This window comes from Mytilus californianus, unplaced genomic scaffold (assembly GCF_021869535.1).
Source record: "Mytilus californianus isolate M0D057914Y unplaced genomic scaffold, xbMytCali1.0.p SCAF_15, whole genome shotgun sequence".
In the NCBI taxonomy this organism is placed as follows: Eukaryota; Metazoa; Mollusca; class Bivalvia; order Mytilida; family Mytilidae; genus Mytilus; species Mytilus californianus.
Genome location: NW_026262637.1, coordinates 7,900,625 through 7,968,874, shown reverse-complemented (window position 1 = coordinate 7,968,874; position 68,250 = coordinate 7,900,625). Strand labels below are relative to the sequence as shown.

The following is a 68,250-nucleotide window of genomic DNA, read 5'->3' as shown; positions in this document are numbered from 1 at the left end:
TTAAAAGCATAAAGTTACAATATATACTTGCCACTACTCATCATGTATTGTGTTACAACCATAGATAAAGCCGACGAGGAAAGGTCTTGCGTTTTGACCATTATTGAAATGCATGTTTAATGCAGGATATCCAATTTCATTTAACGACATCTTGGTGTAAGTATAAGTTATGGTGTTAGCCCTGTATAACCACAGGTTATCCGACGAGAAAGTCCGTCGTAAAGTTGTAACAAACATGTATTTAGACGTATACTACTAAAATAATATCATATATGAGGTCCAATTTGTTAGCCGTCATTGCGTAAAAACGACAAAGCAAAGAATCTAACTTTATATAATAACTAGTATGGGACAATGGTGTCGATTAATCAAAGAGCATGATTGCTCTGAAGAATACGATCGCCATTGTTTCCATTGATATTTCATGTATTAGTATTCTTTCTCAAAAATAATTCAACTGCACATGTATGATGTATTCCTTATTTGATTCAATCTGAATATAGTTTTTCAATTTTAAACAAATATTCAATCTCTGATACAAGCGTATAATTATTTATACATGAACAATGTATTGTGTTTTAATTTTTCTCTTTCATTCTTGGAAATTCAAACCCACTCATTTTAAAAATATTCCTTCTGAAGGTTATCAATTCCACATACTCAGTGTCAAAAAATACATATGTACAAACATAAAAAAGGGTCAATCTGTTCTTTCTTTGGCTTTATGATTCATATGGCCAAAAATTTTAAAGACTTAGACATCTTCCAAAACTGCAGAATTTCAAATTTACGCTCGTGGTCAAGATACTAAATTCTACCATGTATGAAAGCTTTAGAGAAAATGGTATCTCGAGTAACAATTTTTTACTTGTTTGGCACAGACAGACGGAGTGATGTTTAAATAACTTTAACCTTAAACTATCTAAATGTAAATCAGTAGAATACTAAAACAATTAACATTAAAAAAAAAATCTGAATTTTGCTCGGATATACTGTCTTTTGATCATAAAGAATAGATGCATTTTTTCCAATTCCAGGTGGTTTTCTAAATTCCATGAAATTTGAAAAAGTCAATTTAATATACAGACAAATATAATTTTTTATAAAGTTTTGCACTGGACAATGTCTTTTGATTATTACAAGTCATCTATTCCATAATTGTGGTTCTCCATTTCTTTATGGAAGTTCAATATCAAAGTTTCATAAAGGTAACATAAAAGGAACAGCACCACTTCAGTACTTATCTGACGGAAATAGTTTTATTTCGGAACCACTCTTGCATTTTAACAAACCATTATACATATAGATACTGCTTAATACTGATTTTCCGTATTGTAAATTAAACGCAAATAAAAAAGGGAGTTATCAAAACACGAGGATTATGAAAATAAAATAAACGGAAAGTTTTTTAAAATTAATCTGTATGTTTGTTTTACTCTTTCAAACAAAACAATCTTACGAATCTGTGTTGTTCTTTAATAAAAAGTACAAAATGGTTGACGTGAGAGCCTAAAATTGGAAAGGAGTCCATGGTAAAAGTCTACAGAATGCTTAACAACAATCGTATCCCAAAAGTTACACCATTCCAGGCCCTTGTGTTTTCCACATAATCAATATTACTAATATTTAACAAGTTCCTAGTCGAATCCGATACCGATAACAATAGTATATGTATAAATGTATGTTCTGTATCTTCTCAATCCTCCCCCCCTTTATATCTAGATCAGTGGATCATCAACCATTATATCTCTTGCATTGGAGTAGAAGTGGTTTTAAGTTTATAAGGCGGATATAAAATAACATCTCATATTGTTCAGAATCAAGAAATGTGATGATACATTGCACTGAGTGTTGTATTTACTTTAATTTTCTCACAAATCACTCATATTAGCTTGATACACATCAAATTTAGATGACATTTTTCACTTTAACAAAATTTGCCTGTGGATATAGCTGTTGCATGCTGGATGGTCGTCCTACTAGTATAAGTAATATGACATTCACTTAATCACTGTACTTGAGTTTTTGAATATCTGTATTGTTTATTTTGAATGATCTTTGGTTTTTTATAAATTGTTTTACATTTAATGCAACACAGCTAGTGATTAAAGTTTTACTTCATGCTAAACTGTATGAATATGTAAACTCCATTCTACTATACGCTTTCACTGCACACCAGAACTACAGTTGATGTCCTCCATCATGATCATTGGACATATATGAGGTCATTCAAGCAAAAAAATATCTGATACATGCACCAGTTTACATGAGTTACTTACGCATGTATCACAGGCGTGGTATGACACGCATGATTACATGCGTGAATCATGTAAATCACATGCCTTTTTCACACATGTGTCACAGGCGTGTTTCAATACGCACGAAACACGCATGTGGAACGCATGATTACATGCGTGAATAATGTGTATCACATACATTTTCCACACATGTGTCACATGCGTTGCAGGAAACGTCTCAAACACATGCGTGGTGTGACACATGTGTCATGCATGTACACACGTGTGGCATTTTTGCCTGTGTATCGGAACACCTAAATTATTCATCGGTTTTCGGTGATTTTCTGGTTGCTCAATCTGAAGTTTTTGATGTTGAATTGTGTTGACTAGTTTGTTTGTCTTTTCGCTGTTTTTCGTTGTTTGCCTTTTTTATTTCCCATAGGCATGTTTAAATTGAGGAAGCCTTTTAGTTAATCACAACATCTGCTTTTTTAAATATTTTTTTATCTCGTGTGAGAGAAAATCTATATCTTGTTTATAATCAATTTATCTTTTTCTAACCAAGGTTTTATCTAGAAACATATATTTACTTCTAATAAACTCTGGTTACGGAGCGCTTAAATGAAATCCAAACCATTTAGTCTATCCAAAATTGATTCTTAGAATTAAAGGCAAAAAAACAAACAGTCATACTTATAATAAATAAGGTCAATAACTTTTTAAGGAGTCTAACATGAGTATATTGATTGCTTTAGTCATATCCACTTTTTTATATCTATGCTATTGCTGATCTCATCTTATCTACAGTTTACAGTAACTGTCAATATGCATGTATTTGAGTAGATCAAGTCAGTATTATACTTAACAAAAAGTTATACCTTGTTTTTAAACAATTGATGGTTTTAAATATATAAGCTTTTGTAGATCTTAAGATGCTGATCATTTTATGTCTATCTGAAATAGTTTTTAAGATCGCAAAGGGTTCTGAAGCGGTTAAGACATTTTGACGATGCTTTTTTTAAACTATGTGTCCTTTTTTTATTTTTCCAGTAAGTTGTCTTTCTGTTGGTATTTTTATTGCATTTTGCGACACATGGTCTATCATATTTTTTTTCTCTAAATGTTTTGAGCTTAATTAGACCGTTAGTTTGTTCATTGGAATTGTTTTAATTTATCATATCTGGGCCTTTCATAGCTTAATTGCTATGCGATAAGGGTTGTACTCATTGTTAAAGGCCGTACGATGTGCTCATTGTTAAAGGCCGTACGATGACCTATATTGGAATACTTTGTCTTATTAGTAATTATACCACATCTTTTGTCATATAGATTTTAAGATCAGATCCTACATTTATGTACAAAAAATTTAGTCCTGCAAAATATGTGACTGTACCAAGTCAGACTATTTAGACCATTTGTTATTGCTTGTACATTTCTATCAGAAAGTCTGACATACATGTATGGGGTTGCTGTAGTCTGCTCAATATTTGGGGTATTTCTATTGTCCCTCTATGAACAATGAATAAATAAAAAAAGGGTTATCAATTAAAAAATCGTATGCATTTACAATAACACTTTTCTTTAGTTTAACGACAAACAGCGTTTCTTAGAAATCATATATATCTCCAACATTGAGTGATAGCTGTAAATGTATGTAGATATTTTATAAGTGAATGTACAAACAAATATAAACAAAAAAGATGTGGTATGATTGCCAATGAGACAACTATCCACCAAAGTTCAAATGAATTACATGTAAGCAATTATAGGCAACCGTTCATCCTTCAACAATGAGAAAACCCCATACCGTATAGTTAGCTATAAAAGGCCCCGACATGAAAAATATGAAGTAATTTAATTAAGAAAACTAACGGCCTAAATTATAACAAACAATTTACGAAAAAGAAATATGACGGACATGAAACAACGACAACCACTGAACTACAGGCTCCTGACTTGGGACAGACACATAACGAATGTGACCGCTCAATCCTACCCTAACCTCGGACAGTGGTGTAACAGCACAATATAAGAACAAACTATGAAAATCAATTGAATATGTCTCAACTCATCAGATCAATACAAAGCAGAACAATCATCTAAAAAAAACGCAGACCGGACGTGGAAGGGTATTTATACATCCCTAACAACAAAAGACACCCAGTACGTATCTGAGTGTACTCGCGCTTACTGACAACTAGTTTAAAGCCAATAACAACTAGTAAACGAAATCATGTATCTAGGACTAATATATCAATCATTACACATCCAACATCAAATGGATTTAGTGTAAAGATGCCATTAACAGTCAGAGAAAAATATGTATTAATATAAGGCAAATACGATGCTGGTCGGCAACAGGTCAATAATACACCAATCCGAAGACAAAATAAGATGTCCAATGTGCAACACATAGTTTTTGATTTAAATCGAAGTCATGGAACATGTCTATGGTAGAACTGTTCTAGGTTAAGAACAATTTAGAATAGTTTTATGACATATTATTCTTCACCTTCAATGTCATGCTTGAGGTGTTGTCCTAATTTTTACTGATCAAATATTGAAAATTACTGATCGAGTTAATATCCATTCGTCCCGGTTAACATAGCGTTGACAGAATGAACCTACATATTTAAATGGAATGCGATGGAGATATTGTTGTCGTTAATGCGTATTTGTTTTTGTTTTAATTCTCCATGAGTGTATTTATTCTTTTAAGCAGCCTCATCTCATGCATCTGTTCAAAGTTTATCCTCACCAAAGCAAGCCTCATGTCATGCGTCTGTTCAAAACATGATCCTCAATATTTCCGATGTAGAACAAATCGAGAGATGAGCGGAGTGTTGTCTGCCAATAAAACAATTTTTACTGGTTTCACTTGCTCTTTTCTTTAACTACATGACAAAACAGCACGATATATATTTTATGTAGAAAAAGGAAAGAGTAAGCAATCGGGACATGAAATGTGTTGAAATAAAATTGCAGAGTTGTATCGCGTGCATGTGTGTGAACCAGTAAAACTCGTTTTGTGTGTAGAGTAGAGTGCGCAGTATACATAAAGTATTTAGCACCAAAGGAAAGGAAGGCGAACTAATTCGTTCAGTTTTTTCATGAACGGCTGGCAAAGAATAAAAAAAAAACTGCAAACTATCTTGACAAATTTAATGGCTGTTTAGAAGTTAATAAAATTGATAATGGAAATGGGGAATGTGTCAAAGAGACAACATCCCGACCAAAGAGCAGAAAACAGCACAAGGCCACCAATGGGTCTTAAACGACCAGCGAGAAAAAAATCCCGCACCCGGAGGCGGGCTTCAGTTGCCCCCTAAACAAAAATGTGTACTAGTTCAGTGAAAATAGACGTCACACTAAACATATAAATGAACTAAAATTAAAAAAAAAAACATACAAGACTTACAAGGGCCAGAGGCTCCTGACTTGGGACAGGTGCAAAAATGTGGCTTGGTTAAACATATTTTGTGAGATCTCAACCCTCCCCCTATACCTCTAGCCAATGTAGAATAAACAAACACACAGCAATACGCACAGTAAACTCGTATATAAACTCTGACAATAGAGAATACATTTGAGTTTTTAGATTAACATCCAGTGGTATATATTTTATGCATATTCAAACCGAAAAACATACGCCCAATGTAATCTTCAGTAACTGCGAGTACTCTCAGATCTGTTCTTTGTATCTTTTTATTTTTTATGTTTTGTGTTTCATGTGCTTGCTTTGTATTGAACCGACGAGTTAAGCCATTTTCAACTGATTTGAGAGTTTGTTCGTATGTCGTTCTGTTACACCACTGTCCCAGGCTAGGGGGAGGGTTTGGAACCAACAAACACGTTTAACCGCCCCACATTCTGTATCTGCCCTTTCCAAGTCAGTAGCCTGCAGTTCAGTAGTTGTCGTTTGTTGTTGTATATCATATTACTATGCGGTATGCGGTTTGCGTTTTGCTCATTGTTTTAAAAGGCCGTACGGTGAGCTATAATAGTTGTTAACTTCTATGTCATTTTGTTTCTGGTGAAGAGTTGTCTCATTGGCAATCACATCACATCTTATTTCTATACCCAAGATAAAACTGTAATAATGATGTATGTTCCTACTGTAGTATAACAAGGTCCTTTTTATAGTGCTATGCTACAAGATTGTGTATAGTGAAATGCTATAAACGTACCTAAAAATTACCCAGTCTGATGTTATAAGAATAGACTGGTTTTAATGAAATGGTATACGATTTTACCTAGTAAGGTGCTATATGAAAATACCTGTATATAAAACAATATAATGCTTTCTGTAATGTTATAAAAATATTATTGGTGTACGTAAAATATTGACAAAGGTGATAGATTTTAATAAGTTTAATTACGAAGTATTCCTGTTGAAATCATTAAAATTGAATAACAATGGTTTTTAAATTGTTGTTTGCAGTCTTTGAAAAGATTTACATTCGTCTCAGCCTGAAATAATTTTATCTCTCTTTCCACAAAATATCAAATGACCGAATCTCAATTCACATTGAAAGGGTTATAATTGACGTCAACAAGAGTCAGATTAATTGATTGTAACTATTCAATAATTATCATAAAGTATGACATAAAAAGGGAAATTCGACTTTATAATTTCATTTAATACGTCTAGATGATACACTAAAGCATTAAAAAAAGAAAAGAATTTTCGCTTACTCCTCAAAATATGAATTAATTATCAAAGGCAATACGTGTATAGAAATTTTACAAATGGTCAAAAAATACCAACAACAGAATTGAAATACATGTGTCTCTATCTTCAGTTTTGTTTTCTCCTGATATACAAATGTAAGCTTACATAAAAAATTTTGTTTACAGTTGAAATTAGTTGAAATATATAACAGCAAATTTGTGGACAGAAATAATACTCCTGCTTATATCATACGAAAGAGAAAACGCTTCAAAACAAAACACATAACCAAAAAAATAGTATCACGTTTATAAAAATTCATCCAGACATGACCACACAATTATTTACTATAGAACTGTAGCTTTATATGAAATATATAGCAAAATTATTGCAAGTTACTAATACTTATTGCAACACTGTACAAAACTGGACAGCTTTAATAAGGACTGTTGAACTATTTAATTTAGCAAAACCAATGGAGTGATGTTAACATTGTGATTCCACATAGTTATTACATTAGATTGGTGTGGTGAAACGATACAGGTTATGAAGTTTTTGATACATTAACTTTGTGATTTCTCTGTATCTTAACACAGTTACAACAGGGAAACAACATCGATATACGTTAGCAAGTTCGTTGATAATATCATGACACTTCTGATTTTAGGTATATAAATGTATATTCACATTTTGATAAAGAATAAGAAGATGCTTTTTTTTCAAACCTGGTTTTATACCTAGCTAAATCTCACACTTGTTTTGCAGTTGTTTATACTTCTGTTTTATTGATATGTTGTGTGGTTAACATGACAATAATTGGAATTCAGCAGCCAACACTGTGAAAACATATATCATAGATACACACTACATATGGATGTATAAATACAGAAGAGCTAGGTCATGTGTCATGAACCAAATGGAAAAAGTAAAATAACAAAAATACCGAACTCCAAGGAAAATTAAAAACGGAAAGTCCTTTATCAAATGTCAAAATCAAAAGCTCAAACACTTCAAACGAATGGAAAACAACTGTCATATTCCTGACTTGGTACAGGCATTTCGTTATGTAGAAAATGGTGGATTAAATCATGTGTTATAGCTAGCTAACCTTCTCACTTGTATGACAGTCGCATACAATGTGTGAGAAAATATAGGTAAAAATGTCAAAAATTGGGGTACAACAGTCAACATTATGTTATAATCTTATCTATTACAAAAAAACAAATAACTATTTCAGCAAAGAAACAAAACAAAATGGCATTTAGACACTCTATAGACAAAGTACATAAGCAAAATGAAAGACAAGAACACAATTGCCAAACAATGGGACCAAGGGTATGTTACTGCTGTGAACTGAACAGTTGATCATTGTAAAAGTGATATCACCATGTTTGTTTATATATCTTCTAGTTTAAAGTCGCCCATCTGTGTCAATATCGAGGAATTGGTCAAAATTTGAAGCAGAACCGTTAGTTTCGGTAGTTTCCTTAACCTTAAATTAACTTGGATATATGAGATGAAAGTTTTCACTGAAGTATGAGTAAATGAGTGACAGGAGATCATCAATATATCTGAAAGTTAAATTGAAGAGGTATGCCAGATGTTTTTTTCTTTCTATTCACCATTTGCGAAGTGTTTCTATAATGAATTCGGCTACATATTGGTATAAAAGAAAAAAAGTCGGCCAGCGGAGGTGTACAATAACTAAACATTCGAATACCGTTTTCTTGTTGCAATATCAATCCACCAACTCAATAATATATACACGATCCAAAAAATTCAGCATTTTGAAGATGTTATCCTTGGTGTATTAGTTTTTGGAATTGGTTCGGTTCTTTATGAAGTCAGACGTTTCATTACCTAAAATAAGAAATTTATTTCTTCGATTCCAATTGTTGTAGAAACAAACTCTGTTTATTGATATCATGTATTCAATGTTTTAATTGAGCATGGGAACCGGTGGAGTTTATTTTAAAGTGTAAAATAAAATCTTATCTTTTATATTACTGCAACATTGTTACAATTGTGATTTTCCAGTAGATCTTTACAATTTTCAAAAATCCACATCTGATTGACACCTCTGAATATACCTCATTTCACTTTTCGAAGGCCATCTGTTGCTGTATAAAGAATTGTTGTAATAACTTAAGAAAGATAATTTGTCAATCATCTTAACGACCCGGCTATGATTTGCTCTTTATATATGTTATAAGGATTTTTGTGAATTTTAGGTATCCAGTATAAAGACGGAAGTATGTTTATAGATTAATCCCTGGGGTGTGTTTTAATTGATTTGAGTCTATGATGCATGATTTTTTATTGTTAATTATGTTTGGCGTTTTAGTAGCTTTCAATAAAAAGTAAAATAACAAAAATACCGAACTCCGAGGAAAATTCAAAACGGAAAGTCCCTAATCAAATGCCAAAATTAAAAGCTCAAACACATCAAACGAATGGATAACAACTGTCATATTCCTGACTTGGTACAGGAATTTTCTTATGTAACAAATGATGGATTAAACTAACTAGCTAATTAACCTCTCACTTGTATGACAGTCGCATAAAATTCCATTATATTGACAACAATGTGTGAAAAAAACCAAACGGACATGATAGGTAAACTGTGACTGCGATTACTCACAAATCGTACTTTCGTGTTAATTTTACCTGATGACATAATTTATAATGCATTTCTGTAATTCATTGTTTACTTATTTTGTGTTATATCTCGTCTCACAATTTTTAATATGTACCACATTTGATAAGTATTTAGTATGACGATAAATTTTCACTTCTGTACTCCGTACTCCTAACAACACAATTAATATATTCAAATTTACCTGTGTACGTTCTATTATTTAACGCAATTTTGTCCCAGGTTAGAGTTGTCTTTTTGACACTGTTCCTACGTCTTTTTTAATTACTAACTGTAACGTATATGTTCTATAGGCACCTACGTTTTAATATTGTATTTATATTGTGTCATAGATCAAACTTATATGTTCAGTGTATGTTTACTTGTATTTGTTTAAATGTCTTTTTGATCCAGTTAAGCCATTTCGATTGATATTTTATAGTGTTTCTTTTTATGTTGTAATGTAACGCTACTGTCTCAGGTTAGGGTGAAGGTTGGCGCCTGTTAAAACATTTAAACCCGCTGCATTTGTTTGCACCTGCCCTAAGTCAGGAACCTGTTGTTCAGTGGTTGTCGTCTCATTGGCACTCATACTCATCTTCTTATTTATATAAATATCAAAGGATAGAAGGGATTTGGGATTTTCTAAAATCTTCTCTTTCGTGCATGATGTAGCCGTATATGTTGAATTCCAAGGTTTTGCTTTAAACTCCGAGTTGTTTAGTTGAACATTCCAAATAAAGACTTTTTTTCATATAATACAACATTGTCTGTTGACACACAACATAATTGTCGTGGATAGAGGATAAAGAACCCACAACCACGTAAGTCTTGAGAGGTTAGGTGGTGTCTTAGTACTGTTTTATTTTAACTTATCAGTGACAAGAAAACAAACATGATTTTATGTTGATGGTATAATTGTTTCGATTGTGACTGTTACTTTTTAATCGGTAATATAATGAAATTGTGACAATTCATTGTTGTACAAATACACTCCTTAAACTAAGCGGTATAGTTCGCATTATATCTTGGCTGATCTCTACATTTTTATGTGCACTTCTCACAACCGTAATCCAAAGAAATTGTTAGCAATAAGCATCCTTTTGCATGAGTAGTCCAGATTTAATGAAAGAAAATAGATGCATATTGCATTGCATAAGACATATGAATATAACAGGAAAGTATTTATTGACATAGTTATCAGGATTTAAACTTTTTGAAATGAATCAATTTTACGAATTAAATTATGACAAACGTGAAAATCAAAAACATTTGTACTGATGTTTAAAAAACACAGTATTCTTATATAATTGATTAGGTTTGGAATGAATATTTACTATTTTAACTAATTGTATCTGCCTCATTGAAGTTCGATGACACACTATTTGAAAATCCAAACACCGATAAAAACCGTTTAAGAGTTTGATGAAACAACAACAACGTAAAACTAAATCTGATCAAGGAATGAGGGGGATACATTTCCTAATTTCAAATGATTTCTTAAAATTTAATATAATAGCAAGTTACAATAAATAAATATCCGTACATGCAATCCAGTACCAAGGTTATCTTTTGACACTGTTACTAACACAGATATGATAGCCTAAACTAAATAATTATTCTGATAAAAAAAAACCAAACCAAACGATATGAATCAGTTTCAACCATTAGCCTTTCTGTTGCCTTATTTCGAAATGTCTAAACACATTTTCGACAGTGCGCTATATAATTAGTCGCAGTTTTATTCTCATTGTACAGTGACAAGATTTTTCAAAAAAATCATTAATGAGGCCTTTGAATTATAAGGAAGTATATTCAATAGTAATAGTTGTTTACAAATAAAACGTTAATGTAACCTTGAACGCAAACTTAAACATAAAGCGACGTGCTTGCTAGTATGTGTCTGTTATTTGATCACATAAACAAGCTAAGCTAACTAATTATAACATGCGTGAGAACCAAAGACATGTTTTACCGATTTTTTAAATACACAGTATTTTAATATAATTGATTGAAATTAAGTGGATTATAAAGGACAATTTAGTATTATGTAATCAGCTGTAAGCTATACGCCTATATAATCGATATTCAAGGATTACATGATAGAAAAGGGAATTTTAGAAATATGTACACAGGGCTACTCAGACAAGTGTTGTGCAACAGAAATCGTATAATACATTGTACTTTATTTACTAATTTTACGTCTTTAATATAATTTTTCATGGAGCTTCTGAACGGCAAATCCAGTTTTATTTGTATGGACCGGGATGGTGGAATGTGTTGCTGGTTTGACCTTTAACCATTGTGAACCGAATATTTGCATAATACTTAAAAATAACTATTTGGCGTGTTAGAACCCAGTCCCCTTGCAAAATACTATTGGGATTTTGCCGCAGATTTAGTGTGTTCATTGAGCCTCATTTTTATACTTATACCTCGAATTTGACATTAGTGATCATCTCAGTACCAGAATCTATGACAAACGAGACGATTTTAATTTTGAAATTGTAATGTTCCCACTAACATAGTAGCAATATACGAACTTCACCTGCATATGGGATATACCTTTCCCAACTTCTTCGGTATTCAAGAGCTTGCAGCTGCTATTCAGACTTTGTAAAACGTCACCTGTGTCTGAGCAGAAAGTTGATGAACCAGGGTTATGTCAAAGAACGTCTCGTCCTTTTCCTTTGTCCTTGTTGATAAATATTCCGTATCAACTTCACAAATAATACACGATGGTCTTGAAGTATAGATTCTAGGTACAGACGTTGTCATCTTAATTACGTGTTATAGTGTTCTTTGTAAATTATTACTTTTACTGTTTTGTCTATTTTTGGTAATATCCATTTTACGTGGCTTATACATCCCGTCATTGTGTTGTTGTGCTATGGTAAATTTTTGTATTCTTGTCTTTCGTTTTTGCTAATGTGCTTTGTCTATATGACTTTTTGTTTTTCTTTGTTGACCAATTTGTTTGTTTTTATAATGATTTAGTTTATAACACAATGTTGACTGCTGTACCCCTATTTTTGACATTTTTACCTATAATGTCTGTTTTGTTTTGTTCACACATTGTTGTCAATATAATGGAATTTTATGCAACTGTCATACAAGTGAGAGGTTTTAGCTAGCTATAAAACCAGGTTTAATCCACCATTTTTTACATAAGAAAATGCCTGTACCAAGTCAGGAATATGACAGTTGCTATCCATTCGTTTGATGTGTTTGAGCTTTTGATTTTGCCATTTGATTAGGGATTTTCCATTTTGAATTTTTCTCGGAGTTCGGTATTTTTGTTATTTTACTTTTTTCGAGATACACAAAAGTCATGACTTTTTTGTGATCAACTATGATATATCGTAAAACATTACTTTTAATCAAGATGTTAATATTCGTCTCACAAACTTTTATCACTTTATGAAAATCGTATAAATTTTATAGACACAAGTATTATCTTAGGTTGTTAAGGGGATCATATGACAGGCACATACTAACAAAGCTGTCGATGTATGTTTAAGTTTGTATTTAAGGGTACATTAACCTTGTATCTGTAAATAAGAAACTACCTTATAATTTAAAGGCCTCATTTATGATTTTTGGAAAACTCTTGTCTGTCATCAGAATGAGAATAAAATTGAGGTCAATTATATTGTGTACTGTATCATGTGTATGAAATGTGTTTACATATGTTTAGAAAAGCAAGATAGAGAGCAATGATTGAAACTGAATGCTATAGTTGTTTTTGTTTTCAATCAGAAGAATTGTTTCGTTTAGGTTATCAAATCTGTTTTAGGGAAAAAGTGCAAGGTCAAAAGATAACCTTGTACTGGATTGCAAGTACGGATATTGGTTTATTGTAACATGTTATTATAAAAAAATTGAAATCATTTGAAGAAATTTAGCTTAACTTTTGTTTGCTTTTATCAAACTATTATTAACCGTTTTTATCAGTGTTTGTGTTTTCAAATAATTTGTCAGCAAGCTACAATGGGGTAGACATAAAGTGTCGAAATTCTCATTCTGTACAGTGCAATGGATACCGTTAATATTATTCCTACCACTCGGTTGACACTTTTGCTAGTGAACTTTAAGTCTCGGAGGGTATGAATCTGTTTCTTTTTCAAAGTTTGGCTATATATTTGGTGCTTTTTTATTGCAATCCGGTCTTCTAAGTTTGTGTTAGTTTTTGTATATTTTGTATATTTTGATGTCGAATATCATTTTAGGATAACTAATTGTCGAAATGCGTATCTGGTGTAGTAAATTTGGTAGCGTTAATGTTATTACTCCAACTGGGTTCAAACCTCTTTTATTTTTAATCCTCGAATGATTCACCATCGATGTAGCTCAGCTATTCGGTACTGGTATGCAAAACTGATCTTATAAGAATAAGAAGATGTGGTATGATTGTCAATGAGACAACTCTCCAAATGACATCTGTCATTTTGGAGCCTTTCATAGTTGATAATGCGGTATTGGATTTGCTCAATAATTGTTGAAGAACGCAAAGTGACCTATCGTTTCTCATTTCTATCTCATTTGGTCTCTGGTGGAGAGTTGTCTGACTGGCAATCGTACCAGATCTTCTTATTTCAATCTAAACATACTGTAAGCTTTCAGACAATAGTTTCATCTCAAGAACATTTTCGCAAAGTATATGTGAACGGGTACTCATATCTTGACGACAAAGATTAATCAAAATGAAAACTTAGTTAAGGTCATTGATACCTGGTACTATAGAAATGTTTAAAAAGATAAGGTAACAGAAACAAAAAACCTAAAATATCCGTTTTTATTTCTTAGTAATGTAATTTATTGATTGTAATTTGGTAATTCAAAAGAACTATTTATATACTGTTTTTGTATATGCCTATATTAACATTCGTTATCAAAATAATTAATATCACGAATTATACAATAATAGTACATAAACATATAAAGAAAGGAGACATTGTGTTGCTATAAAGGAACCTGCATGACATTTACCTATATGTGCTGCAATCTTTGATTAAATATCATGAAGATGATAGAATATTCACTGTTAGAAAGTTTGGTTCACCAAAAAATAAGTTACCTTTTATATACCAAACGGACAATGCAAAAGGAATATTTGTCTCTCAGTTTTGATTATATTCCTTCTTTTGACTACCTTACAGACATGGCTGATATTGCTGTATATAAGAAAGCCAATTTAACCACGGCGCCTACCAAATGTTGGAAACTCAACACAGATGTAAAGACAATGGGGGCAACAGCTGGCAGCTACAACCACAAAATCGAATGCGCACTTTCACACTTTGTTCGGAATACTTAAAAGGAAAATCTATGAACTCATGCTACGAGTCAAAGAACGTGAAATGACAACAAAAAGCGGTATGCCTAAAAAGATATGACTTTTTGCAGGGTTTTTATAAAATGCAAAGTTTCTCAACGTGTTTGTGCTATTTTACAACTGATAGAAAAAAGACATGTATGATCATCTCTGAGATTATTGGTTTAGCAAGAAATTTGTTTTTGACAATTTGGAACATGCTCGAAATTCTATTAATTACTAACTTCTTGACACATTGTTAAATGTCGTCTAGTAGACCTGCACCAAAAATTCACATGCTGATTAACAGCTAATTCTTTTTGTCTTTCCTCTAATTGATTGCGAATATCACACAAACGTTCACACAAAACACAAACGTTCACACACAGCACGAACGAATACCACCAAACACCAACCGACCCCCCCCCCCCCCCCCCCCCACGCCTTCCTCACCCAACAACAACAAGAAATGTTTATACATTATGAAACAAATAAATGTAATATAAAAAACTTCAACAAAACAAATTTAAACCCCATGTTTTTTCCCAAAAAAACATAATTATTTATTTCTACCTTTTTAACTTGAAATTATTGTGTATCACATTAAATCAAATCTAAAACATTCTCTATCAATTATGAATTTCTAAAGAATTTTAACTTGTTCAAGCACGATCGCGAACTTGTCAATATGCGCCTAGCAACCTCTGTGGGACGTAGGATATCAAGAGAGTTGGTAAGACTTTTATTTTCTATTCCCTCTTTCAGGTTTCCATCATTTTAATGTCGACTATGATCGTTTTAATCCTTATCGATATTAAAACATAATTAGGTGGTACGTTTACAAATTTACACATCTTTAAATCAAGGACGATAGGAAAACAACGTAAAACAAATGAAATATTTTGTGCAGAAATGTATTTTCATTGTTCAATATACTTGTGTATTTGCACAAAAATTCTTTTCTATCTTATAAAAAGATCAAAAGTATGCAATTGTAAATGTACTATTTAAAATCTTATATTTGGCCTTTTTCTACAGTGACATTTATAATTTTCTTATGTTAATATGTTTTATTTTTTATTTGACTAAGATCAATTGAAAATAAAAATGTTATACGTTAAAACAATTTTTTTCTTTTGTTATTTTTAACGTGAATGCTGTCAAACACGGTCATGCAACTTTGGAATAAAGTGCATCATTCATTTTACTACCTTTTCTTATTCCAAATCAGTAGATCGCCTATAACTATTTATGTTATGGACACTGAAGACGAAGCTAATATGGCAGTTGTTTTCCATTCGTTTGATGTGTTTGAGCTTTTGATTTTGCCATTTGATAAGGGACTTTCCCATTTTAATTTTCCTTAGAGTTCGGTATTTTTGTTATTTTACTTTCTTCTAACGTCTAGTCCGTAATAAGATTCATTTTTGTTGAGATTTTAAATGCCTTAATAACTCAACATAAGATCATTGTAAAATAACGACAAACGACTAAATGAAAATCCTGGACATTGATGCATAGGCCTTCTAATGCCCAAATTGAAATCAAACCAAAAGTTTTCGTTATTCTTCCTGATACCATTACTTGCATTCATGTTATATATTTAGAAGTAGGCAATTCTTTTTGTAGAAAAGAATAAAAAATAAAAAAAAAAAATACTAGGAAAAAGGTGTACTTGAATTTATCAACAAGTACCTGTGACTTAGACTCTTTTTGGCAGTCAGATATTAGTAGTGTCCCATTGTGAATGTTTGATATACACCACATTGTATTTCTATTTTCTTAAAGTACTGTTTAAGTGTAACCAGTTTGTGGAACATAATTTAGCACATATATGCATTGTGTAGATAAACCAAATAAATTCTATCTAACATGAAACAAAATTTTTGTTTCTTTTAATCTCTTCGTTTTTCTTTTGGCCATGTAAATGTCTGTTATGACTTTTATTCTATTACCATCTCTTGAATTGTGCATTGGCATACGACTTTTTGATTAACAAATACATATGTTTCGTTGATTTTACACCTTATCATATGCACCACTATTGCATAACATGTACAAGTTAACATAGTTTATTTTACTAAGAGAAAAAACATTATAGACAACAAAAGACTGTTTCTTAAATGAAATTTTTATTTGAAAATTATTAGAACGTAAACTACTTATAAAACTTCCTGCACGAATGTCTCTAGACAATACAATGTAATTGAATCTTTGAATAGGCAGGTTTTCGTAAATTTAAATGATAAAACTTAAGTTTTTATAACATTTGATGATTGTTATAAAGTTAATGTTACTTTTAGGCCAAACCAAATCTTATACAAATTCTGCGGACTCTTACTGTTGCAAAAAAGGTGCAAGCGAACAAGTGCATGCAATTCTTGTATTTTATGTAGAACGGCCGAATACCAACACTCCTGGTAAGTGACATGTCAATCTACAAAATCATTTTGCATGTTTTGCGGATAATAGTTTTGTTTCGAGTACACATATTCGAATCGTCAGCACACGTTTTATTTTATTCTTAAAATCTAGATCTGTTGTGTATAATATAACGTTGACATAACATTATTGTTAAACACAAGGTTTGAAAGTTTGACGTAAATCTGACGGACCCATATTTTGATCTATATAGAGATATTTTACGACTTAATCAAACCTGAAAACAAGCGCATCTTTTATTACTATTGAATACCTAATGTTATTTAGAATTTGGCTGGTGACATTCACTAAGCAAATACCTCACATTTAACTAGTGAACGCACCAAAATTTGTATCTGAGTAAGTATATATTTGAGAAAACGGTTTCCGTGTAATCAATAGCATTTACTGATAACTTTTATGTGTTTATCTTGAATACAACCTTTTACGTCATTTGTGTCTGGTTTTTACGAATGCAATCCTTTATATTATTAAACTTGAAGACTTTTTCATTTGAATTAAACACTTTTTGAACTTTGTATAATGTTGTTTCTGTAGTCTTGTATATTCATGTGCAATTTATTTATTTGATTTATTGATATAGTATTAATTGAGAAGAGATGTTATTCCCGTATATTTAAAATACATTGAATTATTGGTCGTCTTAAATTTCCTTTAAAATAAAAGCTTTTATTCACTACCATAATCAAACTACTTAGTTTGAATAATAAATTGACAAAAGTTATACCGATGTCTTCATCTTTACACCAAAATTTACGAGTTTTGCAATATCTTGTAAACACAATTCAGTTATTTTCTATACTTGTTTATAATATTTTGTTATGCGAAAAAGGTTTGAAAAGCTAACCAGGAATGGTATTGCCATCTGACGAACTTTGGTTCAATCAAAGCTGTTAGTCTATTTTTATGTGATTGCTTTCCGGACTTTCTTTAATTATTGGCAGTTTAATATCCCCATAGTATATTGTTACTTTTTGACTGATATTAAAATACACTGAATTAGAAAGAATTTGAATGATTGAGCTTTATTGAAATAAGGAGATTTATTATGATTGCCAATATTACAACTGTCCTCATTGGACAAACGTAAAAAATATACACAAGTATAGGTAATTTTAAGGCCTTCATATGTTCCGTATAGTTAAAAAAAAACAAGGTTGCAGCATGACTAAATGTGAAACAATTTAAAAACGAACACCAACGACTAGATTATGGAAGTGTCGTTTGGTCTAACTGACTGAAATAAAGTTAATAAAAAAACAGTCTACATTTAAATAGTTATCACGTTTTATCCCCTACTAGACGACTGACCATTGTTCTCATGTTAACTTGATCTATACAGATTACAGTAGAAATAAAATATCTTTGATGACGCCTTTTCACTAATTAACAGACGATACAATGAGGGTCAATGAAAATTGCAAGTGGATAAAGGACAAACAAGAAAACAACATAACAGAAAATTTACGATAAGACTACCACAATTTACCAAACATAACATAATGATGCCTCCCCTCCTTTAAAAAAGACAAATAAATGTGCTTCGGAGTTCCTGTTCAAATATTAACACTAGTCACGTAACTCTTGTTTGAATCGCATAGTCTTACACAGATGAATTCATCACACCCAAAGGCCATTTAGATTAGATTAAGAACGGTCCTAGTCTTTCTTTGGTAAATTTTCGAATATCTCGGTCTGCATTTATATGTTGTAATATGAGTCACATTTCATTCCGATTTGAGCACCAATTATGATTCAGATCGGTTTTACAGTCTAAATACTTTAAGTCAAACATGAACAACATGAATTAGCCAAATGCATGTTGTCATGAGATTAATTTGTTTTTGATGATTCTACATTAATAAATAAATGTCTAATGTAAGTTTAATAGACTGTATGTTTAATATTATATAACCATTTCAGTTTTATCCTAGTACAGTTTGCATTAAAGTATGGCTCAAAATCAAGGCTATGGAATGCAACCACCCCAACAAACAATGGGCAGAGAACCGCAAGCTCATCCACAACATCATCAACAACAACAGTCGACAACTGTAATCGTCAACCAACCAGGTGTGACGACCAATCCTTTGTTGGTCGGCACTGTTCATGGAACCAGGGAATGGACGTCTGGGCTATTTGATTGCTTTTCTGATGTTGGCAACAGTACGTATCACACGTAAAAAAACAGATTGTTTGAAAAATGCCATACATTGAATTTATAGTATAAGTAAACTTACGATAAGATTCAAAAACATGTATGTATATTGATACATGTTAAAGTAAATTCATCTTAACTACAGGTGGGAACTTATCTCATTATCAATCTTATGAAATTCAATTAGATCCAGTCGCACTTATCGATTCTTGAATAATTTTATATGTGATTGATAAAAGGGATAGATATATGACTGTAATAAAGTACTTATTTTTATTGAACAAGTACAGATCATTATAAGATATTGAATAAAATCTATTTTTTAATTTTATATTTTTATGTGATGATTTCAATATAACAGATAATTCGTTGTTTTGTGGATGTTTTTGATTGATTGCCGAATCTGTATTCCTTAAAGGGGCGTTAGCTGTCAAATTCAGGTTCAGACACTCGACTCTTAATATCATTTTTTATTTATAACATACTAAAACGTCTATTTGAATGACAAAAAGTCAAAAAATGAAAACCACATTTGAAGTGTATTTTATAATAGACGCCATCTAATGAACCATCGAGATGATTTCCAAAGACTTCCGCTGGTCATATGACTAAATGTAAACATAAATATAAGTATAAATACACAGTCAACCACGTGCAGTCCTATGATGACTGCTTATAGCGATACAGTATTTCACAATTCCGCTTTTATAAATGTTTGAAACCAAAATAAAAAGTTATCCAGTGATTTTTTGTCAACTTCTTAGATAATGCCCCTTTAAACTGTTAAAAATAAATGACTGATGGTGTATTAATTAAGTGATTTCTTAAAGTTAGATAGTCAATTACCAATCCGCTATCGTGTGATATCATATCACTCGATATATCTTTTCAACGTATTTTATAGGAGTAAGACGACGGGTGTCACACGTGGAGGAGGTTCTGCTAACCCTTCTACAGCACCTGAGATCACTCACAGTTTTAGTAGGGTTCGGGTTGTTCAGTATATTGGTTCTATGTTGTGTTTTGTATACTGTTGTTTGTTTTTTTGTCGTTTTTTATTATTGACAAGGCGTTGTCCGTTGGATTTCGACTTTGAATGTTACTTTGGTATCTTTCGACTCTCTTCTGTAGTGGTTGAATCCTAACAGATCGCAGCAGTCAGTGTAATCTGATGTCATGAGCTGAAAAAAGTGCTTGCATCATTTGAGGACCGTTACTAGTGTGACAGGTGTTACCTATTTATGACTTTCATTGATAATTAGATATGAGAAGATGTGGTATAATGACTGTCTATTTTTGAATAACGTATTTATACACTTTCATTCTTCCACGCCCTCATTTTTTCTAATCACAGTCTTTGTGACCATCTCAATTAACAATGATTTCTTTTAAGATATTTTGAATTTATAATTGAACGATGCTAATGTAATTGTAAAACAGTTTTTTCTGAAATAAAACAAAATGTACAATTTTTTTCGAAAATGTCAATAATTCGATTTTCTGTTCACTGTATGGAAAGTAGAATTTTCACTTGATATTTTAGGTATGTATGTGTGTTGCTGTTATTGTTGTGCTATCAGCTCAATTGCAGCTCGCTTAGGTGAAAATTGTTGCACTACCTGCTGTGTACCTGCTGCAGAGATTGGTATTAGGACCAGAATCAGAACTCTTGGTGCAATAAGGGTAAGTGAAATACATATTAGTACGAACCTTAACTGTATCTAAATCATTCAATAGAAAAGTTTCAAGAAGTTAAAAAGTTGGAATGAATAAAGCAAGCCTTTTTATTTTCAGATTCATTCAGGTGCATTTATTAAAAGAATGGGCAGACTGTAAAAGACACTTATTTAGCATTCAGTTGTCGACTAATATTCAAGTTCTGAACATAAAGTCATTATGAATGTAGTCAAAAATGCATATTGCAGCTTGATTTAATGATCATTTTAAAATTGATTTGGACGTTTTTAAAATTGCTTCTTTTATATTCTAGGGTGATATGTGCCATGACTGCATAATCGTTGCATGTTGTACAACGTGTGCTGCTTGTCAGGAATCAAGAGAGTTAAACGCTATGGGACTTTAAAAAAGACGCTTATCGACGAGCAGTATAGCTTACTAAAGTGTGATATATTTTTGCTTACCTTTATAACTACCTATTTATTATTGTTTTACATTTATGCGTGAATTTATGAAAGATTTAACAAACATGATTTTGCTTTGAATCGAAAACTCTTTGTTCCCATTGCATTCCGCGTAAAACTTAAAAACTTAAAAAAACTAACACTTTTGTATCATATATATATCCTTTAATAAATTACGTTTACATTAATTTATGTCACGGTACATTTCTATCCAAATTCATGTATTTAGTTTTGATGTTATATTTGTTATTCTCATCGGATTTTGTCAATGTCTTATCGTTTGTAGTTGTAAATCTTATTGTTTTCTGTTGTATTCGTGTGTTATGGTAATGCGGCGTAGCTAAACATGTTTTGTGAGATCTCAACCCTCCAACCGCATCTCTAGCCAATATGGAATAAACAAACACACAGCAAAACGCAAAGTAAAATTAAATTTCCTACACTGCTTCTTTTGTGTTGAAAATATGAAGTTAACAAACACTTCTTGATACCAATAAAAAAAAATCAACATACACACACATTTAAAAGGCTTATTATCGTCTAGAATTATTGTCGATACTAAACAATCGGGACATCATTATACAAATCTAAAGATGTGTGCACCTACACTAATGATAGATACTTATCGACAAATGATCTACACAAGTAGATATAAGAAGATGTGATATGAGTGCCAGTGAGACAACTCTCCATCCAAGCCACAATTTGTAAAAGTAAACCATTATAAGACAAAGCACGGCCTTCAACACGGAGTCTTGGCTCACACCGAACAGCAAGCTATAAATGGCCCAAAAAATGACTAGTGTAAAACTATTCAAACAGGAACACCAACGGTCTAATCTATATAAAAACCGAGAAACGAGAAACACTTATGAACCACATCAACAAACGACAACCAAAGAACATCAGGTTCCTGACTTAGGACAGTTACAAACAAATGCAGCGGGTTTAACGTTTTAATAGGCGCCAACCTTCACCCTACCTGAAACAATAGTGTAACATCACAACATAGAAAGACACACTTTAAAATATCAATTGAAATGGCTTAACTCAATCAAAAGACATATCAACAAAAACAAGTGAACATACACTGAACGAAAAAAATTGATCTATGACACAATGTAACAAAATTAATAAAACAAAGGGATTAGATATGAAACAATATCAGAAAGACAACCATAACCTTGGACAAAATTTCGCCAAATAAAATAACGTACACAGGTAAATAAAAAAAATTTTGTTGTAAGGAATACATATAGTACGGAAATGATTTTTACAAAATAAATAATTTTATTGTTCCTAGTACGAGAACAAAAGTGAAAATTTATCGTCATACTAAACACGTATAAAAGGTGGTATATATTAAAATTAGTGAGACTAGATATAACACTGAATAAGTATACATCAAATAACAAAAATACATTAAAAATTGTACCAACAGGTCAAATTAACACGAAAGTACGATTTAAGAGTACTCGCAGTTACTGAAAGCAAGTTAAAAGCCAAAAACAATTAATAATAAAAAATCATGCATCAGAGACTAAAATCAACTAAAACACATCCAGGGATTTAGTGTTTTAACGTCATGGACAGTCAAAGAAGACATGACGTGTGCAATGCTAAAATAAAAGTATCGACAGGCAGTAGCATAGTTAGGAGTTAACCTGTTAATAAATATGTATAATGTAATATATAGATATAGTAATCTCTATATAGAAAATGAACGTGCATGTGTATTTATACATCCCAAAAAAACCGTTTCAAAAGAATACAAATTTAGTTCTGTTTTGATTTGTTGATGACAAAATTGATATTTGTGTCAATGTAAACTATATTCAAAGATCTAATTACAACATTGGTAAGATGACCTTGACTAATAAGTTTGTTTAAAGGTTGGATGAGTTTACACGGATCACATAGTGATTTCCGCGCTTTTAGTGCAATATTACCGTAAAATTTAGGATGTGAAATACCGTTTTTAATAAGTTTTCTACAGGTACAGCCAAATTTACTAATCTTTGTATCTATGAAATAATTTAGTAAAATTTTTATTTTAAGCAATTTATAGTAACGAAATCTCTGACTTAATAATTTACCAGTGATGCATTGATTACCTTTGTTAAAATGTATGACATCACTACGCACACGGTCATTACGAACGAGTTGGGAAATATAAACACTGTATGATGGAGCCAAAGGAACATTGCCGTTTAAACAGGGAAAATTAACAATAGGGAATGAAAAATCGTCTCTTTTGTCGTAAATTTTAGTATGGAGTTTCCCTTTAAAAATTGAAATGTCTAAATCTAGAAAAGGACAACTACTGCTGTTTATGTTAGATTTATTCAAAGTAAGTTCCTTTTGGTAAATTTTGGTAGTATATTTAGAGAACTTATGGATTATTTAACGAAAAAATATCATCAAGATAACGGTAGGTATTGTTGAATGTATCAACCAAATGTAACAATGACGTGTCTATACTGAGTTTGGTCATAAACTGAGATTCATAGTAATACAGAAATAAATCTGCTATTAAAGGGGCGCAGTTAATGCCCATAGGAATACCTACTACCTATCGATACATTTTATCGCCGAAACGTACATATATGTTGTTAAACAGAAAATTTAAAGCTTCAATCATATCTTCACATTTCTAGTAAGAGTATCTAGCATACTTTCCTTTTTCGTTACAAAAAAAGGCTTTAAACGAGTTACAGCTAATAAATTTGTAAAGAAATTTTTCAAAAGACCATTTAATTGAATATGTAAAACTTTTTCTTGATAAGATTGTGTGGTAGTGTAGTGTAGAGTGTAGAAAAATCTGTCAACAGAATTAAAAGGACTATCAAAAGCATGTATTTTATTTAAAACCTTTAATGAATTTTAAACACTCCAAAAATAATTGATACCATTATTTTTATAAGCTTTATTACAAAAGTTAATAACAAGTTCTTTGATAGTAGTAAGGGAGGTAGTTAGAAGCAATGACAGTTTTGTAGTAGAACACTTACTAGATGTGGAGATGAAACGGAATTTAAATGATTGTTTGTGTAATTGAGTTAACCAGTACATAGTCGGGACTTTCAAATGTCCGGAAGAGGCTTTATGCTGGGTAGTGGCAGTGATATGCTTGTTTACAATTGACTATCGGTGGCGCGTACGGACCTGAATGTACACAAATTGATAATTTCGTTTTAGAGAACTTCCGTGTAGTATATGCGTCACACCACCACTACATCATTGGCTGCTTTGTCTGCCGGTAAGAACACAAACCGCTTTGCGAGTACTTGGAGTTTATTTTTTATACTAGAAATGGGTATATCATGGACCCTATTATTAATTTCAGAATTGTTACAAAATGAGATATACGTATATCAACAGTATTCATAATTTTATTGAAATAACTGTCTAGAGATTTTTTATCAGATTTTTCACGTTTACACCAATCTTTAACAGTAGGCAGACAAGGCGTCTTTATTGACCTGACGACACTGTTTCCAATCTATTATAGATGGAGGACGATATTTAGGTCCTTTCTTAAAAAAAGTCGATAATACCAAACAATTGTGAAAAATTTATATTTTTCAATGTTTATCTAATAAAGACAACAGTAGTATACCGCTTTCAATAGTCAGAATTCGATTAAGCAAAAACAAATCTGGATAACAAACTAAAACCGAGGGAAACACATCAACTATAAGAGGAAAACAACGGAACAACAGAAACACTGATCTACAACAAAAACAAACATACATAGAAACGGAATGTGTGATAACAACTGCCATATTCCTGACTTGGTACAGGACATTTTAAGAAAAAATGGTAGGTTGAACCTGGTTTTATGGCTAGCCAAACCTTCCGCTGATATGGCAAAGCTAAAATGACAAGACTACGTGACAGGAATACAGTACAAACAAACGCAAGAACACTCAGCACAGATAAATACATAATAAATAAAATAATAGTACATTACAACATGTAAACCGCAGACTAACAACGGACACTTCCCATGAATTTACGACAGCACACCAGGACACCACACACGAAATATAAACTGCGCGTCACATGAATGGATTAACATCACAAAAAGTGACGTATTTTTTGAGACGTTTATATTATCTAAGCGTATCATTTAATTGTTTTGAGTTACTCTCGATATAAAACGACAATTTGTAGAGTTTATGGTTTACTTCGTTAGATAAACTATAACCGGATTATTCAACAGGCATTAACATGTATATCCACAAAAATTCCAGTAGAATGAAAAAAAGAAGTAGAAAAAAACAAATTGCCACAAAATATTTCCAGTATCGGAATTTGATCACTAAGGAATGCATTGATAAATTTATTTTTCTGAAGTGGTTTGCTTGATCTTTTACGAGGAAATATGACTCATTCTCAACAAATTAGCTAGATGATATAAACATTTAAATTTTGTTTGTGAATTTCCAATCTGCCAAACTCCTGTAATGGTTTACAACAAATCAACCTTCTGATTTTATTTAATAATTGAACACGTTTCATAAATGGAAAAGTGGAAAGAATCTTGCTTTTCCTCTATCAAAACATTACATATTTGATATGTGACTTATTCATATGTCGGAAATGTCAAATATAGGCTTTGTGGATTGCCTTTGAATACTATAAGTCCAAATCGAAAGTTTAAAAGTTGCAGCAATCGGTAGAAAAAATAATTGATAGCACTGTAATGTATCATTTCACAAGCAGATTTCTGATGTAGTATGCAATTGTCAATTTTGAGATACTAGTGGCAATGATACTGCATGTCTTTTTTCTACCAGTGCGCTACATAAGCAAACGGTTGTAACATAACATGTGTCGCAAGCAACATGGCTACATGGTACCAAAACATATGATAAATGTCGTTTTCTGCATTGAAAACATTTAAATGAATTCCTGAGATCCTCATTCTCTTTCTTTAACTTCTGAAAGCCTGAAAAAAATCATATATATGAATCTTTACTTTTGTAACATCTTAAATATGTCTTGCATGAATGGACTCTGATGGTACAGTAAGGTGTATGGCACACATTAATATATCATTGTATAATTTAATGGTATGAAGTAGGGTATAGTTTGAAGTATGAAAGTTTTTCCTTGTGAATTAAAATGATATGAAATATGAATTTTTACTTTGTTTTGCTCAAAGTAGATATTGGAACTAATTAAGAAAATTAACTCATTTGCTCTTAATTGAAATTGACAGCACATGTAGTCTGAATAGTATATACAGCTAATTACAATGAACATATTGTTGGTAAAAGACATGTCCCAGATAACAATTTTGATAATTTAGTCTGAAAAAACATAATTTATTTGATAGTTGTTATTTGCTTTGAGCTAGTTTTTGATTAACTTGGAGTACTCTTGTCTATTGTTTTTATGTTAAGTGGATGTTTATGCTTTGTACCGATCAACCAAGGTTGGAGCGATCAAACACACATTTAACCACGCCACATTCTTGATGTGTCTATCCAAAGTCAGGAACCTGTCGTTCAATGGGTTTCGTTGTCATATTTATTTTTTGTAAATTATATTGTATACTCTTGTTTTCTCGTTTTGATTGTTTAAAAAGTTTCATTTCGGGTCCTTTTAAAGCTGACGATACGGTATGGGTTTTCCTTATTGTAGCAGGCCCTATGATGACCTATAATTGCTTTTATCTTCTTTATTTGAACTATGGTGGAGAGTTGTCTAAACGGCAATCATACCGCATCTCCGTATTCTTGTCATGATTACAATCTGGATGTTGTTGTAAAATTTTTTATTGCATTCAGTCATGTGTCATTGACAAACTTTTCATTTATTTTGAAATAAGATACCATGTTATGACACATCATTTTTCTCTTCTAGAGGGTAAATATTTATACTCATTTCCAAAAATTAGAGTGTTTGTGTAGTATTTTAAGACCTTATTTTTTAAGTTGGTTTGTCTTTGAAACGAGCACTATTAAACCAAATTAGATCAGAACTGTCATTCTCCTTTAAACAGCTGTGGGGAGACTAAAAAATCATCGAGTCATTTTCAATCTTTTAGTGAATTCTTAGATTTTTCCATTGCGGTTAATTCAGAACGATTCAAACAATTTGCTTGCAGTCATTTACGATCTGTCCAGTCTATTTTCAGACCTTGTGATAGTTATTATTTACCTATACACATCAACATCACACTGAACTGTATGGAAAGCTACTAGACAGTACTGAATTGACTGCAAGTGAAATGTCTGAATTTACCGCTGTGAATACGTCTGATAAATGACTGAAATAATGAACTTGACTGCAACGTTTAGACTGTTTCGATAATGTTTTAATCCAAATGACCGGTTTAAGACTAAAAGTCATATACTAGTGAAGACAAATTGAGAGCTCATCCTGGCTTTTTAGAAGTGACACTATTTGCAGGCAATAAAATTTCAGCAATAAACACGTCATTATATTGTTACAATGTAACAATACTTTCTAAATATTGGCGTCTTGTTTATTTGGATATAACTTTGTGTATTTGTATACAGAGAAAGTTAATGACTCAAGGTTTATTTGAAAAATGTCTAGTTTTATTATTAGCAATAAAAGTTGACCTGTCAGATGTAATTAAGTCAGTTGGTCAAGATAAACGAGGAGTTTCTTCTGTATCAGCTGTTATATCGTGCGAATGTGATTGTCCTTGCTTAAGTTCTGACGATTTTTTAGGACTTGTTTTTTATTGATATGTTTAAACTTTGTAAAGGCTAATCTTGTCAATATATCTCAAGTAATGTATATTAGTGAATGATCATTTAAACAGTTCGACGTATTATTTAGGTAATGTAATTTACCACAGGAAAACTTGTCGAGGCAAAGTATTGTTTTGTGCATCTGTCTGTATCGTAGTCGTCCTCCCCTCGGCCAGGTAACAGCATTAAAAAAGGCCGCTCGGATAAATAAATTTACTTAAATCAATCCCCAAAACACCTCGACTGTCTTTTTTCAACTTTATTATTTTACTATGTATTAAAGAGAGACAAATCAAAATTTATTAAGTTCAATGTCTGTAAAAAATACTTATGGAACAGTAACATTAGTTTTAGATCCCTACTAAAACTCATCCGACTTGTACTCACGTAAAAACTTACAGGATGGAGATTTCAGGTGGTGTATCTCTAAAGGATCCATAATTCCCTGCATGCTACCCACTTCTAATATTGAAGCGCACTCATAACACTGAATTATATTTCCATTGACAAGTATATACCCAGCTTCTGCAAGATGTTTTGGCCACATATTAACACTTGATGGCAAGTTGTTGAACGTATTAAGTCTGTTATTGATGTATGCAAAACATGTTGAATATCTTTTAAGTGCACATTTCGAATGTTCCGCTATATCTATATCACCATCAGGAAGGTCATAGCCGTCCCTGTCCGTTTCCCTACTTGCAGCCATTGCTTCCTTCATTATAAAGGTGAAAATGCGTTTAAACTTTAGGTATAACATGTGTAACAGCATTTTGGGAACAATTTATTCAACTATCAAAAAAAGACAAAACTAGAATTTGGAAGAGGCTGTAAGCATTCAAACAGCTAGAACAATCACCTCCTCCAGCTGAGTAGATGTCGATAGATTAGAACAAAAAAACAGCCGTTTTCGTTTTCTTATGTCTAATGAAACTGATTGGAAATCTTCATTTCACATTGTATTTAAACTAACTACTCATCCAATATTGAAATTTGTAAAACACTTAAGATTTTCATTCCAAGGAATACATGGCATACTCAAGATTTTGCATAACCTTTTCGAATTTTTTTTTTTTTTGTGTGAAATGTTGTTCAACATCGTCATATACGCTCTCGTATTAGGGTGTCAGCTTCTTACATTTAAACTATAATATATTTTTACCATCCGAAATCGGTTTAGATATCGCATTATTTTTTCAAAAGTCGCCATATTTTTCGATATCTTAAAAGCATACATCCATACACCATATTTTAACATTAATGTTTAATAAAAGGCACAGCTTGTTACGACCGTAGAGGTCGAACCCTGAACAATTGGGACAAGTATGGACACAACGTTCAAGCTTGATACAGCTCTGAATTTGGATTGTGATTAAATATTGGTCACAGGTTTCCGACACAGAATGAATGTGGTCTAAGAACTTAAAGATTTGAAATTGGACATTTACTTATTATGGTCCAATATCCAAAATCTAAATACATGGTTAGATTCAGCATATTAAGGAACCCCAACGATTCCATTTTGTCGAAATCAAACAAAGATTTATTTTGGGCCAAAATCTAAATACTAGTACACGGTTAGATTCAGCATATTAAAGAACCCTCATAATTTAAGTCTTTGAACTAAACCCCATTTCAATTGGATAAGAAATAAACAATGCGTACAAAGCATTAGAAAAGTATTATTTTTAGACCGTTTTCCCTTAACGATTAGGACCACAATCCCCAAAATCAATTTCAACCTTCTTTTTCATAGAGACCCATAGATTTATACTCAAGTTATTGTCCGGAAACCGGAAAATCCTTGATTTTTTACCCCTTATTCTTTAACAGTTTTGGCAAAAACATCCAAAAACAATCCCAACCTTCCGTTTGAGGTGTGAAACCTTGAGGTACAATTTCATAGAGATCCATACACTTATGCACAAGTTATTGTCCTGAAAGAATACAAATGCTTTTTTTTGGCCATTGTTGGTCCCTAACTCCTAAACAGGTAGGTCAATAACCCCCAAAATCAATCCCAACCTTTCTTCTTAAGTATGAAACCTTGTGATACAACATCATAGATATCCATACTCTTATATTCAAGTTATTGTCTGGAAATCAAATGTCTTCGAACGATGACGACGACAACTACAACGTCATACCATTATACGGCCGCAAAAATTTTGTGGTCGTATAAAAATGTATATGATGCAAATTGAAGAGAAGTGTGCTCAGATCTCCCTAGTAAAAAAAACGAAGACACAACAGTTGCTATAAAAAGATGAAAAGACAAACAACAGTTCATAAAATGATGCATTGAAAACTAAAGTTTGAGTGACACGAACCACATGGATATCAAGTTCAAATAAAACAAAATGACTGAAATATCTAAAATCGTTTCCATAATTAATAAGACCTATCTATATTTTCTCTAACGTTTCTGTAGTACACATTCTCTTCCTAAAAAGACATAAATGTCGAGGATATATTCTTTATTCTTCTGAATGTCAGAGCCAAACACTTTTAAAAGACTTTTACTTATTACTCTTTATGTTAAAACAAACATTTCGGTTAAATAAAAAAAAAAGAATAATGTATAAACCTACTTAGATCGAATTTACATTGATTTAGTCTATATGACCGATGCAACACATCACCTTTTATTCGTATGTAATAACATAAAGATATGCTCATGCTTTCGAATTTCCATTTCTAGGGCTTGAAGAACCTTTGAACTTGTCACCCTCGCAGCTCCGGAAACATTTTACATTTTTACCTTTAACCTATCCGAGACATCAATTGTACTAAAATTGGATTGCTTTTCTTGGCCATGGCGCACCATGAGCTTAAACTAAATTAGTTTTTCGTTGTTGTGTTTTCGAAGTATTAATTATGATACGAAATATAAATGTTATTCGTCCTATCTATGCACATGTGTATATTTAATACATACGTTTTATACATACGGTATATACGATTTTGTTTTGTTTTGTGACAAACCTTACTTTGAGTCACTACTGCTCATGACCTTCCTGGGTCCTTACTGCAAATAGAAATGTTACAATAAAATCGAACAGAATTATATGATACTGGTAATGAATGGTCATACGATATAAATTATTATGCTTCTAAATCAATAAAGTGCTACTTATTAAATATTCTCCATTCCAAGACAGTCAAAAAAAAATATATATATATATATATATAAATAAGGTGATGAGGTATGATTGCCAATGAGACAACTATCCACCGAAGTTCAAATAAAATAGATGTAAGCATTTATAGGCAACCGTACGTCCTGCAACAATGAGACAAACCCATACTGTATAGTCGGTTATAAAAGGCTCGGACATTAAACATATATAACCATTCAACTGAGAAAACTAACGGCCTAATTTATAACAAAACAATTAACGAACAAGCATTCTGGGAGTATTGCATGGCTATACATAGTCCCCTACCGGTTAAAAATTCATTGTTCTGGAACCAAATGCTAATTTGATCTATAACTTGTCAGGGTGTGAACTATATAACAAATATTAAGTCAATATCTTCAAGCATGACCAAATTAGTGTGGAAAACTGATTATTTGAGTGAATTATCCAAGTTCAAGGACCATAACTCTGCACAAATTCATCAGACCGGAACAAAATTTAAACTTGATCTGTAACTTGTCATGACAAAACTCTATACCAATTATCAAATCGATATCTTCAAGCACGACAAAAAATGGGAGGAAAACTGATTATGTGGGTGCATTTTCTTAGTTCAAGGACCATAACTCTACACAAAATCATCAGACTGGAACAAAATTCGAAACTGATCTGTTACTTGTCATGATAAAACTATACACCAGTTATCAAATGAATAGTTTCAAGCATGATAAAAAAAAGTGCAGAAAACTGATAATTTAAGTGAATTTTCTAAGTCAAAGGACCATAACTCTGGGCAAAATCATCAGACCAAAACAAAATTTGAACTTGATCTGTAACTTGTCATGATAAAACTATATACAAAATATCAAATCAATATCTTCAAGCATGAAGAAAAAAGTGTGGAAAACTGATTTACCGGACTGACGGATAGACAGACACACAGACGGACAGAGTGCAAACCTGAAGTATCCTTTGACTTCGTCGCTAGTGGACTAAAACAAACATGACAGACATGAACCAACGACAACCACTGAAATACAGGCTACTAAATGCCAACTTATAATATTTAAAAAAAAAAACATCTAACTGATTGTTCTATTTATTCGTGAGATACATGTACTGTTCTTCACTTTTTAACCACACACAAAAATCAAAAAGTATCATTTTAAACAATTAATTTTTTGACCTCAGACAATTTTTTATTAACGTTAAGTTTTTGTTTTTATGGTTGCGTTTGAACGGTTTAGCCACTTCTACTGTATCTGTCTCAATTATGGGATCAATTCTAAAAAATTGGTCAAATTTGTTGAGAACAAAAGAGATGATTATAGCTCCCCAATTGTGAACTTTCAATTTATATATAGCAACATTCCAGCAGCGCCTGTATATGGAGTACATATCTCCCAGTTGATACGATATTACATGGCTTGTATTTCTTCTATCATTATTTCCTTGATAGAGGGTTGCTGCTTACAAAGAAGCTAAACCAAGAGTTCAAAGTAGTGAAGTTGAAGTCATTCCTTCGAAAATTTTAAAGACGCCATCACGAGCTGGCATGGTTTAACCGTTATTGAATATCAGTTGCACAGATGACGTCAAATGTGTTCAAATAATCGTAACCACAATCACTTCCTATCTTCCTCGATTTATAAGACTTATCACCGGGTTTGTAATTTCATTAGATACGACATGAAGAGCAGGATCTGCTTTACCCTCCTTATCACATGAGATCCCCTTCCCGTTTTTTGGTAGGGTTCGCGTTGCTCTGTGGGTTTTCTAATTTTCTATGTGGGTTTTGTAGTCTATCTGATGAGTTAAGCCCTTTTCAAATGATTTTTATAGTTCATATGTTGTACTATTACACCACTGTCCCAGGTTAGGGGGAGGGTTGGGCGCCAGCTAATATGTTTAAACCCGCCACATTCTGTATGTATCTGTCCCAAGTCAGGAGACTGTAATTCAGTGGTTGTTGTTTGTTGCTGTATATCATATATGTTTTTCGTTCATTATTTTGTACATAAATCAGGCCGTTAGTTTTCTCGTTTGAATAGTTTTACATTTGTCATTTCAGAGCCTTTTATAGTTGACTCTGCGGTATGGGCTTATTTCATTGTTGAAGGCCGTATGTTGACCTATAGTTGTTAATTTCTGTGTCATTTGGTCACCTGTGGAGAGTTGACTCATTGGCGATCATACCACATCTTCTTATTTGTATATTCTTTGGTATTTGTTTTGTTTTTTTGTTTTTAGCATTTATAGTTCGCTTTCGACTTATGAGTTTGATTATCTATTTAGTATCTTGCGCCTCTCTGTTTAACATAGTTGACTTTGATTATATAAGAGTCCATTAAATTATTGGATATAGCGTCAATGTAGGCAACAGTAGTTTACCGATGTTCAAATCTCATAAATCGAAACGATGTTAAAAACTATTGTAAATATCCTTACCACTGAGGTGTTGCTCTTTCGATGATATTCCTCTTTGTATATTTCAGTTTATTCAGGCCATCTAACTCATGTTTGAGAAAAACAAAAAGAAACTCTACATGATAGGTATGATGATATCTATTGTTGGCTTCTGATAAAAAAAATATCTATAGATATCAAAATCTTGCAGTAGTAATATATTGACTTGATATTACTAAATGAAATAATTAGCTTGCTTACCCTCTTTCAAGGTCACTTGATATCACTTCCGGTTTTAATGGGTTCGTGTTTCTCATTCTTGAGTGTTCCTTGAAGTGTTTTGATACTGTTGTTTGTCTTTTTGTAGTTATTCTTTTCTTTTCTTTTTCTCTTCGACTAATGAATTTTGAATATAAATTTTTCTCTAATTCTTAGCCGATTTATGCTTTCCCCGACCGGTTGATTATTTTTATGATGAATGTGTGATTCCTTTAATCTCTGTTGTTCATTGGTGAAAACTCAATTATGACGTAAAATTTTCTTGTTTTCTTCAAATTTTGCTTTTATGACGACACGAAAAAAAAGCGACAATACCTGATGACGTCACAAATAGAGAGAACATTCAACAGATCGTTGAAAGACAAATTTGTCTACAAAATATTAGGGAAACAGATTCCACCGCAGCATCTCGTGGAACACGATATTTCTCCACTCTCGACAATTGAATTTTATATCAAATCAATCGGCAAGCCTTGCGTTTTTAAATTTGAAAATTTAACTGTCTCAAGTGGAGAAAATCGTATTACGCTCGATGCAGTGGTGCAATCTATATGTATCTTTCGAATCTTTTTTCACCTTGAGTTCATAGTCTACTCTAAATCTTCGTAGGTAGTCCCGAACCATTTACAAAATCTAAGCCGACCTTAAATAAAGTCCTTATCATATATCAGAACCTGTACTGTCGTCAAGTAACCGTAACACACTTCTGAAAGCTTATAAGTGCTAGTCAGTATAGCTTTTTGAAAAGCTAATCCTAGTTATAAATATAGACCATTAAAATCATAGCTTTTCACTTCCTGTTATAAGTTGTTTACAAGAAAGAAACACAACAATCCTTTCTATCATGGAATGTTAGCTCATAACTCATTCCAAAAAGTAGAAGAAACAACTAAATATTTAAACAAAAAAACTAATAAAAAAATTTTAGAAATAAATCCAGTTTTTTTTTGCCTTTCGTCTTTCTACTTAGCATCTTATTATCATAGAATATATTATACATTAAGATATTAGTTGTTTCCAAACTCAAGTATTAGATAAGGTTGTACAGAGGAAATTCAGAAAAAATAGCCTAAACGTGTTCTTTTTGGATCATGTTGGATGCCAATCGATGAATTATGGGTACCTGTTTATCACATGCTGTGTCTGGACAGATATTCTTCCATAATCATATTTAACTTCATAAGGCTAAAGGTAAATTAATGATCAATGTTAAATAAACGTTATATACCTCATTCTCACTCAATCGTGTACCCCTTTTGATCTTTATTTTTGTTTCTTCTTTTATATACATTTTTGTAGTACCTCAGTGTATTACGTCATTATTCTATAATTATAAATTGAGGTAATCTTTGTAATGCATCATGTGTTACTCATGTTAGTTTTACGAGTGTTTATAGCGTAACATGGTTGTTTAAATGTAAATAAGCAAACCCATTGTAGTGCATTCTATTTATAAACAAATATTAATAAGGATAGCCGTAGCAGTAATAACAATATATATATGTAACGTCGTTTTGTACAAGTACATTTTAAATTGTTTAAATCAATAGTTGAAGAAAGGAAATGGAAATATGACTTTGATATTGAACACACAGAAAGTTGCCAAGAAGGTTCTTTTATTTGGTCGTCTATCGCATACGTGGACACAAATACAGGATCACCAGGGATTTGTTTTGTAGCCATACGCAGAAGTACACTGTCTTTCGATTTAAGAGTACTAAAAATGAGTCAACTTAAATATCAGACTTTGGGTTAAATTCCAGGGATCTATTAGTTTTTTATTTATTTGCATTACAAAACTGAAGTGATCATCCTGTGTGCTTCTTTTTATGAACTGTGGCCATCGATTAAACGAGGTGTTTTTTATGAATGTCATTTGGCATTTTTTCCAATACTATAGCAGAGCAAAAAGGAATGGCAAAGTACCCCAGGCTACGAAATTCTAGGATTTGTCCCTTAAACTTATATATAACAATATCTATATCACAGAGGTTAATAGTTTATATCATAACAGGTTTAGCACTAGATCTATGTTAAATTTATTATCCTCGGCTTAGTATATTTCTTGGGTTTCATTGGGTAATGACAGGTCGTTAAAAAACACATAGCAACCCATACACCGGGACCGGTGTTGCTACCCATTACTCCGGGTAACTTCACGCACGTTTCCGTAGTTCCATGGTTGTTTGCAGTGAAAAATACAATTCTGTAGATTATCCATGATTGTAGTCAATTATGCACTAACGATGTTATCCTTTTATGCCAATCATTGCATTCATTTTAGTAAATGAATCATTTGGTTACCACGTCGTCAATAAACAGTGTTACTGACCTAGTTTTGCAAATGACCTTCGTTGAAGTCTCGCCGTTCATGACATAACGCTCGTAACATTGAGCGCAAAATTTCTTTTATTCTAGTTTCTCTGTCTCAGGAATTAAAAACGTCTCATATTTGACCACTTGTAGGGGTCTACCTATTATAATGTCAAATTTCCAAATTTCAATAAAACTTTTTTTAAATGATAAAACAAAACGTTGCTTTCACGTAACACTTTGTGCCCGAATTGGCTTAAAAATCGCCCCATTCGGACTAAAACCGGGGATACATTTGTTTTCTATGTTCATATCCGTAGATATGGGTATTTTACCATCATTCAGTACCATGTTATTGGGTACGTCTATGTGTTAAAACACCCATCTAAGGATATGGACGTTGATTACCTAAAATCGGTTTCACTTTTGGCCATTGTAGATCAATTCTGATTTAGCTATAAGATGAACAAGGTTACCTGTCAAATTGCATATCAGATACAATAACAATATAATGTGTTGTTATCTGACAATTTCTTGACATTTTGTAAAATTACCATTTCTATGAAACAACCTCGGCTTTTTTGTGGTGCTCAGTCGATAGTTTTCTATGTAGTATTTTGTTGAATTCTTCGTCTTCCGTCTTCCTGCGGTTTTGTTTTTGCCATTGTGAGGTCAATTTTCTTCAACTGATGAAATTTGAATGTCTCTTTGGTATCGTTCGCCTCTTTTGATTTGAACTAATTATGAAAACCATATCTTTCAAGGCACCTAATTGTTATTTAAGATCTAAAACTCATTCGATAGTTTATTGTCAAAATTAAAATACCCCTTCTGCAACTTAGTTATCCTGTTAATGTGACCGACCACTATTGGAATTGAAGCCTGCTAAAAGCACATTTTTACAATTTCTCCCGTAATCAAATTGCTTGAGTTTGCCTTTTAATTATAAGTTTCAAAGTACATACATGTTCCTGGTTCTACGTAACTATGTATGAATGACCTCAAGGATACAAGAGAGTTCAAACTCTTAAGTACAAAACAAAAACTAACAACGCCATGGCGAAAACGAAAGACGACCAACAGACAAACAATAATTTATGAATTACAATATAGACATCAAAAGACTCAGCAACCTTACAAAAACCGTTATCGTGTTCTCTCTAAATATAGATTCTTGTTTTATCTTCATTCCACGTACGACCGCATGTTTTGTTTTCCAACTGATTACGGTGTTTCGCCTTCGATCTGACGTAATTTTTGTACATAAAAAATATAATCAGAAATTTAATAACCCTTTGACTGTGCATTATCATAATGGCGTCCTTTAATTTTGTACATATTCCTGATATCTCGACATGTGTCAACACCTTTGAATATTTATTTATTGCCGTACACGGTATCATATTAAATTCGTTGGCACCTTTTTCAACAAAATATTCTATTTTGTGTAAACGTCATAAAAGCGCATTCTGATAACATTAAAACCGACAGTTGTTTACCGAAGGTTCAATATTTTAAATCTATTAAGAAGATACAAATCAAGGCAAACGATCGTAATTACCCGCCGAAAGACACCTAAACTGTGACTAAATAAATCGATTGTTTGTGACTTCCAGCAAAAAACCTGTTAATCTGCTCAACTATTACGCTATTCTACGAACAATAATAGTAAAATCGCTAGGTCTTTAGGGTTCCATTCATATTTGAACTATCAATTGAGAGTAATGAACATAATTATATAGTCCAGCTGCATGTACTACCAAAAAATCGTTTTTATCGCGACAAACGATCGTTTGCCTTGATTTGTATCTTCTTAATAGATTTATTGAAACAAATATACAGCACAAAGGTTTTCGCATGACCTTATTATATATAGCAAACCAAAAAAAAAGGAAGATCAGAGTCAGGTACAGAAAAAATTATAAACTGCTTTCCGACCGAATACATCAAGGCAGATCACTTGGCAAATTGGTGGAGATATCAATAGAGGTGTCTGAAACTTGTTAAAAGGAGGGGTGATACGGAAATATGGAAGCCCTGTTTCAGTCACAAATATTACAAGGTAATTACATATATTAACCCAGATAGGAAAGCCTTGTTTGGATAAAATATTATTAAAGAGGTGAGATTCATAGTTGGATAGTGAAGCACTGTCTTGTGTTTAGTATTATATAAAAAAAAATACATAAGCATATTATAACAAATTATTACCAGAGATGAGTGAGACAGGGAAGCCTAGTTTTGCCGAATAGAGGAACAGAAATCAGAAAAACTAGGAAGCCCTGTGTTCATACTAAAGGTCAATGCTATAGAAAATGTATGAGGATAGGCAAGCCTTGTCCTAGGAAAAAGTTAAGTGCATATTATCTGGAATCCGATAAAATATGGAAGCCTTATTTCAATCGTTGGACCGTGCAGTCTATGTCACAAGTATAAAGAAGCCTTGTCCTGAAAATTATTGAAGAAAAAGTAATAAGCAAAAATTATCAAAATAATCATCTAAAGCGTGAGAAATAGGGAAGCCTTGTTTCTGAAGGATACTGTCTCAGGATAGGGAAGCCTTGTCCAAAAACAATAACTAATACTCATGATAGTGAAACCCTGTCACACGAGTCTAGCTTCTGTTGTCAATTAACACGTATATGGATAGGGAAGCCTTGTCCAATAAGAAGGGGGAATTAATAATAGAAATAATATTAAAATAAGATGAAATATTTTGGCACAAGGAAGCCTTATACCAATTTTATCGCTATATAAGAAACGTGAATAAGAAATATTTTGGTACAAGGAAGCCTTATACCAATTTTATCGCTATATTAGTAACGTAAATAAGAAATTTAGGGAAGCCTTATTTTCAAAAATAAAAGATAAAATGGCGCGAGCAAGGAAAAACAGTACTTCATGCTCAAAACCATAATTAAAAACAAGTCAAGATGGGGAAGACGCATGGACATGTGCAAAATGTGTGAAAGTATTAAAAGAGCCTGATGCCCAACTGATGGAATGCAAAGGTGCTAGGATCATTTCTGTAAAGCCTGTCTAAAGAAAACAAAACCCGTACATAATGCTATGTAAATCAGACGCTATGTGGTTTTACGTGACATGTATGAAAAGCATGGAGCAGCATGCAGTCACTGACATTGAATTTGAAAGAAGGTGAAAACAAATAATGGAAAATTACGAAGAGAGAGTTTCCTCTCTAGAAAAGACTATTGTGATGCAATGTGACGAAAAAAGGGTCAAGGAGATTATAAAAGAGCAAATAAGCATATGTAACGAGGTAATGGTCAAGGTGATTGTAAAAGAAGAAGTCAGCAAATTACAAGAATCAGGGTCAACAATAGAAGACAGCTGTCGTGAGGAGAAAGTGAAAGCCATAATAAATGAAGAAATAAACAAAATACAAATGCCAGCAAGCATTTGAAATGGTGATGTCCCTGACGATTAGGTAAAAAGCAAATACGGTTAGAAAAAGTAAAAAGGAGACAGTAACCAACGTCCTCTAAGAAAGAAATGAAAGAAAGTCACGAGGAAACAACCTGACTTTCTTTGGGATTCCAGAAATGGATGAAAAGAGCAAATGAGAAAGAGATAAATTTGACAAGGAAAAGCTTAACGAGCTGTTTAAAGAATGCAAGATTCAACTAGATAATGAAAATCTTAAAACTGTCAAAAGATTAGGTAAATTTGATAAAGAAAAACTAAATAGACCAATTTTAGTTAAATTACAAAGTGTTGAACCTAAGATAACTCTGTTTAAAAACATACACGGCACTATATAAAGTCTAATCCAAAGTATTAAAAAGTTGGAGTGAGTAATGACCTAACTCAAGCAAATAGAGAACAGGAAAATAAGCTTTGGGATCAAGCTAAGAAAAAAAAACTGGAGAAAAGGTCTAGGGGGACTACCAATTTAATGTAAGGGACCCTCCCTGGGCAAGAAAGATTGTCAAAATAAAGACGCTAGGCACCTAAAACAGAAGAAAGGAAAAGAGAATGTATATAATATTATTGGTAAAAAGGTTTTGATCAGCGTAAATGAAAATAGTTTTACAGTTTTACCCAAATTAAGCTGTATCTACACGAATACAGATCAGCTATTAAACAAGCTACCAGAATTGATAGTAAGAACAAGAGATGATCAACCAAAAATAGTTGGAATTACGGAGGTTAAGCCAAAAAACAACAGGTATCTACTAGGAAACAGCCGAATACTCATTAACCGATGTAACTGACTACCATTTATTTGGTAAAAATCTAGACAACGACACAGGTCTTTTATTGTACATAGATAAACAATTGGACGCATCGCAGGTCATAATGAACTCAGAATTTCAAGAAAACTTGTTTATTAAGATTAAATTGAATCAGTCAGATCAACTATTACAAAAATGTATTATTAGGTTTAATATATAGATCACCATCAAACATAACACAGGATTACACTAGACAACTTAACACACTGACTACTGAAGCATGTAGGAAAGGCTATTCACATAAACTTATAATGGGAGACTTTAACTTTCCAGAATCAAATTAGGACAGTCGGAATTCACAAGGAGACAGTACGGAAAGTAACGAATACAATTTTTTAGAAAATCTGCAAGAAAATTTTCTATTTCAGCATATAACAAAACCAACAAGATGGAGAGGTACTAACACACCTCATACCATCGACCTGGTTTTGACAAATGAAGAACAAATGATCTCAAATTTAGAATATCAAAGTCCATTAGGAAAAAGCGACTACTGTACCATCTTAATTGATATGCAAATATCAAAAGCACACCAAATATATTTAAGTTCTTCAGTCGGGGTAATTACAAAAATATAAAAGAAGAATTAGACAAAATAAACTGAAATGAATTACTACAAGCAGAAAATGATATTAACAAAAATTGGATGCAACTTCTAAATATAATACAAGGTATGGACAAAAAAGTATATCCTAACGAAAGAAAGGAAGCAAATTGGAAACGATAATAATATTTTCCCATTGATAAAAACACACGAGACAAAATTAAAAGAAAAAACATTCTATCCAAAAAGATAATAAGCAACAATGACCCAGAAGTGAGAAAAGAATACAACAAAATAAGGAATCAAGTGAAAAGCCGAGTAAACAAACTGAAGCGAGAAAATGAAAAAAATCTTTCAAAAAAAAGCAAAAAAAATAATGTTAAAGTAATCTGGAGATTATATAAAATCAAAAACAAAGACCAAAGAAGGAATAGGGATTTACATACAGACCCAGAAGATACAAAATCTGACAAAACTGAGAATAATTGTATAACGGCGAAGATATTAGTTGAATATTTTTCCAGCGTATTCACCGAGGAACTAGACGGACAAGTACCAATTCCTGACCAGGTACCAGTTACACATAAAATGTCAAAACATATAATAAAGGAGGAAACAGTATGAAAATACTTTACATCACCAAAACTAGATAAATCACCAGGTATGGACAAACAAGATTACTAACAGAAATAGCCGAGTCATTAGCAAAACCACTATGCCTTATCTTCAACCAGTCGATTGATAGTAATTCACTCCCAAATGATTGGAAGAACGCAATGATAAGCGCAATATTTAAGAAGGGAAGTAAATCATTAGCCGACAATTATAGACCGGTAAGCTTGACGTCGGTTGTATGCAAGATAATGGATAAAATACTGCGGAAGTTTATAATAGATCACAAACAACCTATTCTCAAATATGGCTTTATTGCAGGGAGATCAACTGGACTACAACTATTGAAGGTGATTGATAAGTGGACAGAGGCACTAGATCAGGGGTTAGACATATACTGCATATACCCCGATCTTATGAAAGCATTTGATAAGGTACCTCATAAAAGATTTTTAGAGGACAGACAACAAAAGATAATAGTGAAGTGGGAAGAATCAGACTGGGCAAAGGTTACATCAAGGATCCTACAAGGATCTTATTGGGCCCGTTGCTATTTGTTTTATATATAAACGACCTTCCTGACCAAGTGGATTCTAATGCCTATCTATTCGCAGATGGTACCAAGATTTTCAGAGTAATAAAAATCAAAATGACAGGGAAATTTTACAAGAAGTCTTAAATAAGCTGGAATATTGGAGTGACACATGTCTACTAAAATTTCATCCTGAAAAATGTAAACACATGGAAATATGTAAGAAATCAAATAGCACTGACCAGTCAACTTGTTATGGTCTACTCAACCAATCAATCACAAAGGTTAAAGAGGAAAGAGATATTGGAGTCCTAAATGATTCTGAACTCACTTTGAAAAATCAATTAAGCGAAAAAGTAAATAAGACCACCTCAATATTTGCAGTTCTTAGGAGAAATTTTAAATACTTGGGCACTGCGACATTCTTACCAGTGTACAAAACCATGGTCAGAACTCATTTGGACTATGCTAGTTCAGTCTGGTCTTCATATAAGAAAAAAGATATCGAAAAAATAGAAGGAGTTCTAAGAAGGGTAACAAAACAACTACCAGGCCTTAAAAACATGAGTTATCCAGAGAGACTTAAAAAACTAGGCTTATCTACATTATCATATAGGAAAATACCAGGGGATATGATTGAAACCTTCAAAATTATAAATTGCCACTATAATAAGGAAGCAAGTTATTTTTTAAAAAAATGGCAGAGGATACACAACAAAGAACCAGTAGCAGAATAAATAGTAACAAAATAGTCCATCTATCAAAGATTTCAATCCAATATCCACAAACACTCATTCTCTTTTAGGCAACATTAAACCTGGAACAAACTGCCAGATAAAATTACCAAAGCCCCCTCCATAAATGCCTTAAAAAATCGACTAGATAAATATTGATGTAGAGATATATTATAATGACTATAGAGCAGAAATATCCGGAATTCACGGACAAAACAGTGTGCAAACCAATTTTAATTACGAGTCTGATGAAGAGGAACCTTAGGGATACTGTAGTGGAAATCAACTCTAAGTAACTCTAAATAAGGTTTGACATACCAACGCGTCGTGTTAATATAAGTGAAACGTTGTTTGACATAACAACACACCAAGTAAGCAATCCTCATACATAGTTTGACATACCGACAAGTTATTTCAGCAAGTAAATTGTTAATTACCCCTTAAGCTTTAAAAATACAAAAGTGCTATAACTACATTATGTTCTGATTTATTATACAATTGAGAAGAAATATAGCCACTGACATTATTTTTATTGCATTTTTTTATGTTCTTGTTAACGTTCTAAGTAGATTCAATAACTTAAATAACCGTTATAAATTAAAATTTGGGTTTAGATTTGGCTTATTTTACAGCTTTTAGAAAGATTTTTGACTAGAGTATTGAACATACAGAGACAGATTCTCACCAAGGTAAATCAATTTTATATGTCTTATCAAAATCCCGACATATCCTTCAAATCATTAAGCTTCTTTAACAGTTAATTTAATTTATTTTTACCACTTACTGAAATACTTACTGAAATAGCAATTAGTCTTATACACAGTATGTAATGCTAACTTTCATTTTATTATTATCGGCATGTTAAATAATGTTTGTCAATCATTTTTTTTAGTCAATATAATAAAAATAAGATGTGGTATGATTGTCAATGAGACAGCTCTCCACCAGTGTTTATTCATTGATTGAGTTTGCTTATAATTTAGGTTCTCTAATCAGAGTAATTTGTCTAATTGTAAAACGGTAATGGAAGCAAAATACAAATACGTTCATCTCAAGCTTGCTCCTGAAAATGTCAGAAAACTCGATAACAAAGTATCTGACCTACTTCACACACAAAGTATGCCTTTGTATTGTTTTTCTTTGATGTATTTTACAATTCCGGATGTTTTCTAGAAGAAAAAAGGGACGAAAGATACCAGAGGGACAGTCAAACTCATAGATCGAAAACAAACTGACAACGCCATGGCCAAAAATAAAAAGACAAAAAGACAAATAATAGTACAGATAACACAACATAGAAAACTAAAGACTAAGCAACACGAACCCCACCAAAACCTGGGGGTGATCTCAGGTGCTCCGGAAGGGTAAGCGGATCCTGCTCAACATGTGGCACCCGTCGTGTTGCTTATGTTATTACAAATCCGGTAAATAGTCTAATTCGGTAGGTCACATTCGTGAAAAGGGAAGGGTATTGTAGTTACGACATAAGGAACATATCCGATATCATCTGTGAAACGGTTATTCCATAACGGTCAACTAACTCGTGATGGCGTCCGTGAAATTTACGAAGGGATGATTTCAACTTCACCATTTGGAACTCTTGGTTTAATAGCTTCCTTGTGAGCAGGAATCCTTTATCAAGGAAATCATGATAGGAAATACAAGCCCGGGAATATCGTATTAATTGGGAGATATATACTCCGTATGCAGGCGCTCCTGGAATGTTGCTACATAGAAATGGAAAGTTCACAATTGGGAAACTGAAATCATCTCTTTTGTCTAGTTTATGTGCCAATTTGAACTGTGTCACATAACTAATGTCTTATATTGTATGCATCCGTACTAGACAATTAAATATTCTTATGTATAGAATAACGTACATATTCAGGTATCTCTTGCAAAACTTGTGTCTGATCCTATTGTCTTTGTTTTAATAAAAACAAGATATCACTTTCATGTATGTTTCTCATTTGTGCTTCGACTGACATAATAAGAACTATTTAATATGTTCATCTGGTGTAGAAAATATGGTACCGTTAAAGTTATTACTACCACTGAGTCGATACCTCTGCTGGTGGACTGTTAGTCACCGAGGGAATCACCAGTCAAGTAGCTAGTACTTCGGTACTGGCCTGCAAATACGGATATTGTGTTATTAAAATTTGCTGTTACGACATTTTGGGAATTATTTTAAATTAAGGATTATATCTCCCTCATTCAAACTCTGATTGCTTGCCCTGTTTTAGCTATGATTTTTGTCCGTTTTGGTTTAACAGCTTCTCATTTTTTTTAAAGAAGTTTTGCATTTTCTAATATTTTAGGCTCGAGCATCACGGAAGAGACATTTATTGTCGAAATGCGCATCTGGTGCAGTAAAGTTGGTACCTTTAATGTTATTGCTCCTACATTGTAAAGACAACTATAAAAAATAAGTCTTACTAGAAATATACACTTTAGCGTATCGAATGTATTACGGAACCGTACACTATTTTTCCAGTAGTGATGGTATCGATCTATTATAATATAAAACATTTGTGAATTTCTAATGAGCAAGATAAAACGGCATTGCATTAATATAAGCATGATACCAATGAAACACAAGTCCCGTCCTTTTGATCAAGAATATGATTTCAACGAAAGGCACACAATTTTATTTGTCATGGAAAATCATGTTCTGTGTAATTTTTTTTATTTTCGACAGTTGTTTGTACTTCGGAGTTTTTCTTTCGACCATGGAGTTGTCTGTTTTTTTTTCGACTTTTGTTTTGTTATACAAGCAAATTATATATATATTAATTATTGACAATAATATATTATGTTACTCAATATACCGAATATAAAGGTTTTTTTTACTCTAATTATTTCAGACTTATATTTGAATTATTCCCTAAATTAAAATTATGGCCGAAAATAAAGGATATGATATGTACCCTCCTCCCCAACAGTCGATGGGAAGAGAATTTCATCCACAACAACAGCAACAATTTACCACTGTGATCGTTAGCCAACCAAATGTACCAACTAATCCTCTTTTGGTCGGTTCAATACATGGAACCAGAGAGTGGTCAACTGGACTCATGGATTGTTTTTCCGATGTTGGAAACTGTAAGTATATAACTAATGGAGGGAAAAAGTAAAATAGCAAAAATTCCGGACTCCGAGGAAAATTCAAAATGGAAAGTCCTTCATCAAAAGGCAAAATCAAAAGCTCAAACATATTAAACGAATGGAAAACAACTGTCTTATTCCTGACTTGGTACAGGCATCTCCTTGTGTAGAAAATGATGGATTGAACATGGTTTTATAGAATGTGTGAATATGAAATCAACGTGTCTTTCTTTTCTACGTACATACATAAACAATATACATCTGAATCAAAAGTTGCAAAAAACCAAAGGAAAAAACAACGATAATTAGTCAAAAACCATAGCAAAAAGACGAAATACGACTGTAGTCTGCAAAACTCTCCATCAGCAACTAAGAACCTCAATTAAGGCGGAGTGAACTAAAGTGTTTATTTTTGGGCAACAGTTTCATCTCTTCACTCTGTCTTTTCCCCCCTGTTATATGAAAAGATTTTGATAACATAATCAATTATAAAGCACATGTTAGTATTCCTTCTATCTACATGTATATATTAATATATTATTCATCGCATACTCATTTACTTATGCAGCGCCTGTATAAGGAGTATATATCCCCCAATGTTTACGATATCCCAAGGCTTATATTTCCTATCACTATTTCCTTGATAGAAGGTTGCTGCTCACAAGGAAACTATCAAACCAAGAGTTCCAATTAGTGGAGTTGAAATCATTCCTTCGTAAATTTTTCGGACGCCATCACGATTTGGTTGACCGTTATGTAATATCTCTTTCACAAATGACGACGGATTTGTTCCAATTGTCGTAACTTCAATCCCGACCCCTTTTCCCAGAATGTGACATACCAAATAGTCTTTATCACCGGGTTTGTACCTACATAAGCAACAAAACGGGTGCCACATGTGGAGCAAGATCTGCTTACTCTCCCGGAGCACCGAAGATTATCCGCAGTTTTTGGTGGGGTTCGTGTTGATCAGTCTTTTGTTTGTTGTGTTTTTTGTACTGTTTTTTGTCTTTTCTTTTTTAGTCATGGCGTTGTCAACTTATTTTCGACTTATGAGTTTGAATATCCCTTTGGTATATCTCGTCTCTCTTTTTCTTGAGATTGAACAACATTTGTTTGTAGGTGGATCGTCAATTATATGATATATAAAAATCAACTCTGTTTTGCATCCATATAGTTTTATGGTCTCATAATACAAATAAAACAACTGTTCATTAATAATGAAGTGTCCGAAATATCAAAGACTAAGACTGATGGATTAATATACGTCTAATTGCAAGTGATAGAAATAAGATCTGGAATAAATGAATGACAATAAGACAACTCTCCACCAGAATCTTAAAGACGTACAAATAACAATGCATTATATTTAAGTACTACAGAGTAGGTTGAACGCTATGAATGGTGTTGAAATGAGACTTCAACTAAAAATAAGAGTAAGTTGATAATGGGTAGATACGTTTCGTCAAACATGTCAACTATAGACTCCTGAAAAGATTTGTTGTAAGCTGCATTTAATTATAAAGTGCAGAGAGGAGGACAATTTCCCCTGACGATATATCGGTTTTAACAACCGTATGCATTCCAATTGAAGCATCGTGCGATAATAACAGTGAGCCGGAGGACACCAAAATATTTTGACATTGGAATTTATTTTGTTTGCAGCCAATACAAAACAAATCCTGAAAGTAAAATAAACTAAAAAAAAATCGAAAACAAAACATATTATATGGCTTTTACAATGAGTTAGCTTCAACAAGTTTGGAAAGTTATATACTTCGTTAGTGGTGTCCTGGTGTACTGTCGTAATTTCATGGTAGGTGTCCGTTGTTATTATGTGGTTTACATGTTGTAATGTGCTATTATATTATTTATTTATGTACTCCTTTGTCCTGGGTGTTCTTGCCTTTATTTGTACTGTATTCCTGTCACGTAATGTTGTCATTTTAACGGTATTTTTAACATTGCCATATAAGCGGGAGGTTCGGCTAGCCATATAACCAGGTTCAACCCACCATTTTTTCTTAAAATGTCATGTACCAAGTCAGGAATATGGCAGTAGTTATCAAAAAGTCTGTTTCTATTTATGTTGGCGTTTGTTTTTGTTGCAGTTCAGTGTTTCTGTTGTTCCGTTGTTTTCCTCTAAAGGTTGATGTGTTTCACGCGGTTTTAGTTTGTAACCCGGATTTGTTTTCGCTGAACCGACATTATAGAAGATTTGCATTAAACAACTCCCAAAATGCCTGAACTTAAACATTTAAAAGTTGTCAATAAGTGGCTGGGTTCCTCACTTAGGAGTAAACATGACTATATTGTTTCGGGAAGGGGGAAGTAAACTAATTGTTTTGGAAGAATAGGCCACTTCAATTACAACTTTATTATGGGTTTGAAGGAATAATGTATTGCCATATAAACTGCTTATGATAAAATTTTATTATAATTAATTTCACATGGAATGGTACTGCTGCTTTTATCTCACTGACCAATTTCTGCAGAAGTTTTATTCTTTGGAATAACATATAATTTTAATGTCGGAAATCTGCAAAATTAAGAATTTAATAATGTGTTTTTGAAAAACTCCGCTACCGTCCTTCATGTCGTCAACCCTATAACAGCATATTTCAGTGAAAACCTTTAGTAGAAAATTGAAGTACCTTTAGTCATAGCTTTAAATGTACTGCTATATTTTCATAAGCTGAAGTTGTTGTATGAGATTTGAACATCTTTAAAGTACCGTTGCATCATGAAATTGTTTATGGGCAACCACTTATTAACTTGCATATAAAACATTAAATACGAAATGGAGATGTTTCGTACGAACTTAAAAAAATAAAAGATAAACATTAGTCATACATTAGGTTAGGCCATTTCAAATTTATATATTGTTCTTAGGAAAATTATGTACATAAACTGAAGCTAGCAAGAGAAGTTTTAATTTGTTTTCCTCTGGCAAAGGGTTACTTTAACAGACAGTACGTTAGTTTTTGTGAGAGGCAGGTGTATTTTAAAATGTAACAACAACAAAAACTTTTTGCCACATTAGCGAGAAATATAACATTAACATTTTAAAAAATTGGTCATGGTCTGTTTTTGCATTGTAGGTATGTTCACCTTTTGTTGTTATTGCTGCGCAATCAGTTCCATTACAGGACGATTAGGTGAAAATTGCTGCACAAATTGTTGTGTACCAGCTGCAGACATTAGTATCAGGACCAGAATAAGGACACTTGGTGGAATAAGGGTGAGTCAAGCATATATTCGTTGTTACATATGTTAATGTAACAACTTCTTTAAAAGCACGAGTTTTCAAAATCAGACACAGAAGTAGATGGAGAAAAGTAAAATAACAAAAATAAAATTAAAAAATTTTTTTTTAAAAAAATCCACAGAAAATTCAAAATGGGGTCCTTATCAAATGGCCAAATCAAAAGCTCAAACACATTTAACTTAGCCGGATCTCTAGTCCCTTGTAGATATTGAACTGGCATTCTCAATGTACTATACATATTAAATATCTAACCTACACATGTTTTATATTTCTTGCATGGATTTTAATAAGTGCCTAAATGAAAAAAATACTTTGTTTGTGAAGTTTTATTGAAATTTTAATACATTATACATTTCAGGGTGATATGTGTAACGACTGCATGGCTGTAGTATTTTGCACAATGTGCGCAGCTTGTCAGGAGCAAAGAGAACTAAATGCAATGGGACTTTAAATCGGTAGTATTGATTGCGCTAGGAGCAAATTATTTGGTTAAATGTATGAAGTATACTATGGCTCCACACTATTTGTCCCATCATGCTTTCTATGAAAAAAAAACTGCTGATTATGTTAAATGTGTTTTTTTTTCAAATTGATTTATATTTATGTGTATCTAATCGATACGGCATAAGTATTGACCGATTGTTAACATATTGGTTTTGTTCCATGTATGTATATTATATGACTATGTCTGCTCACAGTAGAGTGTACGTAATCACAGAGTAGCAATCACTTTATTTATAACCTTAAGAAAATTTTACTGCGATCAGGAACTTTGCAATTTGAAATTATCATTCGTCTTTACTGACGTATATTCCTATTTGAAGTATTCTCTCTGTGTCAATTTCGAGAGACAGATGCATAGTAAGACGGTAGAATATTCATATCACTGTATCTCTGTAATGATACATTTATATCGACATTAATCGTTATCTAATCTGCAAACTTTAAACAGACCACCACTGATAAACGTTTCTCATTTCAAGCAAGATCTTAAACAAAAACGCGAATGTATCACACAAGTCAAGATCGAGAGAGAGAGAGAGAGAGAGAGAGAGTAGAAATCAAGTAAAAATCTTCAATGACAGAGTGTAATATATTGTTCTATATTTGTCAACGTATATGTTAAAACTACAAAGGATAAAAATAGAACTAACTTCAAATATAGATTTTTTTTCAAATTTGGTATTCTAACGAAAACCGATAAAAATGGCATAAGAAACTTTATACTTCTGTTAACAAAATTCTATATTTATAGAAGCAAATTATCATTGGAACAAACTAATATGATAGCACTAAAATATTATTGGAAGACAACATATTAATAGAAAAAATATAGTTTATAAAAATAAAAGATTTAGTAGGGCAACTGCTGGAAGACTTCTTTATTGTCATAAAAACAAAGACAAACAACAACACAATACATGTATGTTATATAAGTTAAAAATATGTATTCTCTATCCAAGCAGCCTTTGTCTAGCAATCTTAGTGGGCAATGAATCAAACTATTTTAGCTGTGTCTATTTAATATGTTATGTACCTTCTTCCTATATATATTATAACATGCATACAATGTGTATACATTACTATTATGTTCATGTGCAAATAAAAAGAAATTCATTATTAAGAAAAAAGAAATCGTAAAAAAAAAACTACACATTTTACAATACTTCGTACAATTTATGGTTTTATCAATGCAGTTCTCATATAAATATCAATTCTTTGATTTATTGCATTTTGTTTTTATAAGTTAAATAATACTTTGAAGGACAATTTACATTTAGTCAAAATGTGCTTTTTCTTGTAATTGTTTTTTGTTGCACGTTTTTATTTTTTGTCGACTGATTCGAATTATAAAAGGGATGTTTAGATATCGAAAAACAAATTAATTCACTAAAATTTGAACCTTATCATGAACATAGGATTATCAATAACTAACATATACATGTTTCGCATGTTTTAACACATATACGGGCAAGGTGACTGTCATATCAGAATTAATCGTAGTTGTACACATTACAGAACAAAATACACTATTTGTCGAAATCCGGATATGGTGTACCAATTTTGCACCTCATGTTTGCAGTATATCATCTTTCCCGCAAGTTTATTGTTTTCTGTTTGGTATTAACTTAGTAATTAAGTTCCATTTTGTTACATTTAAGATTCGTTTATTTGGCAATCGCCATGACAGTCAGCAGGGTTTAAGAACATCCGTTGTTCGACCTGCTAATCAAATGCGTTTTGTTAAAATATACTTTTTCACTTTTTTGGTCTTTTGGAAAATGTTGTTTGTGCTGTATTTAGACCCCTCTACCAAGAATTTGTTTTGCATGCATACGTATAAAAATTGCGGTTTTTATCCAACGCAATCATAGGTTGAACGTTGTCTTCAATTTAGACTTGTATATATTCATATATGTATTTAATTGACATAATCTTGCATTGGTTCAAATATTTGACATACACTATTTAATAGACGTCTGTATATACTTAACTGTAAACATCTTATTAAAAATGGAATGTTATATCCTTATTTATAACGAGTTGTTTATATGGCTCGACAATTAGGATACCTGATTTACACTCAATAGAAATTTGACTAAATTCATCCTCACATCTATAAATATGTTCTTTATCATGTGGTTGCTTGGCAACAGCAATCTCTTATAAATAAAGTGCATCCGTAAATGGAATTAAAAAGATGAATCAGGTGTAGAAAATTTCAAATATACGCAGTTTTGAATACATTTCCCTGTTTTGATATGTCACAATTGAGATCTCTTAAATATTCAGTTTGGTTTTTGTCTATATTGGTTGAACAGAGAGAACCTGTAGAATTTCACCAAATCTGGTTTATCTTCAAATATAAAGTATTATAAATATTTCATGAAGATTGAGAAAATCCTGGGCCTTTACTATGATGAGTCACTGTATGCAAATTAAATTCATAATATTTGCACTTTTGTAACTTAAATTGTTAAGCAGTGATTATATTTTCTCTTCGCAATCATTGAAACTCATAAATCCTTGATGAATATTGTTGTTGGGGTGTTTTTGTCCTGTCGAAAACCCAAAAGTAAGTCGTAACACCTGAATGTGCTTTCTTGTGACCGCGGCATTGAAAAAAAAAATGTACTAAATAATCCATATTCACAGAAACAGCAGAATTATTTTGCAAATTTGAGGCCCCATTAGAAACAATCAGAGACAGATCCCTAGCCCTTGGGTCATAAAACAGATAATGTGGCATGTTAAGGCTAAGATTTTATTATTATAAAGGTCTTTTGTATAGAAAAAAATAACTGTGCTTTAAAATTATGCAAAAAAACAGATTTTATCACTCAGTTCTATAAACTTTTAGTGAACTCGTATATCAGACTGGATAATTTATACATACAATTTTTTTTCAAATATGGATTAAGTTTGTTTAAACACTTCTAGTCATATCTTAGCCAAATTATGTTAGGTATATAGTAAGAGATGATATTATTGTGACAAGTTTTCTAAACTGACCATTTAAGGCAGAAATTGTGAACTTTTATATATAAATAGGCATACAGTAAGATGTGGAAAGAAGACAGAGGCAGGATTGGATACTTTATATAGTCTTGAATGTTGTAAAGAGTAACTACTAAACTTTACATTTATAGTATACTGAAATGTTTTCAGTTTGTTATCAGGATAGTTTCATGCAGGTTTTATTTTCTGAAAAAATCTCAGTATTTCAGCATTTAATTGACAGTAAATGAACAGAAAATAAAAATACCAAAGACTACAGGGCTTGTGATACGCTCAGGACGGAACTCAACTAGCTGTGGCAATGACACAGTTGTTGTAAAAACTCCGCAAAGATACCAGGCTTATAATTTGTTCGCCAAATAAATAATAGTGCCTCAGAAGAAAAAAGGTAATAGAAAAAACACAACAGTTAAAAAGTTTGATCGATTAAACAAAGTAAAAAGTAAAATCACAAAAATACTGAACTCTGAGGAAAATTAAAAAGGGAAAGTTCCTAATCAAATGATAAAACACATCAAACGAATGGACAACAACTGTCATATTCCTGACTTGGTACAGGCACTTTCAAATGTAGAAAATGGTAGATTGAACCTGGTTTTATAGCGCTAAACCTCTCAAATGTATGACAGTCGCATCAAATTCCATTATATTTACAACGATGCGTGAACAAACCAGAAATAATAGGTAGTATTGGCAAAATATGGGAGCAGCAGTCATCACTGTGTCACAATCTCAAAACAAACAAATATTTAACAAAGAAGCACAAAAAGCATCTATCAAAGTTAACAAACACATTCATTGCTTACTTATATATGTATTACAAATCAACCCATACAGGATTAAAATATTTAAAGTCCTGTGACTGCATTCACATCTACTCTTAGTGTAGAGTTGCGTGTTTGACGCCAGATAATGTAAACGTTACACAGGAAGAAATATAAAATAATTTTGTCGTTCAAAGCATTTTCAAAATTATAATTTCACATGGGGAATAGTGGTATACAGGGTTGAAAAATCAAAAGTTTTTGTTAGAACTAATTTCAGAAAAAGACCGAGATTTAAAATAATCCAGAAGTTCTTTAGAATTTTTAAGAATCCACATATGGTTAATACCACTACGCGAGTAAAATAATTTTGTCGTTCAAAGTATTTTCAAAATTATAATAGAACAATAACATAATGGTATCATAGTAGAACAATAACAAAATGGTGGGGTCTTTAAAAGTACAGAACCACGTCATATGTACCAAAGAAACACAAAAAGTCACGTACAAAACACACCAGCAAAAATGAAAGATAATACAAACACATTGACGGGATGCATAAGTACCGAACCACGTCAAATGGATATCACAGAAAACAGACCAAACAGTAAAAGTAATATTAACAATAGAACAAAGACAAATAAAAGAACAATAGAACACGTTATTAAGATGATAAGCAACGTCAGTACGCAGAATCTATACATCAAGACCATCATGTATTATTTGTGAAGTTGATACGGAATATTTATCAACAAGGTCTCGGTATCTTCCGATGAACTTTTTTTTAGAAAAAGGACGAGACGTTCTTTGAGATACCCCTGGTTAATCAACGTTCTGCTCAGACACTGCTGACGTTTTACAAAGTCTGAGTAGGAGCTGCAAGCTCTTGAATATCGAATAAGTTGGGAAATGTATATCCCATATGCAGATGAAGTTGGTATATTGCTACTAAGGTGGGGGAAGTTGATAATTTCAAAATTAAAATCGTCTCGTTTGTCATAGATTCTGGTACTGAGATGACTGTGTATGTCAAATTCGAGGTATAAGTCTAAAAATGAGGCGGAGGAAGCCGTCGCAGGTAGGTTAATGCTGTTCTAGAGTAAATTGGCTATTTATTCATAAAAAAATCATCGAAATTTGAAATTATTTTGAATTTTAGTGTAGACACGTTCATACCCTAAACTAATTATGATCATCCCTTATATCATCCAAACTTTGAATTTCTTGTGTCTCAGAATTCCCCACCTCGTTACCATGGTAACGGGCGACATTCAAAGATGGCGTGTGAACCTTCAACTTCAAGAGCCCGGCACACCCCAAAGAACTATATCAATGAATGAAAATAAAGCTATGCTATCTTTCCTGTAACAGCTGTTTCTTTCTTTAAATTTGCCCTTTTATAATAAAACATAACAGAAGTGACATATAATCCAACCATGCAAACACCAAATATCAACTTTCTTGTCAATTTTGAAAATGTTGTATTCATTTTAAAAACAAGAAACAGCAATCTTGGTATTCATGAGCTATCCAAGAATAAATATGCTAAGTTTTAAAGAGATCAATAAATATTAACGGGGTGTGCCAATGCGATCTTTATAAATGAATGATACTCAAGTCCTTTCGCGGCGACATTTAAACACTGAAATGATTCAGATGGATTATTCCCCTTTATTATATCAAAGTGCCGGGAAAGAAATAAACGACGTTGTGATAGTTTTTGACTAGAATTGGACACATTAAAGATGTAAAACAATGTTATTTTTTTCATTTTTATACTTGAAGGTGTTCACGAATCTTGAGAAAAATCACGGTGCATACGAATGTCATGAGTTAAAAAAGGGGGGATACTCTAACGTTATACTTTGTAAGATATTGTAAGAGCTTTTGTAACCCCATGTTCATTTCTTACTCCACATATGTGTCGATTGGAAATAAAATTAACTAGTTTACTCTCTTAACTTTGATTCTCATAGGGATTTTAAGACTTTAAGATATGGAGATAACGAACGACAAAAAAGTCTTTCTAATACAAAATGATTCTCCTGCATAAGAAAAAAAAAAAACACATTTAACAAGCGCTAGTGTCAGTAGTGCATGGAAGTATGAAGCCCCTTCTATCAAACTCATGTTTAATGAAAAATATTAATCTGCTTAAGTCCTGATAAAGTTTTTTTTCCAATTTTTTTTTAAACAGTTTTAAATAGATAGGATGCTAGAGCTATGTTCTTTTGTTGAACATGCACCATTCATTCATTCATTGCAGTTTCTTGAATAGTAAATTAATAAATTCAAAAACAGGTCTATGCATTGGTCCAGAATTAAAACCAGAAAAAAATATAATACTAGGTCATGTACATGATGTAGGTAAATACAGTATGAACTTATTTTCTATTGTTATAGAAAAAAAAATTAAAAAATAAGAGATTTCCTTTAAGAGATGAAACTATTTGTTTATTCAATAAAGTTGTATGCATGTGAAAGCCATTACTTCTTCAACAGTACATTATGAGTATTATTTGACTATTAAATACATAATGTATATTTCAAAAGTTTCATAAAAACTATGATAAATTTTCATTCAATTCAAATAGTTTTCTCAAACTTAATACCAAAAGCATTGTATATGTCACATAAAACTGAAAATCCTTATCATAATGCATACAATACTTTTTCCATGATCCATAATAAATGTAGAAATATATCATACTGCTGATTTTCATATGTTTATGATGTACTGGAAAATTCTTTATTCCTAAACTTGTCTTTTATTTCACATATATAACATGTATAACATGCAAAGAATATTCCTATATACATGTAAAATATTGTGAATTACAATATATATGCCAGTAAGTACATGCAGTTATATTACCAGCCTGAATTATAATTCTCACTCAGTTCACAGTTTTATGAATATATCCAAAATTATCTCAATAACTGCCATATAATGAATAATGATATGACCATTTCCTTTTGTGTGTTGATCTTACAAGAAAGAAGTGCACAGTCATTTCCTCTGGTGTAATACTTTTATTTCTTTGTCTTCAATGTTCCAGAGTCAGTTTTAACAGTAATAGCGTAATCCTTCATTTTGTTGTCATACTGAAAATTTCTTCATTCTTCTCTGGGGGTCTGGATGGTGTTTACAGAATAGATAATGATCCTTATGGGCAAAAAGTGCAGAATAATGGGCTAACAAATTAAAGAATAAAAAAAATGACTAATAATAAAAGAGAATAATGGGGTGTTAAAACACAAAGAATAGAGAATAATGAGCAAAATAAATAAAGAATATAGGAAATGGTATAAAAAAAGAATAAAGAACTGAAGGACTCCCAGAAAGACTCATACATTATGATATTAATACTTACATTATGTAGACCTCATATTTGATATTATAGAAACTTCACTCTTTAGGCATTAACATGTCAACTTATATGTGCCAGGTGTAAATCAATCTGCAAAAGAAGTTCAATAATTACTCAAAGGAATCAAACTAAATTTTATACACACCAGATTGTAAATAAACATAATTAAGATTGATGTGAATTGTTTTTAAACATGCTTGTCAAGATTTGAAAAGATCTACACAAAGAAACATAGACTTCAGATACACATTTTTTTATAGTGAATCAATATTACAAATAAACATTTTATATAATCTAATGACTATAAACATAAGAAAAATGAACAAATTAATAAAGACAAAAATTTAAATGTACACTAAAAGGGATGATTTAAAATGATAGAATGATGACTAATTTTAAACCATAAAAGAAAAGTTGTTTATCAATTATGGCCATGATAATAAATAATACTTCTCACATATAACATTTCATGTGCCTGCCTTAGCAATTTTATTAAATGCATGCAAGCCATAGCCATTAGTATGATGCATGCACAGAGTCATATGTATGCATATATTTTTGATATTTTTTGGGTTTTTTTGTAATATACTATAAATTGGAATAAACACCTAAATAAGAAATGATTTTGCATGTGCAATCAGGGCAATCTAAAGATTCATGTTCAAATATACCTAATAAATCTTTAAAAAAAAAATTTAGGTGTTTGCCTCCAACATAAATTCGAATGATATGACATGCATACGAAACAAATTAAGGGGAGAGTGGTGGTGGTGGTGGGGGTAAGGAGAAAGCTGGCGGGCATGGTGTTCGGACATTTTAACAAATTCCACTCCTTCCGTTGCATTGTTGCTGACCATTAAGAGCCCATATTTAAAAATATTAGACCCGCATCTGTGCATGGCAGGTCAGTCTGCAAAATGTCAACATAAAGTAATTTAGTCAATGGTAATTGAGGATATTATGATTGTTTATAAGCGAGTAAAATAGTGTAAACGTGCATAAATCATTAATAGGAAGTTTGTCTATACAGTATACAGACTGCCCAACGTGTAATGAATAACCCCATTTTTAAGTAAACAATGCAACTTTCTCTACAGACTATAGCTTCATTCATACTTAATCGTGAATGAAACGAATAATGACGGTGCTCGGCAGTAGAGGGCTTAAATAATTTAAAACAAACTTACCTCAACATATAAGGAACACACTTCTATATTAACGTGTTTTTGTTGGACTGATGACAGTAACTTCTATCATAACAAGGTGACCGACCAGCTGTTCGTGACAAGCTCAAAATTGACGTCGACGGAACTTTCTAGCCAATCACGTGTCGAATAGTTAAGAAAATGACGTCAGATTTAGATTGCAATGCAAACACCGAAAATCATTGCCAATTTTTTGAAACTGCATTAACCTGCCTGCGCGTGTCTTTTGTTTCTTAAATTTCTAGTTCGGGGGGATATATTAATGGAACCCAATCAGAAAAGTTCGGATTGTTAATGGAAAGAACATCATCAATATATCTGAAAGTGAAATTAAATAATCTGGCTTCTTTGATCTTCATGTTTTAGACAAGTGTCTGAAGGAACTCCGATTCATATGAAAATAAGAAGAGGTCGGCAAGGAGAGGCGCACAGTTCGTTCCCATAGGAATGCCGACAATTTGTTAAAAAGTTTATCTCCAAATTCAACAAATATGTTGTCGATAAGAAGATCCAGCATAGTGATCACTTGTTCCTCTGTGTAACATGTTTTACCCTTTTGTTCATTATTAACAAAATATGCCTTATGATATCTCAAAGTAATAAATTTATAGCGTATGCTACCATTTTTATGTTGAAAGGCATTGTGGATTATTTTTTTCAGGCGATTTTTCAATTTCACATGGGGAATGGTGGTATACAGGGTTGAAAAATCAAAAGTTTTGATAGAACTAATTTCAGAAAAAGACCGAGATTTAAAATTATCCAGAAGTTCTTTAGAATTTTAGGAATCCACATATGGTTAATAGCACTACGCGAGTAAACAGTTTCACAGTATTTCTGAAGACCCTCTTTCACTGTGAAGCTTAGGTGTCTAATACAAACATGGTAAGTCCTCCGATTTGTTGTTCAATGTAATGTTCATTGAAGCCATGAAGGACTTATGATTTGCCAAAATCTCATCCTTGTCAAATAATATGTCTATGTATGTGGGATTACCTGAGTGCTCATTTATTCCTTATTCTTTTACAAGGCATTCGTAGTAATACGATTTACATACAAAGACAATACTATTTGAAGCTTTGTCCGCAGGAACAACAACATACTCACCAAGAAGAGATGATAGACATTTCACGGCCTCTTTGTCTCTGAAAATGGACTTTGGTCGATCATTCACACAGTTTTTCAGCTTATAAATGCGCCGTTTTATCAAACACCTGATAGTTTTGACCAATTCTGACAAAGTGTCCAGTTCAACTTCTTCTCGTTTAGCCCATGCTCTGGCGTAGTTCTCAATGGAATCCATAATTATTTTGAAGTTATGGTTCCAATTGATGTGTTGGGGTTCTCTAAAATTAGGCCCGTGAGAAATCACCTTTCGGAGATTTTCATGTTGAATTATGTTTAGATCCCCAGTAATAACATGGCCAGAGGAGCTGTAATTATAAGGCGGGTGGGAACAGTCACATGTCAGAGGGTTTCTTAGGTATTGTTCTAAGTCAAGGTCCTGCAATGCTTGTTTATAGTTTGAGTGCAATGGTTTTGGTGTAACTGTAGGATACAATAGAAACAGACTGATTTTGAAAATAAATAGGAATTTTAGATGTTACCTCCTTGTGATGTAGAACGTTGTAGATGTTGATTGCATCAATTCCTCTATTGGTAAAGTGAACAGGAAGGAATTTCTCCTTTTCCTCATGTAAAGGTTCCGATCTTACTGGTTCGAAAAGACGAAAAAGAGCTACATCAAAAATTATACTGACAAGTCTGTATATTGAAGAAAATGTATTGATGCATCCTTTGTCAAGTGCATAATCTCTCAAACATTTAAGAAAATTAACAGGCAGTGAAAAAAGGATAGTTCTAATGAAATGTAACCCTAGTGGATGATGAAGATGTGAAAGAAGGTCACCAAAGCTCCCAGAGGGAGTTACTAGTATATGGTAACTTACCATATATCTTTCAGTATGAACCATATACGGAGGCGAGAATAAAATTATATGTAATAGAAAACGAACGTTGAAAGATCTAACCTAATGATTGGAGGTTAACTGCAAAACATCAAACCCAAAGAATGAACAAATTATGGCATACATCTAAAGATGTTTTTCCCACTAGATCTGCACAAAGTCTAGATTTTTTCTGATCAAAAATATATGCTAAATTGACGGCATTTTGTCCAAGGTTATGGTTTTCTTTCAGATATTGTTAAACATCTAACCCCCTTGTTTTATTAACTTTGCATTTACATTGTGTCAAAGATCAAATTTATTCGTTCAGTGTATGTTCACTTGTTTTTGTTAATATATTTTTTTTATTGAGTTAAGCCATTTCAATTAATATTTTATAGTGTGTCTTTCTATGTTGTGATGTTACACTTTTGTTTCAGGTAGGGTGAAGGTTGGCGCCTATTAAAACGTTTAAACCCGCTGCATTTCTTTGCACCTGTCTTAAGTCAGGCATCTGATGTTCAGTGGTTGTCGTTTGTTGATGTGGTTCATAATTGTTTCTTGTTTTTTTTTATATAGATTAGACCGTTGGTTTTCCTGTTTGAATGGTTTTACACTAGTCATTTTGGGGTCCTTTATAGCTTGCTGTTCGGTAGAGCCAAGGCTCTGTGTTGAAGGCCGTACTTTGACCTATAATGGTTTACTTTTTCAAATTGTGACTTGGATGGAGAGTTGTCTCACTGGCACTCATACCACATCTTCTTATATATATAAAGCAGATGCAGTAAAAAATATAATTCACAAATATGTTAATCATATATCCCCTTCAAATAATTCGGTGAATCTGTAGTTTACATATTTATATATATTATATCATAAGATTATGAATTTGGTGATATTTAACAAATTACATCTACAGGTAAACAGTGGACTTTGCTTCAAATGTTTTCATTACCAATTGATTGAGCTTGACAGAGGTAAGTATATGCAGGTCATATACTGAATATTGTATTTATCTTTGATTATACAGAGGGAAATCATAATATTTATAATAGGTACAATACGTAATGCTCTTAGTGATATAAGAATGACCATCGCAAATCGTAGTAAAGCACCGATGATCTTGTCACAAACACGTTTATCAATATGTGATTTTTTTTAGTGAAATGACAGTTTGAATACAAAAATAAGGAGATGTGGTATGATTGCCAATGAGACAACTATCTACCAAAGTTAAAATGAAGTGGATTTAAGCAATTATAAACAATCATATGGCCTTTAACAATGAGAAAACCCACATGTATAGTCGGATATACAAAGGCCCCGACATAGAAAATATGAAACAATTCAATTGTGAAAACTAACTAACGGCCTAATTTATAACAAAACAATTTACGAATTACAAATATGACAGACCTGAACCATTGACAACTACTAAACTACAGGCTCCTGAATTGGGACAGGCACATTAAAAATGTCTGAAGTCAACTTTACAGAATTGTGTTATAGATAAAAATGATGACTTACAAGCAGCGGATAGAAAAGGGCAAATAAATCGATCGGATTATTAAATAGACATGTTCTGCTCATCGAAATCATAGCCAACGTCTAATTTCTACATGAATATATAGTGTTGAAACTGATAAACTCAATTCCCAATGATAGTTTACAGTCAGTGGTTGTAGCTTTTGTGTCTGCATCATTACTTAATACACATTTTCATCTTATTATCTTTTGTAAATATACAAGCTACATACTTTAGATTGCTATTTACTCAAAACAAATTTCAATTCATACGTTTAAACTGTCCGATTGAGGCTCTTCAGGCATGCATGCAATTAAATCTCAAAGTTGTTTGATTGCATACAAGTTGGTCTCTGGTGTACTGATTACGAGGATTTACTCGGAATGTGTTAGCAAAATTGGTGAAAAGTTGCGTTATTGATAATTTTACACCATCTTCTTATTTTCAAGATTACAGTTGCAACTATTGTTAAAAATATGATTACAGGCACTTTTTGCTCTTCTTTTTAAATTGTTTTGCAATAAGATTTCGAAATCTTCGTAAATCAAATTTTTCATGAATATTACTAATTTATCAGGAACATGTGTAGTTTTTACAGAAAGCATTCATGACTTATTAAGTCGTTTGATCTTACAGAAATAAGCGCCGTTCTGGATTAAACATCATCTTAACGCTAAAACAAAAAATTGTGAAGCAAAGAATGAATAAAAGCATAATAACAAGAGAAGCTAAATGGCAGAACAGAACCTAACATGAATTGTCCAATGTATCTTAAGCCGCATTTGCCTCAGTTTGGTACCTAATTCTTAATTTTTATCAATGGAAAATACTAGAATAACATGTATAAGGAAAAGGTTGTTTCAAATCATTTTACTATCTAATTACTGACCAATGAGCTGACGGTACCATCTAGGACGAACATTTCGCCAGTAGTGGTATCTATCAATACAAACAATGCTTTTTGGTTTTGATGCGTCTGAAAATAAAATCGAGATTTGCCATCATCAGGAACACTCATTTTGAAACTCTGAAAGCCAATTGGGATACGTAGTGAGCATCATTGTAAAAAGAAATCTTTAAAAGCCATTATCATATTTTGTCAAGTTTGCCTTCGGGATCATATTTTAATTAATCAAATGTTTTAACAACGAGGAATTTAGGAAGAAATTTGTTAAAATTATGCCATTTAAAGAGATGCTGAATATACCAAAGGGATAGTTAAACTCATAAGTCGAAATTGAACTGACAATGCCATTGCACAAAAGAACTACAATCAATCTATATATATAGCTACAAAACACAACATAAAAAAGCCTTAGCAACACAAACCCCACCAAAAACCGGGTGTGATATTAGATCCTCTTGAATGGAAACCAGATCCTACTCCACATGTGGCAGTCGTTTTGTCGCTCATGTACGGACAAACCTGGTGATTAGAGTAATTCGGTAGGTCATATTCGAGAAAAAGAGAACTGGGTTGTGGTCATTTCCGACGAAATATCAAATTACGCATGACTAACCGAAACATTGAATCTGTTAAATAGGATAACTGTTTATTTGTTTTATTTTTCAAATACCACTTAGAATAAAACCATGGCCGATAGTTACATGAATAAAGGATATGATATGCAACCTCCACCACAACAAATGATTGAACGCCATGGACAGTCTTACCCACAGCATATGATGGGAGGACATGGACAGTCTTACCCACAGCATATGATGGGAGGACATGGACAGTTTCATCCACAACAACAGCAACAACAGCAAACTACTGTGATCGTTCAACAACCAGGTGTACAGACAAATCCATTACTAATCGGCACCATACATGGAACCAGAGAATGGTCAACTGGACTTTTCGAGTGCTGCACCGATGTTGGAAATTGTAAGCTTATTTTACAGAAAATAGTAAACAAGATTCACAAATGTGCATTTTAGCTTGCTGTTCGGTGTGAACCAAGGCTCCATGTTGAAGACCGTACTTTAACCTATAATGGTTTACTTTTATAGATTTTGATTTGTATGGAGAGTTGTCTTATTGGCACTCATACCACATCTTCTTATATCTATTTAATGTGCATTTAATTTCTAAATAAATGAATAAATGCACGCTGTGTATAAGAAGGAGATAACTCATGATATGAAAATAGTAAACTACAAACGATAGAAAAACGGTCAGAGATTCATCACTTCAAACCCTTTATCTATTGCTGATTGATATATATCACGTGTATTTAGTTACCCCCTGTCACTTGTGATAAAAAACGAAAACATCAACTTATAATTCCATGCGTCCGAAGCGCTTTTCTGAATCTACCTTCAATACGGAAGCTCGAAGCCTAATATTTAAAAGCCAATAATGTATAAGAACCAAAACAGTTGAAGAGCTATATAAACAAAAAGGATATGAAACATAGCCACATCCATCTAACTTTGCATTAGGGAGTTGAAAGCCAAACATGTATAAATATTTTAAAACAAGAGGAGTTATATCACCAAAACTGGGGACCTCTACCGAGTAGACAAATCCAAATAAGGTCAACTTTTCCCAAAGAAGTAAGAACAAACGTTTCTAGATATGTCTAAGGAAACAAAGATCAGTATGAAAGGTAATGTACTTTTTTTTTTAAGTATATCAAGTCGACTCAATTGTATTTGATTCCTAGATGTTAACCAATTTTGGTTTGTTTAAAAGAATTATAAAGCCAAAAATTTGCGTTAACTTTATATCACGATTTCGGGGCAATATGTTACCAGATACATATAGTACATGCAGCGGATCATCAATGACTTTCATATGATAAAGACATAATCTTTCGATCAGTCTAACTGAGGTCTAGAGCTGGAATGTCAGTAACTGCTAGTAGTAATTTGTTAACGTATGTTGATCATTGTCATTTTGCCATGTTTCTTCTTACATCGGACTCGGATTCCTTTTAAACTGAGAATTATTATGCGGATTGCTGTGTTTGTTTATTTCACATTGGTTGAGATCTCACAAAACATGTTTAATCCCGCCGCATTTTTCCCGCCTGTCCAAAGTCAAGAAAATCTAGCCTGTTAGTTTGTTTTTCTTTAAATTGGTTCATTTATATGTTTCGGAGTTAAGTGTGATGTCAATTTCGCTGAATTTGTATACATTATTGTTTAAGTGCCAACTGATGCCCTACGTTTCTCGCTGCGTTGAAGACCGATTGGTGGCTTTGTGCTGTTTTCTGACCTTCGGTCGGGTTGTTATCTCTTTGACACATTCCATTTTACTATTCTCAATTTTATTAACAGCTTTTAACCATCCGCTGGTGTATTCAGTATTCTCTAATTCTATTTGCATTTTGACCCTTTCTGGGTCCATTATGAAAAAAACTAATCAACATTTGGTTGTCGATGATCTCAGTAGATGATTAGCTAAGTTAAAATGTTATAACCTTTATCAACTCTCTCGATAAATCGTAATGTACTAGCAGGTGTGATAATTTGACAACTTTAAGTGTATGACGTAGAATTCAGGAATGTGGAAGGCACTTGAAGGGGATTTTTGTTTATCAAAAATGAAATTTATTTGATAATCATTAGAGAAACATATTTGTTAATAGTTACTTATGGATTATCTGATCTATCCAATTTCGATAGTTAGATTATCGAATTTAACTCTCTCAATGGAATAAATCCGATAATCTATTAATACCAAAGGAACACTGTAGGATTTGATTTGTAATTTGATTCGACTGTCATACAAGTGAGAGGTTTATCGCTATAAAACCAGGTTCAATCCACCATTTTCAACATAAGAAAATGCCTGTACCAAGTCAGGAATATGACAGTTGTTGTCCATTCGTTTGATGTGTTTGTGCTTTTGATTTTGCCATTTGATTAGGGACTTTCCGTTTTGGATTTTCCTCGGAGTTCAGTACTACAACCAAGTCGATGTCAAGTTTCTTCCTAGAAGAAACTTTACTTACTGCTAGTGGATTATTCCCCGAGGGCATCATTAACTTGGTAGCTCTATGCATGATGAAAACAAATAATACAAACAACAAACCGGCTGGGACGTTGCCCGGGTTACCAAGGTCCTCTTTTGCTACATGGAACACTGTAGCATTTGATTTGTAATTTGATGCGACTGTCATACAAATGAGAGGTTTAGCGCTATAAAACTAGGTTCAATCCACCATTTTCTACATAAGAAAATGCCTGTACCAAGTCAGAATATGACAGTTGTTGTCCATTCGTTTGATGTGTTTGTGCATTTGATTTTGCCATTTGATTAGGGGCTTTCTGTTTTGGATTTTCCTCGGCGTTCAGTATTTTTGTGATTTAACTTTCTACTAATACCAATGTAAGAATCTATATTTCTCGTTCTTCAAAATATCAATAACCTATTTCAATTCAATGATTTGATATTTGTCTGTTAATTTGGAAGAATGTTATTTCTCATTGTAGGTATGTTTGTATACTGTTGCTATTGCTGTGCAATCTCCACGATTTTTACACGATTAGGCGAAAATTGCTGTACAAATTGTTGTGTACCGTTTGCAGAAATTGGATTAAGGACTAGAATAAGGACTCTTGGCGGTATCAGGGTAAATAAGAAATATATATACAAGTATTGTAACTTTGTTTATGCAATCAAAACAAACAAACGTCTTCAATGGAATCGGTGTTTTTGAAATAAGAAAAGTTAATGATTAGTTATTTTTCAATTTTAAAACATTTTTATTGCGCGTCGTTCAAATTTTTATTTTATCAAAAAGTATTGTAAATGGAATATCCTAAGTCTAGGATATATACCTTACTGATATTCTGCATGCACGTACGTCTTGCAGCAAATCATATGTTTCAATAAGGAACAAATAGTTATGCTTAGGAAAAAAATCTCTAATGCAAAAAGGAAAAAAATAAAAATACCGAACTCAAAGGAAAATTCAAAACCGAAAGTCCCTTGTCAAAAGGCAAAATCAAAAGCTCGAACATTTCAAACGAATGGAAAAAATCTGCCATATGCCTGACTTGGTACAGGCATTTTCTTATGTAGAAAATAGTGGATTAAACCTGGTTCTATAGCTACCTAAACCTCTCAATTGTATGGCAGTCGCATATAATTCCATTATATTGCCAACAATGTTTAAACAGAATAAAAAGACATAACAGGGAACAAATGTCAAAAATAGGGGTACAGCCGTCAACATTGTGTTAAAATCTTAATCACTATAAAAACAAAGAAAATGTCAACAAAGAAAAACAAATGGCATATAGACAAAGCAAATAAGCAAAAATAAAAGACAAGAATAAGAAAATAATTACAAAAGCACAATAACACAATGGCGGGATGTATAAGTACCGAGCCACGCCAAAAGGATATTACCAAAAATGGACTAAACAGTATAGGTTGATAATTTACAAAGACAAATAAAAAAACACTATAGCACGTAATTAAGATGATAAACAATGTCAGTACCTAGAATCTATACTTCAAGACAATCTTGTATTATTTGTGAATTTGATACGGAATATTTATCAACAAGGTCTTGGTATCTTCCGAGAAACTTTTTTTAGAAAAAGGACAAGACGTTCTTTGACATAACCCTGGTTCATCAACTTTCTGCGCAGACACTGGTGACGTTTTATAAGATCAGAGTAGCAGTTGCAAACTCTTGAATACCGAATATTTTGGGAAATATATATCCCATATGCCATGGAAGTTGGTATATTGCTACTAAGGTGGGGGAAATTGATAATTTCAAAATTAAAATCGTCTCTTTTGTCATGGATTCTAGTACTGAGATGACCACTTATATTGACAACAATGTGTGAACTTAGCAATGCTCTATGCTCAATTTAACATGGGTAGGCATTATGTTTGTTAATATCTTCATACCGAGCATTAGTCGATTCTTATAGGAAAATCTGGCATTTTTGTACTTCGAAACGGACCTATAATACAAGTTCAAAAGGCAGACATTTTTATTTGATGAAGCCAAAGCGTTATAGAAATCAATAGTTTCACGATAAACAATAACTGATACACGTAAACTTACTTTTAGAATGAATTATTTCATTTCCTAGCGAGCAATACCAAAAACAATGTCCATGTTGATCTCCGGCGTTTTTCAATTCCAATTGTGACCTTAATGACAAGCAGCTCATGTTCTACTGGAATTAGAACATGGATTTGTTTCCAAAGTGAAAGAAGAATGTCATATAAGAATCAATATTGTATTTTTATATTGTAAATTTTAGGGTAGCATGTGTGGTGACTGCTTGACCATAACTTTTTGTACATTGTGTGCAACCTGTCAGGAACACAGAGAATTAAATTCTATGGGACTTTAAACATTTGGATTGATAAAACACTGAACAAATTCTGTAGACGGTGAACTATATACGGCATGTTACAT

At 32.4% G+C, this 68,250-nt stretch overlaps 1 protein-coding gene and 1 long non-coding RNA gene across 5 annotated transcripts; one reads left to right on the top strand and one right to left on the bottom strand.

Moving 5' to 3' along the window:
* Positions 1-15,516: 15,516 nt before the first annotated feature.
* Positions 15,517-22,032, top strand: LOC127725317 (placenta-specific gene 8 protein-like). 2 transcript variants are annotated; one of them, XR_007992916.1, is made up of 5 exons: positions 15,517-15,588; positions 17,159-17,275; positions 19,221-19,463; positions 20,999-21,138; positions 21,446-22,032. XR_007992916.1 is itself a non-coding variant. In XM_052232245.1 (4 exons), exons 2-4 carry the CDS (start codon positions 19,250-19,252, stop codon positions 21,536-21,538), a joined length of 447 nt encoding a protein of 148 aa, XP_052088205.1. In that variant the 5' UTR covers positions 15,528-15,588; positions 19,221-19,249; the 3' UTR covers positions 21,539-22,032. The 2 variants fall into 2 exon arrangements, 1 of the variants encoding a protein (XP_052088205.1); XM_052232245.1 differs by lacking the exon at positions 17,159-17,275 and having other exon boundaries at positions 15,528-15,588.
* Positions 22,033-26,080: 4,048 nt separating this feature from the next.
* Positions 26,081-35,491, bottom strand: LOC127725318 (uncharacterized). Of its 3 annotated transcripts, none has more exons than XR_007992918.1 (5): positions 35,384-35,491; positions 33,919-34,048; positions 31,269-31,358; positions 28,718-29,045; positions 26,081-26,550 (listed from the first exon to the last, which is right to left on the bottom strand). It is a non-coding gene; the product is annotated as an uncharacterized LOC127725318 (long non-coding RNA). The 3 variants fall into 3 exon arrangements; XR_007992917.1 differs by having other exon boundaries at positions 31,321-31,358; XR_007992919.1 differs by having other exon boundaries at positions 28,730-29,045; positions 31,321-31,358.
* Between the last annotated feature and the right edge of the window lie 32,759 nt (positions 35,492-68,250).

What these genes read in the sequence shown, in the direction of transcription:
- LOC127725317 (XM_052232245.1), top strand. Translation starts at nt 19,250, where the DNA reads ATGGCTCAAAATCAAGGCTATGGAATGCAACCACCCCAACAAACAATG. An exon ending in CTTTTCTGATGTTGGCAACA is followed by an intron (nt 19,464 to 20,998) that starts GTACGTATCACA and finishes TTGATATTTTAG; the next exon opens with GTATGTATGTGTGTTGCTGT. An exon ending in GAACTCTTGGTGCAATAAGG is followed by an intron (nt 21,139 to 21,445) that starts GTAAGTGAAATA and finishes TTTATATTCTAG; the next exon opens with GGTGATATGTGCCATGACTG.